General features: G+C 35.8%; 4 pseudogenes; 3 read left to right on the top strand and 1 right to left on the bottom strand.

Annotated features, from left to right (window-relative positions):
• Positions 1-7,727: 7,727 nt before the first annotated feature.
• On the top strand, positions 7,728-10,914 carry LOC101714853 (olfactory receptor 4C12-like; annotated as a pseudogene).
• Positions 10,915-16,828: 5,914 nt separating this feature from the next.
• On the top strand, positions 16,829-18,450 carry LOC101715214 (olfactory receptor 4A47-like; annotated as a pseudogene).
• Positions 18,451-19,217: 767 nt separating this feature from the next.
• LOC101715570 (olfactory receptor 4A5-like) lies at positions 19,218-22,801 on the bottom strand (annotated as a pseudogene).
• Positions 22,802-41,331: 18,530 nt separating this feature from the next.
• Positions 41,332-42,258, top strand: LOC101715914 (olfactory receptor 4A16-like; annotated as a pseudogene).
• Positions 42,259-50,933: the final 8,675 nt, after the last annotated feature.

Genomic DNA, 50,933 nt, shown 5'->3' on the forward strand with positions numbered 1-50,933 from the left:
TCTTCCCCCTGCTGATTTTTGATATAGGCAAATTAATTAAACTTATGGTGTCTCAGTCTGAGAAATGAGATTAATAGTTACTATCACCAAGGACATTGCATGTGATGTGTTTAATATGGAACTTGGCATAGAGTATTGAATAGTTGCTGTCATTGTTATTATTGAACAACTCAAGGCCCACTGCATTTTAGATGTTTAAAGAAACTTCATTATAGAAAGAGATAAATCATTCAATTTCTGACTGTAGCCTAATAATTACTTTAGTCTTGTGGTTGAATTCTCTTATTTATTTATTTTTAGGTTCTTTATTTTCTTAAATTTTTATCTGTACATGTTTGTAGTACACCATGATCACTCCCTTTCCTTGTGTGGAGCTGGCACATGTACATAACACATTTCAGTTCCTTTTTCAGCCCCTTCCCCTCCCCTTTCTCCCCCTTCCTCCATCTCTTGGGCCTCTTCCATTTGCAAAAGATCTACTTCCCTACTTCCTACCTTCTGTCTTTTATTCTCCTCTTTATTTGTATATTGTGTTTCTCATATAAAGTCCTAACTCATAGAGATGGTTACTCATCAGCAGAGATACAGTAGGAGGATAAGTCTTTGATTGATGTTTTGGCAATGGTTACTGAAACTGGCCACTGTCTCTGTGAGTAAATACTGCAGAGGGAAGCCACACATTTACATAAACCCTGTGTATTTATTCATGAGGACAGAGGGAACTGCGAAGGTGGGGCTGGAAGGGTTTCTGGGCAGAGATAATCTCAAAGGCAGTTCCTCTCCCAGACTTGCTCTGGAGCTGGACCCAGGCATCTCCAGAAGTTTTGGGAGAAAGAAGCCTGAGTTCCAAGGACAAAAACATGTGGCTGCACCCTGGGCATCAATGGGAGAAGAAAACTAAAAAATAAAACCCAATGAACCAACAAACTAAACAAAAAACAAGCCCTGGAAGAATTGGTTTCAGAAAATTTCTAACCCAGGGAACCTTTTATAAACTGCTGACATTTGGTAGCTGGACTTGCTTTACAGATGGCTGCTTAGTTCTAGGCCTTCTATAGGCCTAATTCCTATGTCAAAGTTATGAAAACTGAGTCCCAATAAGGCAAATGGAATCTTGCTGCTGAAGTCACTGAGCTTTCTTTGAGATCCAAATTCCATTTAAACATAAAGCTGATGCATCCACTCCTGGGGGAGTTTGCTATCAGAATAAGTGCAGGACGGAGTGAGGCTTCCTGAACACACAGAGTGAAGCAAGAATGGGCAAGTAAGAGAAGCACAGTTTTCTTCCTTTTCTGTTAATTACTTGAGGGTTTTGTTTCCTGGAAAACATAGATCTTTCTCCCCTCCCTCCCTTCCTTCCTTCTTTCCTTCTCTTTCTCCTTCCTCTCCTCTCCTCTCCCCTCCCCTCCTCTCTCTCTTCTCCTCTCCTCTTCTCTTCCCTCCTCTCCTCCTCCTCTCCTCTCCCCTCCCCTCCTCTCTCTCTTCTCCTCTCCTCTTCTCTTCCCTCCTCTCCTCCTCCTCCCCTCTTCCTCCTCTCCTCTCCCTTCTCTCCTCTCCTCTTCTCTTCCCTCCTCTCCTCTCCCCTCCCTCCTCTCCTCTCAATCCTCTCCTCTTCCCTCCTCTCCTCTCCCCTCTCTCCTCTCCTCTGCTCTCTCTCCTCTCCCCTCCCCTCACTCCCCTCCCATCTGTCTCCTCTTCTCTCCTCTCCTTTCTCTCCCTTCTTTTCTTTTTTACAGTGAACTGAGATGACTATTACACTGGTTGCACATGCTTTGTGGTATAGTGAATTATGGCAGAGTCTATTTTAAATATTGTTGAGTCTGCCAGGAAACAGGTGATGTGACAACTTTCAATATTGAGCTTTACAAAATCTAACACTTGCTCTTTACTAGTATACATGAAGAGCAATCTGTGACCTTCATTTGCCAATATTTTTCTCTCATGTTCATACTAAGGACTAGAGCCAGCAAGTGAGTTTGATAAAAGCTTTGCAACATTGCAAAATATTTCAGCATTTTCTTAAAAGATTTCCTCACATTACACTAAGCCTGTATTTTCCCCCTTTCAAAAATTTATTTTCTTTGTTTCACTGCTTCCCTTTCCATTCCCTCTCCTGCTCTAGCTCCTGCCCTCCTTTCTCTCCACTCCATCTTACTGTTTTCTGTCCTCTTCCTCTCTCTCCATGGCCCTTTCTCCTGTTTCCTTTAAATGTTGCTTTGTTTAAATGTTGTTCTTATATTTGCCAGAGAGGTAGGCTCCACTAAGCATAATTTGAATAGTGAAATGGGTTTAAGAGCCATGTTTGGAAGGCATATCATTTTCTTGTGTTGATGTATAGCTTCAGTAAATGAATTAATAAAATGAAATGACAAAAACTGCCACAAAAAACAAGAAAGCAAAATAAAAAATAAATTATTGTGTTAAGAAGGCATTTTCCAACACTGAAATTCCACCTCACCCCACAAAGAATGGCTGCTATCAAGAAATCAACCACTAACAAATGCTGGCAGGGGTGTGGAGAGAAAGGAACCCTTCTCCATTGTTGGTGGGAGTGCAGACTGGAGCAACCACTGTGGAAATCAGTATGGAGATACCTCAAAGAACTAGGATTAGAGGTCCCATTTGACCCAGCTATTCTCCTACTGGATATCTTCCCCAAATAATTAAAAGAATCATACAACTGCGATATATGTGCACCTATGTTTATAGCGGCACAGTTTGTAATAGCTAAGGTTTGGAAACTGCCCAAGTGCCCATCAACTGGAAACTGGATAAAGAAGATGTGGGGTTTTTTTTTGTTTTTTTTTTTTTTTATAGAATGGCGTACTATTCAGCCATAAAGAAAGAGAAACTAGAGTCATTTATAGCTAAATGGATGCATATTGAGGCCATAGTCTTAGGTGAAATAAATAGGACAGACATGTGTAAATACTGAATAGTATCTCTAGTGTGAGAAATTGAAAGTGTAAACAAGGATGAAAATGATTAAAAGGAATAATTGATAATTTGAAATAGAAAAAGGTCCAAAGGTGGGGGGGGGGTTGGAGGGGAAGGGGAAAGGGAAGAAGGGAAAGGAAAAATTATGAGAAAGAAAAAAATGGAAACAAAGTCTGTGTAAATAGGGAAGGGTGGTGGGGGTGAAGGGTGCATAGGTAATGGGGAAAAAATAAGAACTAAGATACATCATGTTCAGGTACAAATACCCAATGATAAATGTAAATGTATTGTATACCTAAAATGTACCAATTAATATATAAATTTTTAAAATGCTCATTTACAAAACATTAAATAAATCATATGCTTTCTTTTAAAAATAGGAATGCATTTTCCTTTCCCCCTCTTTTCGTTGCTTCTGTCTCTCTTTCTCCCTTTTAATGAGATGATATTTATTTTGACATTTGTCCTTATCTCTCTCATTTTGCTTGATAGCTTAAGTGTTCATAATTTTTGCACTTTAGAGGTATTTACAGAATACTGTTAAAATTTTCTTTAGTGACATTTTAATGAGGAGAGGCAAATTGTGTAACAATTATAAAATGTTGAAAATGACTTTTATCTGCACAACAATCCCATAGGTACATTTATCTTTATATAAACAAAACACAGAGGCATGGAATGAATTCCTGAAATGAATTCATTCAAATTAGCAGAAAAATTTGTACTTTTTCTTTGGTGAGTATGTCTATCCACTCTCAAGTAAACTACACACATATTTGTGTGTGTGTTGTGTATATGCTGAGTATTTGGCCAGTCATGGATTGGCTCATGAACCTTGGCAAAGGTATTTTGCTTTTCTTTCTCCCCTCCATTAAGTTTATTGGTACATTTTAAGTATAAAATACAGTTGCATACATCATTGGGATCTTGTACCATTACATGAGTATCCTGGTTATTGTGTTTTTCCCCTTCCCCTGCCCTCCCTTCACCCCCTACACCCTTCCCTATTTGCAAAGACTTTGTTTCCATTTTTATCTTTTTCTCATATTTTTTTTTCAATTCTTTCCTTTCCCCTACCCCTCCCACTTCCCCTGCTATTTTAGACCTTTACTATTACATAATATCAATTATATATTTTTAAAATTACAATATCAAGATCTAGGAGATATTACCACAAATTTTACAGAATTTAAAAGGACATAGAAAACATATGACAAAAATATGTTTTCAAATAAATTTGACAACTTCTAAGAAGTACCTTGGAAGACAAATTAATGAAACTAACTCTGGAGGAAATATAAAATTTGAATAGCACCTATTAAAGAAAGCATATTCCTAGCTTGAAAATCTACCTATATGACAACAACAGGCTCATATACATTTAAACTGATAAATTATATCAAACATTTAAAGCAGAAAAAAAGGAACACTTCTCCCCTCATTTTAGAAACTCAACATTGTGCTAATCCTAAAACTGGATAAAGATAATAGAAGAAGAAAGTATGAACATAGATAGAAATTTGTTTAACAAAACGAACTATTAGAAGTCAGATCTGCCAGTATGTGGAAAGTGGTTTTATTATAGGGATGGCAGTGTTGGCTCAGCATTGGAAGATCCACCCCCAGAAGTCATCATTTTAACAGAGGAAAGGAAAAAGCCATATGATCCTGTCACTAGTTGGAGAAAAAGTATTGGACTAAATTCCACAGCTGTTTATGGCAAAAGCTATCAGGAGACTAGAAGGAGTACAGAACTTTCTCAACAGATTAAAGACATGTACTCCATACCTCCAGCAAAAATGCCCTGTATGAATGGAAAATATATAATGCTTTCTCCCTAAGGTGGGAAACAAGGACAGATGTGCCTACTCTTCATCTGTCCATTAAACTTTGAAACATAGGCCTAAACCAAAAGAATCTGGCAATTAAATGACACAATTAGGATAAAATTGACAAGATAGAAGCAAAATCTTTGTTTGTAGATGAAATGATCATCTACAGAGAAAATACTAAGAAATCTCTAGGAGCCCCTAGAACCTGTATTTGAATTTACTAGGACTAGAAAACAAAAGGTATATATAAAATTCAGGTCTATGTACCCTTGCTGTAAATGAAGAATTGGATGTTGAAATTTAAAATTATATAGGAGTACAAAGGACCTGGAAAAGTGAAAAGAAAAAGAAATAAAAAAACAGTGTTGGAAGATGTTTAGTACCTAATTTGAAGACTTTCTCTAAAGCTACAGTGATCAAGGCAATGTTGCTGTAAGGAAAGACATATAGATCATTGGAATTAAGGAGAATCTAGAAATAGAACCACACATATATGGTCCACTGAGTTTTGAAAGATTAACATTAACATTTTATAGAATATAGACTCAGTTCAAGAGATGAGAAAAAGATAGTGTTTTCAGCAAATGGCACTAGAACACCTGGTATCCATATATAAAAAATTAACCTCAACCATTTATTTTCATACATAAAAATAACTTGAAAGGATTTATGAACATAAATATGAAAGACTAAAACTATAAATCTTTAAGAAGAAATTATAAGGGAAAACATTTATGAATTTAGGGTAGGCAAGAACTTGCTAGGGCACAAAAAACCATGATATATAAAAGAAAAAAAAATTGATAAATGAGATTCCATCAAAATTTAGAACTTTAAATGAAATTGTTAAAATGAAAAGTGGTCCTCAAACAGACCATATTTACAATGCACTTACCTATGACAGGAATATATAAAGAACTCTTACAGCATTAATAGACAACCCAATTAAAAAGTAGACACAAGGATAAATAGCCAGTACAGCACAAGGAAACATGTGCAACACTAGAATCAGAAAAATACTTATCAGTACAATAACAAGATAGAATTATACACTCATTAGGGAGATGAAGTTAAAAGTTGTAAAAGCATTGTCATGACTTTTTCTTTTTGTTGGATTCTCCCCCTTTTTGTTTAATTTGTCACACCCAATGGATTCATTCTGCTGGGCTTTCTGGGGTTGTGATCCTCATTGTCTTTTCCTAAGATACTGTCTAAAATTTTTGGATTGTTGGTTTGGTATTCATAAAGTTCCTAAGGTTCTCTTTATCATGAAAATATCTTATTTCTTCATCAGTTTTGAAAGATAGTTTTGCAAGGTACATCAATCTGGGTTGGAGGCTGTTTTTCCTTTAAGGCTTGAAATATGTCACTCCAAGCTCTTCTTTCCTTGAGGATTTGCACTGAAAGTCTGCTGTGATTCTGATGGGCTTTCCTTTGTATGTGATTTGTTTCTTTTCTCTCACTGCTTGTAGAATTTTGTTCTTCCGTTGGGTTCCTCGAATCCTAACTATTATATCCCTATGTGTAGATTTTGTTTTTGATCAAGGCTAGATGGAATCCTATATCCCTCACTTATCTGTATGTCAAGTTCTTTTCCCCTGCTTGGCAAGTTTTCTGACATCTCTTCTGTGAACAGATTTTTTTATGTCATCCGCACTCTCTCCTATTTCTTCATTGACTCTAATTAGTCTTATGCTAGTCTTCTTTGCATCATGTAGCAGCTGCTGGATTGCTTTCTCGTGGTCCCTTACAATTTTAAAGCAATTTTTCTTTTCATGGTCACTAATTGTGATCTTATCTTCTACATCTGAAATTCTGTCCTCAAATTGGTTCATTTTGCTGTGTAGACTTTCAGTGGCATTTTCAATCTCCTGGAAATCTGTTTGCATCTCTTTTATGGATAAAATTTGTTTCCTTTGTTGGGATTTCTTCATGTTCCTCAGATCCTCTATTTTTTGTATCTGTGTCCTCTCTAGATTTATTAATCATGTCTTGCACTATGGGCACAATATTTTCTGTTATCTGCCAAATTGTTTCTGATTTCATTTTTTCCAGATCCTCTTTTGTTGTCAGTTCAGGGAGTCTGGGTGTTTTAGTATCAGAGTATTCCATATTGTTTCCCTTTGGGGTTGATGTAGGTGATCTGAAAGTCTGTTTTTGAGGCTTGTTTATGTGTCTTCTCATTTCCACAGGTGGAGAGGGTGCTGCTAGTGCCCCTATGGGTCACTTCCTCTGCCCTAGGAGTGATGGAATTGTGGCAAGGGAGCCTCCTCCTACTGGGCGCTGGGATTGACTCCCCTCCTCTGCCCTAGGAGCAGTGGAATGGTAGTGGGGGAGCCTCCTCCTGGGCCCTGGGATTGGCTCACCTCCTCTGCTCTAGGAGAGGTGGAATGGCAGCAGAGAGCTTCCTTTTGCTTTTGTGATTTAAGGAACTACACATTTTCTTTTTCCTTTTGCTTTAGAAAATTGAAAACAAAGCAGGAAGTTCTAAAGAACAAAATAAGTTCTCTTCAATTGTCATCAATAGAATATAAAACATAAGGGCCAGGGATTTAGCTCAGTGGTTCCGCTGCCTGCCTCACATGAGCTAGGTCCCAAGTTCGATCCCTGGTACAAAAAAAAGAGAAAAAAATATATAAAACATAAAATTTAAGCCAGGAGTCATGGTGTGCACCTGGAATCTCAGTATTTGGAAGGTGGAGGCAGAAAGATCACAAGATTGAGGTCAGTCTGGGCTACCTCATGAGCTGGATCCCAGCCTGGAATACATAGTGAGGCCTTGCCTCAAAAAAAGTAAAACATTTAACATGATCTTCTGCTTGTCTTGTCTTCTTATTAAACTAGCAAAACAACCATCCAAAGTTACATTTATTCACCAAGTGAAAATCTTGTAGAGAATGGATATGCCTTTTTTTTTCCCTGATGGTCATCTGTCCATAAACTAAACTGACAGAGAGGATGAATAATGTGACTGAGTTCATCCTTCTAGGTTTAACCCAAGATATGAAGCTTCAGAAAATTTCCTTTGGCATGTTTTTAATTGTTTACCTGGTCACCTTGGTGGGTAATATGTTCATTCTGATTACCATGAGCACCAGCAGGGCCCTAGGGTCCCCCATGGACCTCTTCCTGTCTTATTTATCCCTCATAGAGGTTTGCTGCTTTTCATCCATGACTCCCAAGATGTTAGCTGATTCCCTGTCTCTGAGAAAAACCATCTCTTTTACTGGATGCATGACTCAGGTCTTTGCCAAGTATCTTTTTGATGCTGCTGAGATTATCCTTCTCACAGGCATAGCCTATGACCACTATGTGCCCATTTGTAGACCCCTGCATTACGCTGTCATCATAAATCCCAGAAGTGTACAGGCTCCTCATGGGGGTGGCCTGGGCTGGAGGCTTTGTCCATGCAACCATTCAGATCTGCTTCACAATCTGCCTGCCCTTCTGTGGCCCCAATGTCATTGAACACTTTATGTGGGACTTGTACCCTCTGTTGAAAATCATCTGCATGGACACCCATACCCTTGGTTTCTTTGTCATTGCCAACAGTGGCTTCATCTGCCTATTGAACTTCCTCCACTTGATGGTGTCCTACATGATCATCCTGTGCATTCTGTAGTCTCACAGCTTGGAGGGACAGCAGAAAAACCTCTCCACCTTTGTCTCTCACATCACTGTGGTCATCTTATTCTTCATACCCTTCACATTTGTGTATCTGTGCCTAGTGGCTGCTTTCCCCATGGATAAAGCACTGGCTGTGTTTTATTTTTTTAAATATTTTTTATTATTTATATATTAATTGGTACATTTTAAGTATACAATACATTTACACTTATAATTGGGTGTTTGTACCTGAAAATGATGTATCTTAGTTCTTATTTTTCCCCCATTACCTATATGCCTTTCACCCCCACCAAGCTTCCTTATTTACATAGACTTTGTTTCCATTTTTTTCTTTCTCATAATTTTTCCTTTCCCTTCTTCCCTTTGCCCTTCCCCTCCTACCACCCCTAATCCCCTGGACCTTTTCCTATTTCAACTTATCAGTTATTCCTTTTAATCATTTTCATCCTTATTTACACTTTCAGTTTCTCACTCTAAAGATAATATTTGGTATTTACACATGTGTGTCCTATTTATTTCACTTAAGAGTATGGCCCCAATAACCATCCATTTAGCTATAAATGTCTCTAGTTTCTCATTCTTTATGGCTGAGTAGTACTCCATTTTATAAAAAAAGCCACATCTTCTTTATCGAGTTTCCAGTTAATGGGCACTGGGCTGTTTCCAAGCTTTAGCTATTACAAACTGTGCCACTATAAACATAGGTGCAGATATATCACTGTGGTATGATTCTTTTAATACTTTGAGGAAGATTCCCAGTAGGGGAATAGCTGGGTCAAATGGGACCTGTAGTCCTAGTTCTTTGAGGTGTCTCCATACTGACTTCCACAGTGGTTGCACCAACCTACATTCCCACCAGCAATAGAGAAGCATTCCTTTCTCTCCACACCTCCGCCAGCATTTGTTATTCATTGATTTCTTGATAGCAGCAATTCTTTCTGGGTGAGGTGGAATCTCAGTGTTGTTTTCATCTACATCTCTCGAATGACCAGTGATGTTGAACATTTTTTAATTTATTTATTGGCTGTTTTTACTACTTTGTCTGAGAAATGTCTGTTCATTTTGGATGCTCATTTTTGAATTGGGTCTTTGAATTTGGGGGGTCTGATTTTTTTCAATTCTTTATATATTCTAGATAGTAGACATTTGTCTGAGGTACAGCTGCTAAAAATTTCTTCCTATATTGTAGGTGGTCTGTTAGCTCTGTTGGTAGAGTCTCTTGCAGTGCAGAAGCTTTTTAATATGATGAGATCTCATTTGTTGATTCTTTGTGTTAGCTCCCATGCTACTGGTTTTGTTCATAAAGTCTTTTCCTATGCCAATGTCCTTGACAGTTCTACCTAACTTATCTTCCAGAAAGTTTACTGTTTCTGTCTTGATATTTAGCTCTTTAATCCAGTTTGATCTTAGTTTAGTGCATGGTGATAGCTATAGGTCTAGTTTTAATCTTTGGCAGGTTGAGATCCAGTTTTTCCAACACCATTCATTGAACAGGCTATGTTTCCTACAATGAGGGTGATTGGCTCCTTTGTCAAAGATGAGGTGACTGAGTATGTCTGGAGTTGTTTCTGCATCTTCTAATCTATTCCATTGATCTTTGGGTCTGTTTCTTTGCCAGTACCATGCTGTTTTAATCAAAGTAGATTTGTAGTATAGTTTCAAGTTGGGGATTGTGATACCCCCAGCCATGTCTCTGTTGCCTAGAATTGCTTTTGCTATTCTACGTTTCCTCTGCTTCCAAATGAATTTTTGAATAGTTTTCTCTTGTTCTGTGAAGTATATTTTTGGAATTTCAATCGGTATTACATTAAGTCTTTATATTATTTTTGGAAGCCTGCGTTTGTGCCTTGCTTAAATGTCTTCTCATTTTTGTTTTTGGTACTGTCCTTGGTTTAATTCCTGGGTTGATATTTCAAAATTGCTTAATGCAGGTATCTTTGTTGCTTGTGTTTAAAACCCTTGTGGAATGATTGCTTTTCAGAGGTGTCTTCCAGATATGGCTTATGTTTATGTTTTGAGGCTCTAATGACTCTGAGGCTATTTTATTTTGCTTATACCAGGAACAAAAGCTTATTAGATAAATCACAACAAGTTATGCCAAATGTTATAATCAGCAATACCATAGCATCAAGAGCAGCTTAGAAAATGATGATTTTTGGTAGTTATTAATCTATCACATTTAACTATATGAAGTATAATCCCCTGTGTCTCTGTAGTGTGGGACCAGGTAGCAGAAGAGTCAGAAGGTGGAGGGTGGTGGAATGGAACAGGGCCTTGCAGGTGCCCAAATGTCTAAGTGCAATGCCAGATGGAGGGAGGGCTCCAAGCCACTCCCTGGACCTCACCATGCTATGGGCAGAAACAGGAACACAGCTGAGGAGCTTCATGCTGCTTGGCTGACCCGAGGACAATGGCTGTGTTTTATACCATGATAATGCCTATGTTAAACCCTTTAATCTATGCTCTCAGAAATGCAAAGGTGAAAAATGCTGTGAAGAAACTCTGGGTCCAAATTTGACTTTGATGGAGAAACAATCACAAAAAAATTACTGTCCTTTGAATATTGCAGAAAAAAGCATAAGATACCTAAGATTTCAGGCCAAGTAAAATGCACATATTAAAGTATGTTGTTGGCAGTAGACAGGACCTTTAAGGAAAGGCTTCAGCACTCAATTGTTTACCATTATAAAAAATCCCATTCAGATCTAGGCATTGATCATATGGTTATCAAATTGCCAGAATCAGTGTATGTTCTTCAGAGCTAGCTCTAGAAACATAATGCAGCAGGACTATTGTTTTCTAGGCATATCTGCATTTTAAATAAATTATCTAGATGTTTCTTAGCAGATGATCTATGCTTACATTTGGTTCAATAGTGTTACATACTATGCTTGTTTCCTCAGTCTATTAATGAATCACCCTACTGTAAATTTCCTGGGAAGATCTTGCACAGCAGAAAATATGAGAATTATGATCATCCCATTTTTCATAAATCATTCAATGTATATACACTATATTTTCAATTACTCAAAAACATTCTCAGAAAACAGAAATGCACCTAATTTCCCTGTTCCTTCTGTGATGAGTAATGCTCCAAGCTGACTGGTGCTATAGGAAAGTTAGGTTTGGAGTGACTTTCAATTTGCTTGGTCATTTCTCTCCTGTCCTTTCCTGTTTTTCTGAGCTTCTTTGGCTTTTTGCCTCCATCTCTGGGGCTGATAAATTTATGGGTGTGATTTTCTCTTGACAAACCTGCTTAAGGCTCAAAGAGTAACTTTACTATGAATCTATGTCAATACAGCATGCAACCAGGATATGACCAGACATAAAATAAAATTAGTTTAGAGGAGATGGCACAGGGATATGCTCAAAGTCTGGATTCAGATTTCCTCTGTTTTTGGTGACTTGGCAAAGTTTTTAATCTCTTTCTTCCATGACCATTTTTGTCTATAATATGAGGAGTAATAGTATCTCTCTCATAATATTTTGGGCCATTTAAAATGCTTATTAAAAGCATCAGGCACATAATAAACAATATAAAAGTGTTTTAAAGACAAAAACATCCATTGGTGTTTCCCCATCTTTTGCCCTGTATTTCTTCTAGAACTAGGAGGATGTTCATTATTTCTGTATGAAGAACTCTGTGAATCTTTCACTGGTTCCTGTGCCATTAGGGGAAATATATATCACTTTGTATGGTCAATCCTGTGTCATACAACTGTTTCCTTGAAGTTTAGCAAAGGACCTTATTGACTTTTAGAGTCATTACTTGGGCCCTAGGAATTCCATTAGAGTTTTGGATGATCCAGAAGGATTCAGGAAATGAGGTCAATAGAGTTAGTATTCAATTGTATCTCTTTAGTTTATATAACATTGTATGCATTTCACAGTATTTCAGAATCTGAGTTCCTATGTACAATGAAAATGTAGTATACATTTCATAAGGCTATTTAATCGAGATGGATAACACATTGTGTGCAAAATATACAGGATTATGCTTGTCACTGAGTGGATGCATAATAAATGTCACAGTCTTTACAGCTTATCTCACTTCATCACCAGTGTCTCATTTTTGTTTGACTTTTTAAAAGAACCACAATTTACTTTTACACTATTTACCATTCAACTCTATGTAGATATTATCTTAGGAGGGCATGAAGAGATTTCTGAATCCTGAGAGTAAGTCCTCCCACATTAATGCAGTGTGAATAAGATTAACTCTTAACAATTAACTATAAAATCTGAATGTCTCCCAGATGAAAGTCAGGTTAAGCAGGACCTCAAAATATAATGCGGACAAATGTTTCAGACTCCACATATGAGTGAGATCATGTGATAGTTCTCATTCGGTGCTGGGCTTATTTCAGTAAACTCACTGATTTTCAAATCCATTCATGTTGTTGGAAGTAACAGGATTTCATTCTTCTTTATGCCTGAGTAGTACTCCATTGTATGTATACGCAACATTTTCTTTATCCATTCATCCACTGATAGACACCTAGCCTGGTTCTATATCTTAGCTTTTGTGAATTTTGTGATAATAAGCATTAATATGTGGTCTCTTTGATTCCTTTGGGTATGTGACTGTTAATCCTGTTATGTCAACTTCTTTGCATTAAGAAATGCCTATCAGAGTAGTAGAGCTTGCTCTTTGCTGTACCTGGGTGAGTCCTGGAGGTGTGGCCTCAGGTAGTATATGCTTTACCTTGCCTGCTCCTCTCCCTACACACTTGCTGGCCTCCATGAATTATGCAGCTTGGCTCCACTGAACCCTTCTGCATGATGTTCCTGTCTTGGAATCATGAACAAGAATTCTTCCAAAACATGAGCTAAATTAGTTGAACAGAAAATTCTCAATAATTTATTTTTAATTTTTTTAATTCTCAAGAATTTAAAATGACCAATGAGTATATGAAAAAAATATGGTCAACCTCTTTATTCATTAGGGAAATGAAAATCAAAAGACATCTGAGTTTCCATCTTCCTGCAGTCAGAGTGGCTATCATCAGGAATACTAAAGACAATAAATGCTGATGAGGATGCAGAAAAATGGAAACTTCTACACTGTTGGTGGGAATGTAAATTAGTGCAGCTACTATGGAAATCAGTAGGGAGATTCTTCAGAACATGAAAAATAGAATTACCATGTGACTCTGAACAATTTTCTTGGTAACATTTGCACAGTCTATTTATCTGTATTCCATTTTTGTCTTTCTCCCAACCAGGGCTCAAATTCTATCAATGTGGAGGCACTGGCTAATTTTTCATGACTGCCTTTGCAGAATCTGGAATGGACTTGGCACAGAGTAAATGATGAATAAATAGTTACTGAATAAATACCCACCCTTCCCACTCTAAACCCTAAGTGCATGTTTAAGAGGGGCCCTTGCTCACTGGAATGTTTCTGAAATGGATGAGTCTGCATTCTCGGTGATAAATTGAAATGGACACCTTTGGCTCAGTTTAGTAGAACAGCCAGCGTCCTTAGCCAATGGCACCAAATCACCTGTAGCTTGAAGGGGTTTAGTAGGTGCAGTTATGTAGCCTAAGGAAACCACAGCAGAGTTAAATCACAGAACCTCTGGGAGTAACTTGCAGAAGCACATCTGTTACACAGCAATGCCAGGAGAAGTGCAGCCGGGCTCCTGCTTCTCTGACCTCAGAGACACTCGGACTCTGAGGTCACAGGCAGAATCCAACCTCGGACAACCAGTGTCCAGCTCACAGCCTTGCACGGATGTTCCCGGTTGGCAGAACGCAATCCTAGCTGTGTACCCAAGTGGCTTTTGTGTCAGTCAGTGGGCCAATAGGTTGGAAATGAATGGCTCAAGGTGCACTGGAGAGGTCTTGGGCAGCCCCACACTCCTGGTTGTCACTGCAGCTGGAGACGATGTCTCAAAATAGATGTTATTTATCCCATCAAGAATTATTTCTACATAAATGATGGATGCTACATTTCTGATCAACACGTAGACATTAAAGCAAATATAAAGGACCAGGAGAAAGCTGAAGAGTAGGAAAAATATTGCTGCCACAGTTACTCAAATATTTATTTAAGTTTCATGAAATACTTGTTGTCCTATTAATTGTAGTGAGTTCTGAAGTAGAAACACAAATGATTAGAAGTTATCTTACTTTTGGGGACCAACATAGCATAGCATATAATTTGATAATTACTCTTAAGTAGCTATTCTAATTTAAGATGTTTATTAGGAGATTTCTTAAATTTAAAAATTATTTTGTTGATTCTCTTTTTAAATAGTATTTGTCTTTATTTTATGAAATTCACATAAAACATGATGTTTTAATATACACAGAAGTGGTTACTACAGATAAGCAATTTAGCACAACCATTATCTACACAGTGATCTTTTTCTTAGCTTTCGTGAGAAGACTGAAAAATCTACCTTCTTAGAAAATTTCCTATATCCCATACAGTATTTATGACTGCAGATTTTATGCTGCACTTTAGATCCCTCTATATATTTTCATGCACAATGGTAAGTTTGTACTCTTCTACCTATCTCTCTCCATTTTCCCCATCTTTTCTCCCCCTGCCTCTGGTAGCCACTGTTATATTCTGTTTCTCTGGGGTTTTTTTTGTTTGACTCGACACATTAGAGTGATGTACTGGAAAATAAAAATGGCAAGGGAGTGGAATGATCAAATAAGATTAAAAAGGGTCATTTTTACTGCTTCAGGAAAATATTTTGTTGCAAGCCAAAATGCAAATAGATTTGGTAGGAACAACTGCAGTGGACCAGGGATATAGCAGTATGGTGAGAATGATCAAAGTTGCAGCATATGATTAACAGCAAGGGAGCAGGACTGAAGAAATGGATGAATAAATGACAGGAGGGAAATAAAGGAGTGAGGGACATAGTCAGAATCTGGCCTGAAGAAAAACAAGGAAGGAGGGATAATTTTATTAAACAGAGAAAACCTAGGAAGGAATAGATTTACTGTAAAAAATGAGTTTACATTTGTAAATACTAGATTAATCTCTAATTAAGTGGAGAATTAGGGGGTAAATAGTGGCGAACACACAAATTTCAGACTGCTTGAAGCATTTGAGACTGTGATAGTATGTGACATACATTGCATCCTGTGAAATCGCAATGGTTTTACTGTGTTCCTCTTCTCCTGTTCACATTTATACGTTGAGGTCCTAACTTCCAGTACTTCAGAATGCAACCTTACTTGAAGTCAGGATTCTTGCAGAGGTAATCAAGGTAAAAGACTATGAAGGTGGTCCTAGTCCAATGACTGCTATGACTGGCATCCTTTTTAGAAGGGGAAATTCAGCCCCAGGGGCCTGCTTCTAAGTCGTTCATCTCCAAAGCAAGTAGAGAGGCCAGGAACAACACTGTCCTTTGTAGTCTTCTGGAGGAAGCTGCACTGTTGATGCCTTGATTTTGAATTTCTGAGACATTAAATTCCTGTTGTTTAAAACACCTTGTTTGTGCTATTTGTTACAGCAGCTCTAACAAAAGAATACAGCTTTTGTTACTGGGAAGCAGGGTGCTGCTAATTAATATCTAGAAATGTAGAAGTAGTTCTGGGACTGAGTAATGTGTAAATTCAGGAAGAGTTGGGGGATGCTTGGTAAAAAGAGCTTAAATTGCCTTGAGGAAAGAAAACTTTGATAGAAATAATGGCTGTTCAAAGGTAATTCGGCTTAGGGCTTGTAAAGAAAGATGAAAGCTGTAGAAAAGGCAACTACTGCCTTAGAGAATACTTATGAATAGAATGTTGCTAAAAATGAATGTTAATGTTCTTGTGGCTGTGGTCTCAAATGGAAACAAGGAGCATGTAACTGGAAAATAGAAGAAAGACAATCGTTTTAGAGAAGAAGCATTAGCAATTAATATAATGGGTTTTGGCCTATACATATGGTTTTGCATTCATAATATATTCTAGCACTAATGAATATATATAAATTGCTTTATGCATGTCTTCAGTGTTATTCCTTTGTGACTTTATATGTGGTGCATTTTTGCATGGAATTTCCTTCTATTCTCTTTTGTTCTCTTTATTTCTCCTTTAAACTCTTCTAAAGCATCCCTTCCTTTGAGAAGCCTTCCCAGACTGCATTGAATTTAAAAATTCTGGAACTTTGAATTCATAGCAAATATATATATATACATATATATATATATATTTAACATATATATGTTAGAATTATATATATATTTAATATATATGTTAAAAAATTAAATTTGTCTTTAATTGTCTATACCCATTATGTATCAAATCACTAAGGGGAGGGGACTCTGTCTTACTCTGCTCAGGAACCCAGAGGTCTTCAGCAGGTTGTCTGATGCAGGCAGCTAAAATTTTATAGCTCATGAACAAATAAAAGTTAACATTATAATGCTCTAATTATTTTTCATTGTTTCCCAGGTAAACTGCTTTTCATACCTGAAGCTGGATAGAGTAAGAGATGGAACCTAGAAACAGTGTTACTCACTTTATCCTCTTGGGCTTCACACAGAATACAAAGGGGCAGAAAACACTTTCTGTCATGTTCCTGTTCTTCTACATTTTGACCATGGTGGGAAATCTGCTCATCATCATGACTGTGACTATCAGCAAGACCCTGGACTCACCAATGTACTTCTGTCTTGCTAACTTATCACTTATTGACATTGTTTATTCAGCTGCCATTTCTACAAAGTTGATTTTAGACTTATTCTTTGGGAGAACTATCATATGCTTCAGGGTTTATATGACTCAGCTCTTCACAGAACACCTCTTTTGTGGCTCAGAGGTCTTCCTCCTTCTGGTGATGGCCTATGACCACTATGTGGCCATCTGTAAGCCCTTGCATTACTTGGTTGTCATGAGGCAGTGGGTGTGTGTGGCATTGCTGGCAGTGTTCTGGGATGGAGGCTTTTTACACTCAATAATTCAGCTCAGCACTGTGTATGGACTCCCGTTCTGTGGCCCCAATGTCATCGATCACTTTGTGTATGACAGGTACCCTTTGCTGAAACTCGTCTGCACTAACACCCATGTCGTTGACCTCTTAGTGGTGTCCAATGGAGGACTGATCTGCTCCATGGAGTTTGCACTCCTGCTTCTATCATATGGGGCCATCTTGCACTCTCTTAAGAACTTCAGTCAGGAAAGGGAGGCAGAGGGCTCTCTCCACCTGTGGCTCCCACATCATTGTGGTTGTTCTCTTCTTTGTTCCCTGTATTTTTATGTATGTGAAACCAGCTAAGACTTTCCCCATAGACAAATCACTCAGTGTGTTTTACACCATCATTACCCCCATGCTGAACCCCCTAATCTATACCCTGAGAAACTCAAACATGACAAATGCTATGAAAATCTCTGGACAAGGAAAGCCATGTGGGATAAGTGATCCCCACTATGAGGGGATTCATTTGGCCATAATGCTATATTCTTAGGATCTGTAGCCTTCTGAAATCACATGCTAACTTCTCTTCCTTCCAAAGTTTTTCAGTTAAAGAAGGTGCTGTATGGTTGTGCTATTAATATGTTTCTCTGCTGTAGCACAATGTCTTGTCACTGTACCTAGTAAATTGTGAAGCATAAATAGTAAGGAGTCAATAAATAATATGTAATACATTTGTGAATGACAGTTTAGATCATTACACTGATTTTTATTCAATTTCTGCATTTAGTTTTTCTTGTACCTTAGACTTTCTTTTATGTTGTTTTCATTATAGTAGTAAAATATGTAAATGCTATGCAGACTCCTCTTTATTTCTATTTTATTTACATTACATATAACACTTTTAGTGCCCTGGTTTTATTTGGAATGTGTAATCCATAATAATATTAAAAATAGAACCCAAACAAATGGTAAAAATGCAGAACAAGTCTGCTTATCTCTCCCCAGGGTCTCCCAGTGCTGCTCTCAGATGCAGGTGCCCTACTAAGTTTCTAAGATACTTTGAGTAAGAAATATTATCATTTGTGACAAAGTTGAACTTGAAGGACATTATGTTAAGATAAGACTGGATACAGAGAAAAACACTGCATGATATAGTTGATAACAATCTACTGTATACTTGAATTTTGATAAGAGAGAAGATCTTAAACTTTCTCAATACAAAAAGTTAATAAAAAATTGTAATGATTAAAGTGTTGGATGTGTCATGTAGCTTAATTGTGGTAATCACTTCACTATATATATATATATATATATATATATATATGAATACACCACACTGTACACCAGAAGCATCTATTGTTTGTATTTGTCAATTATGCAAGAAGGAAGCTGAAAAATAAAAAAGTAAAAAACAAAACAATACTATTAAAATATGACTACTATGCAGTGCAATTTAACATTTCTTTGCAGTGCCTTTTTTTTTTTTTTTGGTACCGAGGATTGAACTTGGGTCCTTGTACTTGCAGGGCAGGTGGCAGAACCACTGAGTTAAATCCCCAGCCTCTGCAGTGCCTTTTGTCTATCAAGTATATTCCAGTAGTGATTTACATTTATTATAGCTCAATTTAATTTAGGCTGTCCATTTGTCTTTGTAGTGATGTTATCAATATTATGGTTGTATTCATGTGTGGAAATATTTGTCTTCTTATAAAAATCCAAAGAAATAAGACAGAAAAATTATTAGATATAAAAGAAAAAGATAGATTCAAAAATAACAATAGGCAAGGATTTCAATGTTCCCCATTCACCAATGGACAGAAAATCAGCAAAGAAATATTAGATATAAATTACACTATGCACCAAATGGACCCAATAGACAATGGAACATTTCATGCAATAGCTGCAGAATACATATGAACAAAGAGCTATGATGTCCCCATGATGTAGATTAATCTCTAAAACTTCTCCCTGCAGGGACCCAGAGTGAAGCTCTGAATTGAATGAATTGCTGAGCAATTCATCCAACCCTCTGTCACCTTGGCCACAAAACATGTTGACTGGTCTGTATCCGTCACGGATTTTGGTCTGGTGCAGACATTGACCTGTATGCTCCTCTCATGAGAATTTTCCACAATGGGACCTTTGACTTGTACTCTTCTCCTACAGCACCAGGTGAGCCTGTTCTCTTGTGGGGTTTGGGCCAGGTGGTGCTGCTGACCTGTACCACTGTCTGTGGAATTTTGCCAGGAAATGGTGTTGGACGCATACTTCATGTAGATCCTTGCTGCTAGAGTTGTAATTAACTCTGTTTCCCTGTTAGTCCCAGTTAGTTCTCACAAGTCTTCTCTCTCACAAAGCCTATTTTTAGGTATTTTCATTGGTCTCTTGGTGGGAAATCCACTGTATCTCCCAGTACCAGGGCTCCAGTTAATATGGCTGGATCCTATTCACCCCTGGAAGAGAATGAAATTCTACCATTTACACTAACATGGGTGAGTATGTTAAAATGAAACAAGTCAGGCACAGATAGAAAAATACTGCAAGTTTTCATTTATGTGTGAAATATAAAACATTAGACTCATAAAACTAGACAGTAGAATATTGATTGCCAGAAATTAGCTAACCAATGAGGACATGGGGAAATGATCAAAGGATATAAAATTTCAGGTAAGAGGAATAGGTCAAGAGCTATATTGAACAACATTGTGACTATAGTTAACAGAAATGTACAATTTTTTAAATAATATTTTCCTAAAAGAGGCTAAGAGTAGATTATAAATGCTCTCGCCAAAAAAGAAAATACTGTTTGGGCAATAATGTATTATTTAGTTCAACTTAGACATGTACAATATGTGCAATATGTATATATTTCAAAACAGTGTATTATGTATCATAAATATTTTCAATTTTAAATTTAAAAAACCAAACATTAACTTTGTTTCCATTTAAAACAATGAAATCACAAAGGAAGTCCCTGTTCATCAAATGAAATAACAGAGTAACCAAAGTGAAAAAATAGAGACTTTGTGACAGATATACAATAAAGAATTAGTACACAAGATATATAATGACAATTTAATAACAATAGGAAAACAAATAAACAGCAAAACCTAAATATGCATTTCATAGAAGATTAGAAAAAATAATTGTGAGTAAACACATGAAAATATGCTCAACTTTAGAGGAAATACAATGCAAATTAAAATCCCAGTGAATGGGCAGCCATGCACACATTACATTCACAAAAATATTAATCATTTCACAGAGTCAGGCATTTTATCAGTGGATGTAGAGCAACCAAACCACACTATATTGCTAGTCGGATTGTAATGCATAAGATAGCCTCAGTGGAAACATGCAATCACCTGTAAAAGAGAATAATAAATATCCTACTTGCCATGAAGAATTTCAGTTAAAAAAGAAAACTCCTAAAAGTATACGTGATGTTTCATATTGTAATGAAAGCAATTCTATCTTCTTCCCAGTTTACGGTGTTTTAGATTGCAGCAGATTGAGGAAACTATTATTTATATTCACATTTTCTTTACTCATTTTTTTCTTTCATGAAGACAAAATAAGAATACCAAAAATGCACATGATAAACAGTGAGAAGAATCACAAAAGCATGTTGATACATTGGATCAGAGTGTTTTCCAAAGCACAGTGCATCCTCAGTAACCAAGTACTAGAAGACAGCTACAAAAGTTGTTGTGCTAACAGAATAATTAACATAAAAAAGAAAACTCATTCTTTTGTCTAGAAAAATTAATCTAAGTACCAGCAAGATTTCTTTCTCATTAATTTGGATGATATTAACCTTTCAAAAGTAGCCTCAACATATTTCAATTCTTTTTTTATCCCTTTCCCCTCTCCTTCTGAACCCTCTCTAAGTCCCATTCCCATTTGCAAAATATCTGTCTCCCTAGCTCCTTTCATTTATATTTTATTTTGCTATTTATTTATTCACTTATTTTTTTTGGTCCATTATAAGAGAAAGCGTGCAATCTTCAAGACTTTGTTTCTTATTTATTTCACTTAACATTATAGTCTCAAGATATATCCATTTTCCTATAAATGACTCAAGTTTATCTTTCTTTATTACAGAGTAGTACCCCATTGTGTGCAAATACTATATATGTTTTCATCCATTTATCTGTTGATGGACATATACGAAGCTTCCAAGATTTAGCTATTATGAGGAATGTGGTGATTGTGTACTGAAAACATATACTAATAAAAAACAAAAATTGCAAAAGTCCTTTCTGAAATGGCTACAGGATCTATGACATAATATAATAACTTTTGTTATTATAAAAAGCAGTTTGTTTTCCTTATTTGTTAATTTAAATCTCATTTCAATAAAAATTGAAAAACATAAAGTTTCAAAGTGACCTTTTATTTTAATCAACTGGATATATATTTTCTTTCATCCTCTCTTGTTCTCTATAGAATTGATCTTAATTACAGAAGAGAATGTCTTGTACTCTTTGATGGCTTTATATAAGTAAAATAAGCAGCCATAGAGACTCCATTGTGTTGGCAACAGCATCTCTGTTAGACTTTATCGTGTGGGTGGAATTCCTAGCAAATAATCTGAGTGTCAGTCACACATTTATATTCAATCAATATTTTACATCCAATACCAGAGTTTTTTCATAGAATTTTTCATTTCTGAATTTCTCAAGGTGTATATTAAAGGAAACAGCATGGGAGTAATAACTGTAAATACCACAGATAGATTTATCAGCAGGAAAGGTAGAAACAGGTCTAACATAAAGAAAAATACAGGGAACAAAAAAGAGGACTACCACAGTGATATGTGAGCCACAGGTAGAAAGGGCCTTGTGCCTCCCTTCCTGACCGTGAGTTTTAAGAGCATTTATGATGATTCCATAGGAGATGAGGAGGAGGAGGAAGCTCACCATACAGATGGATCCACCATTGGCCAACACAGTGAGGCCAATTAGGTAGGTGTCAGTGCATGCAAGGTCCAGTAATGGGTACATGCCACAGACAAAGTGATTGACAATATTGGAGCCACAGAAGGGGAGATTATTCACAAACACAAGTTGAATCACAGAGTGTGCAAAACCTCCAGCCCAGGACATTACCAGAAAAGGATGCAAACCTGTCAGTTCATGATGGTCAAATAGTGCAGAGGCTTACAAATGGCCACAGAGTGGTCATAGGCCATTGTCACCAGAAGGAAGACCTCAGTGGCAGCAAATAGGTGCTCTATAAAGAGCTGGCCCATGCAGGCTGGGAAAGAAATGGTCTTCCTATCGCTGAGCAGGTCTATCAGCAACTTGGTTGAGAAGATAGTGGAATAAATAGCATCTCTGAGTGACAGACAGGCAAGAAAGAAGTACATCGGGGAGCCCAAGGAGAGGCTGGCAAGGACAGTCACCCTGATAAGCAGGTTGCCCAGCATTGTCACAGCGTAGATGAGTAAAACCATGACAAATAATGCTTTTTGTACACTAGGATCCTGAATGAGGCCCAGGAGGACAAATTCTGAGACATTGTTACTGTGTCCCATTTAGCCTTCTAGAAGGCTCACTTCAGAGATGCAAGTCAAGAGAGCAGAACCTGCCCTGAAACTGCAAATAGGACATGGATTCATGCTGGCATAGAATGCATCTTCTTCCTTATGTCTTCTAAAGTGGTGAGCACAAAGGAAACATTTAGTTAATAGCTTTCATTTTTCTATTTGAAGAAACCCAATAATCCTTTTCTTGGTGATTCTATTTCTCCTCAGATTATTTTTTGTGGGGAAGATCTGCTGTTAATGGTTCTATCTCTGTCCTAGATGACAATCTGTAGAGAAGATTAGTAAAAAAACTCAATCACCATTCATATATTTAATAACTCCTTCTAGTAAATATGTCATGTCTTGACCTAGAAGTCAACAGGGAAAGTGTTCTTGATGCCAAGCCATGTTCCTCTAGTGGTGACAAAAAATTCTAAATATGTGAGCTAACATAGACTGAGTGACTTTAGTTCACAGTATTTGTGTGCAATTACTGTATGATCTATGTGACACTAAAGATTACTCCTTTTCTGAAATATTCAGCTGAATACTGTTGAACCCTCCCACACTAGATAGTCTTTCATACATCAAAGAGTGTTCAGTCTTTTTGAGTATCTTGATGTCTTAATATAATTGATTTTGAAATGCATCAAATAATTGAAAAATGATACAGCATATTGATCCCTGGAGTAATTACTCTATTTAGATATTAATCCTGTCCATTTTATTTTTGTCTGTACCAAGTTCCTAGCAAATTTGTTTTTATATCCTTATTTTTAGCAATTATTTGTAATTGAACTGAACTAATTTATGCCTAGGAATAAGCAATGTATTAAAAGCTACTACTCTATTTGATTTTCATGACTGTTAGAGTAAGCAAGATACTAAGAAAAAGAAAAGTAGGAAATTAAAAGAGGGGTAGAGAATAGTGTGACCTGGTGTTGTATATAAGACTTCTTATGTACTAAGGATTCTGAAAAATAGAATTCAGTGTGGAGATTCCAAAAAGCAATCTCCCAGAGGGAGAAGTCCAGCCTCACACAGCGTGAAAAGGAATGGATTTGAGTGATTTTTTAAACATGACTAAGGATAATTTTCAGCACATTGAAAAATAAAGGAATTGAATTAGAAGAGGTCAGAACCCTTTCCACTCCAACTATTCACAACACTAGTAGAGCAGGCCTACCACTTCTTACCCTGTATATGTTTTCTATTTTTCATATTTTATCAGTAAATAGCAATTTGCATGCTCATTACAGTTACTTCAAAAATGCCAGGCTGTAGTAAGTGAGATGGACTGTCGACAGGGACCAAATAATAACTCCAAGTACTTCATCCAGTGTCTACCTAAGCAGGACCCCAAAATCCTCGGAGAGAGTAAGGCACAGTCATGATGCCGCTGGGCTGCTGTGCTGGAGTTGCAATCCCAGCTTAGTTCCCTACTGTCTGGGAGACACTGGGCAGCTTAATAAATGTCCCTCTGTCTCCATTTCATCATGTTAGCATGGGGATTCTCTGCAGCATCTATGTCTTGAGGTTATTTTTATTAGATGTAAAATGTCTAGAACACTGTAGGACCTCAGATAAAATCTAAAAAATGTACTTATTATTACTGTTTTTCACTGTTTCACTATAAGCATCAATCTCTGACAATTTAATCAGAATAATAAACATAGTCTAGGACACAAAATAGTGTACTTAAAACTTTCAACCTTTTTTGGGGCATAGATTTAAATTATGTCTTAGGAATTTTCTATTTTCTTATATATGAGTACTAGCACTGTTTGCCTGTGATATATTGTGGCAAGAAGCAAGAGAATTACATGCACATGTATGTGGTACCTGAGGAAGATGTGTGCAGGAAGAGTCTGAGGTGTGTTTGAAGCTAGCTGTGAGGAACCTTCTTCAGTCTCATTCATAGCAGTCCTCTCGCCTGATTCAGGAGATGAGCCACTGCGGTAGCTATGGGCCAAAAGACCATACCGGTTGAAGATAAAAACAGATATGTCCAATGCTCTTATTTTCATGACTTACTTTCTGAAATGTTCACTCTCCTTAATTATCAGTTTCAATTTCAACAGAACAAAACTATTTTTCATTTTCATTGTCTGTGTGTTAAAAATAAGGTACATAAAGCTTGCTCTAATCTATCATGCATATCATGAAAAAAACTGAAAGATACTATATTTTTCATCTCTCAAGTTGAACTTTTAAAATTTTTCTAGAAAAAAGTTATCAGGTTCTTAAATGTTTCTTTTGGTCAAAACATAACATCATAGTAGCAAGAATGCTGTGTATGGTACTTTGCAATAACAGTTTTATAAAACTAAATGACAGTAGGTGAGTTATTTCCTTGATCATTTATGTCTCTATGTACAAGTACTTACATGTTTGCTGGTATAATTTTAAGATTCACTCATTAAAAATCAGGGCCAATAGGCATTTATTCCTTTATTTTCTGGCATATTTGATAAGATATATAATTTTATATTTTCTAATACAAATATATACCTGAAAAATATTATACTTCTTAGCATATTATGTAACATATAATATCATAAGGTAAAAAAATCCATTAGTTTATTTGTTGTACATTCCATCTGTATCACTTATCATTGATAACATATAAAATAAAAACCTTTCAAGTGTATTACTAAAGCAAATATAGTTTGCCTGCTCTAATGAATATCTGTGCTTTGTTGGCTTTGTCAGTCCAAGTCAGATACCTCCATGAGAGTGTAAGGCATTGGTGGATTTTCATGTGTCACAGGAATTTTCAGCGAGTATCCACTGTCAGTTGTTCTAAGATCTCACATTTTGCATCCGTTCCTGTTTCTAGAAAAATCAAGGTTTCTTTCACTGAAGATAACTGCCAGTGTCTCAGGTAGCTCTGTGTGATCATAAAACACATGAAAATGGCAGGCCAATCAGTGCATCTGGAAATAGTTCCATCTTGTTACAGTTTCCATACTTCAAAATAGTCTTCCCATTTCCTCAGTCTCTCAGAGAAATCTTAAATTGTATGAAGCAGATGCCTAAGATATAAAAACTTTTAAATGACAGCATTTAGTGTACAAAAGTTATTGAATATTCTCACCCCTGAGAGATTTTCTTAATGGAAAAACAAACATTCTATGCTTGCTTGCATGACTATGTAAATTTGATGTAATAACTGGAAGTTTACCTAACCACACCCATTGTTTGGTAGAATGAATAAAACCTTCAACAACATGAAATTATTTATACACAATGGTCTCAAATATGATGAAGAAATTTAAAAAATCCTTTAAGAGATTTATGATACTGTCCATTCACTTACCTATTAAGTTCTGTACCTAAAAGAGCAAAAACTGACATGCAACTTCATGAGATTTACAGACACATAAAGACATTTTAATATGTTAATATTTATAGTACCAAGGTACATTAAAATTTTCACCTGCTGGGAAAACGTCCTTATAGGAAAACAAATCTGTTATGTGTTCAACTATGTAAAAATGACCTAATTAGTGGAAACTTCCATGGCTAAATGCATTATTTGATGCCCACATAAATTTAAAAAATTACAGCACAAAAATTTTCTCTGTGATTTTTTTCTACTTTCAATCACTTATGGTAAAATAACGGCAAAGGACTTTGCTTTCAGTGTTTCTGGTGACATTCATGTGCCTGATCGATAAGCCTTGTACCCAACAAGGAAAAGGCTGGGATTCCATTTTTTGAAACAATCATGATGGAGGTTTTTTTTCACAAGTAGAAACAGAACTCTTTGGTTGTCATTCAAGTGGCATTTTGCTAAGGCCCCTTTCCTTCCCCATTAAAAACATGTCCATTTATCTCTGAAATTCATCCTAAGAAACCTAGCTATCCCATTGACTTCTAAAAACAATGATGGTATAAGGAGGAAGCACCACAACTCCAGGACCAGATAGCTGAATACATGGTCCACCTGGGGCAGAATTTGAGTTTTTGGAAACCTCCTGGGTCATTCTAACAGGAGAGTAATTATTCCATTTACACACACAGATACAGCCAATGATATTTTTGCATCATCACTATATTTAATAGATGCATTTGTTAGAATATTTGGAACAGATTCAATTGAAGTCATCTCTCTGAACAGGTTTCTTCCTGTGATAATCCCTACAGGATAAAGACTTGAGTTTTGCCAGGAAAGAGTAGCTAACTGCCAAGTGATATGAAACTTCTAATGTGAAAGATTCCAAAGTGTAATGATTAATAAGAAATGGGTTGAAATATTTAGTGAAGGCAAAGAATATTTAAACCAGCATGAAAGGGCCATGGATTCTTCACTGACTTGCACCGCAGCTGAGACACCATGGCTCTGAAGCCCTGCAAGTCCATTTTGAGTGTCTTCCCTCAAAAATATTAAATAATTCTATAAGCCATGAATGAAAACCTGAAAATCTGAGAGAAAGCTTCAGTAGTTCCTTTATCCTGAGGGAAAACAAATCAAATTAGTGGTTTGCCAAGAAGAATATCCTTTGTAAACAAGCAGGCATTCTCATGAGACCATAAAGGGGCTTAGTCTTGAAGTAGGACTAGTAATAATTACAATAATATTTGAAGACACTCAAACTGAGCTTGATTTTTTTCTAAATTTTATTGAATTAGAGTTAATTGCATATGGTACTTCTCCAGCATGTCCATATTTTTACAAATAACTTTCATTGGGACATTTTAGGTATACAATGTGATTTCATTCATTATTGGAAATTTACACCTTTACATAATCTATCTTGGTTCTCATTTTTCTCCATTTCCCTGCCTTTCCTTCAAACACTCCATCCCTCCCTATTTACAAAGACGTTGTTTCCATTTTTTGGTTTTCACATATTAATTCTAGTCCCTGCTTTCCTTTCTCCTACCACTCCTATTTCCCCTTCTCCTTTGCCCCTTTTTGTCCTATTTCTATTTTTCCCATTAAGTTTATTGATACATTTTAGATATAAAATACAGTTACATTCATCATTGGGATCTCGTACCTTTACATGATGTATCTTGGTTCTTATTTTTTCCCCTTCCCCTGCCCTCCCTTCACCCCCTACACCCTTCCCTATGTGCAAAGACTTTGTTTCCATTTTTTTCCTTTTCTCATTTATTCCTTTTCCCTTCTTTCCTTTCCCCTCCCCTTTCCACTTCCTCTATTACTTTAGACCTTTACTTCCTATTACACTATATCAATTATGCATTTTTAATTATAATATCAAAATGTAGAGGACATTACCACAGATTTTACAGAATTTAAAAGTATATAGAAAGCATATGACAAAAATATGTTTTGAAAAAATTTTGACAACTTCTAAGAAGTACCTTGGAAGACAAATTAATGAAACTAACTCTGGAGGAAATATAAAATTTGAATAGCACCTATTAAAGAAAGTATATTCCTAGCTTGAAAACCTACCCATATGACAACAACAGGCTCATATACATTGTAACTGATGAATTATATCAAACATTTAAAGCAGAAAAATGAAGAAACACGTCTCCCCTCATTTTAGGAAATCAACATAGTAGTAATACTAAAACTGGATAAAAATAATACAAAAAAGCATGAACATAGATAAAATTTGTTTAACAAAAAAAACTATTAGAAGTCAGATCTGCCAGTATGTAGAAAGTGGTTTCATTTAGGGATGACAGTGTTGGTTCAGCATTGGAAGATCCACCCCAGAAGTCATCATTTTAACAGGGGAAAGGAAAAAGCCATATGATCCTGTCAGTAGTTGCAGAAAAAGTATTGGTCTAAATTCTGCAGCTGTTCATGGTAAAAGCTATCAGGAGACTAGAAGTAGAACAGAACCTTCACAATGGATATGACATGTACTCCATACTTCAGCAAAAACACCTTGTAAGAATGGAAGAGATACAATGCTTTCTCCCTAAGGTGGGGAGCAACGGCAGATATGCCTACTCTTCATCTACCCATTAAACTTTGAAACATAGGCCCAAACAAAAATAATCTGGCAATAAAATGACACAATTAGCATAGGATTGGTGAGGTATAAGTAAAATCTTTATATGTAGATGAAATGATAATCTACAGAGAAAATACTAAGAAATCTCTAGGAGTCCCTAGAGCTTGTATTTGAATTTAACAGGATTAGAAAGCACAAGGTATATATAAAATTTCAGGTGTATGTATACTTGCTATAAATGAAGAATTGGATATTGAAATTTAAAAGTTAGGCAGGAGTACAAAGGACCTAGAAAAGTAAAAAGAACAAAAACAGTGTTGGAAGATATTTATTAACTAATATATTTTGGGAGTGGGGATCGAACTCAGGACCTTCTGCTTGTGAGGCAGATAGTGGAACCACTGAGGTAAATCCCTGGTGCTTATTACATAATTTTAATGCTTCCTCTAAATCTACAGTAATCAAGGCAATGTTGGCATAAAGAAAGACATATAGATCATTGGAATAAAAGAGAAAATCTGGAAATAGAACCACACATATATGGTGCACAGAGTTTTGGAAGATTATTTAAACTTAACATTTCATAGAACATAAATTCAACTCAAGAGCAGAGGAAAAGATAGTGTTTTCAGCAAATTGTACTAGAACTCCTGTTATCTGTATGTAAAAAATTAACCTCAACCCTTTATTTCCATACATAAAGATAACTTGAAAGGATCTATAAACCTAGATATGAAAGTCTAAAACTATAAAACTTTAAGAAGAAATTATAAGGGAAAATGTTCATGAATTTAGAGTAGGTAAGAATTTCTGAGGATACAAAAAACATGATGTATAAAAGAAAAAATTGATAAATGAGATTCCATCAAAATTTAGAATTTTAAATGACATCATTAAGAAAAAGAAAAGTAGTCCTTAAACAGACCATATTTATAATACATATAAACTATGGCCAGAATATATAAAGAACTCTTACAGCTCATTAATAGACAACCCAATTAAAAAGTAGACACAAGAAGATAATAGCCAGTAGAGCACAAGGAAAGGTGTGCAATTTTGGAATCAGAAAAATACTAATCAGTACAATAACAAGATTGAATTATACACTCATTAGGGAGATGAAGTTAAAAGTTTTAAAAGAACAAATGTCAGCTTAGGTGTGAACCAGTTAGAACTTTTGAATACTGATCTAGCTTCTTGACTTATTCTGCCAGTCTATTTCTTTTGATTGGTGAATTGAGACCATTAACATTGATGGTTATAACTGGTAGGTATTGACATCATTGTCATGACTTTTCTTTTTGTTAGATTCTCCCCCTTTGCTTTTAATTTCTTGTTACACCCAATAGATTCATTCTGCTGGCCTTCCTGGGGTTGTGATCCTCATTATCTTTTCCTAGGATATTGTCTAAAATTTTTAGAGTGCTGCTTTGGTATTCATGAAGTTCCTAAAGTGCTCTTTGTCATGAAAGTATCTTATTTCTCCATCAATTTTGAAAGATAGTTTTGCAGGGTACATCAATCTGGCTTAGAAGCTGTTTTTCCTTTCGAGCTTGAAATATGTCACTCCAAGCTCTTCTTTCCTTGAGAATTTGCATTGAGAAGTCTGCTGTGATTCTGTTGGCTTTCCTTTGTATATGATTTGTTTCTTTTCTCTAACTGCTTGTAGAATTTTGTTCTTCTGTTGGATTTCTATAATCCTAACTATTATGTTCCTATGTGTAGAGTTTTTTTTTTTTATCAAGACTACTTCGGGTCCTATATGCTTCACTTATCTGTATGTCAAGTTCTTACCCCCTGATTGGGAAGTTTTCGTCCATCACTTCTGTGAACAGTTTTTTTATTGTTTTGTTTTGTTTTTTATGTCATCTGCACTCTCTCCTGTTTCTTCATTGACTCTGATCAGTCTTATGTTACTCTTCTTTGCCACATCTAGCAGCTGCTGGATTGCTTTCTTGTGGTGCCTTATAATTTTAAAGAAATTTTTCTTTTCCTGGTCACTAATTGCAATCCTATTTTCTTTATCTGAAATTGTATCCTCTCATTGGCTAATTCTGGTGCATAAACTTTCAGTGCAGATTTTAATCTCCTGGAAATCTGTTTGCATCTCTTTTATGGATTCCATTTGTTTCCTATGTTGGGATTTCATCATGTTCCTTAGCTTCTCTATTTTTTTAACTGTGTCCTCTCTAGATTTACTAATCATGTGTTGCACTACAGGCATAATCTCTGCTGTTATCTGAGAAAATATTTCTGATTTCATTTTTTCCAGATCCTCTTTTGTTGCCAGTTCAGGGAGTCCAGGTGTTTGAGTGTTCCATCTCATTTCCCTTTGGGGTTGCAGTAGGTGATCTGGAAGGCTGGTTCTGAGGCTTTTTTATGTCTTTTCATTTCAACGGAGGTTGTGTGTGTGTGTGGGGGGGGTGATGCTGGTGCCTGCATGGCTCACCTCTTTTGTTCTGGAAGTGGTAGTAGTTTGGTCCACAAGCCTCCTACTCTGTAGTGGAAGCTGTGGCACATTGACCCGCAAGCCTACTCTGTGCTGGGAGTGGTAGTAAGTTGGTCTGGAAGCCTCCTCCTCTGTGCAGGGATCTGTGACATGTCTACCTGGTAGCCTCCTCCTCTGTGCTCAGAGCTGTGGCATGTAGACTCAGAAGCCTCCTCTGTGCTGGAAGTTGTGGTAGATCAGCCCAGAAGCCCCCCACTCTGCACTGGAAGCTGTGGCACATCAACCCAGAAGGCTCCTCTGTGCTGGGAGTGGTGGTAGGTTGTCCAGAAGCCTCTGTCTCTGCAAGTTTGTAGAAGTTTCAGTCCATAGTCAGCTGACTCCAAAACAGGGTTGTCAAACAGGCATCACAGAGGAGAAACCTGTCCTATTTCATATTATCAATTATACCTTTTAGTTCTTATTTACACTTTCAGTTTCTCACACTAGAGAAACTATTCAGTATGTATGCATGTGTGTCCTATTTATTTTACTTGTGTATTGCCTCAATATGTGTCCATTAAGCTATAAATGTCTTTAATTTCTCACTTTTTAATGGCTGAGTAGTACTCCATTTTATTAAAAAAGAAAACACATCTTCGTTATCCAGTCTCCAGTTGATGGACATTTGGGCTGTTTCTAAGTTTTACCTATTACAAATTGTGCTGCTATGAACACGGGTGCACATATATCACTGTGGTATGATTCTTTTAATTCTTTGGGGAAGATACCCAGCAGGGGAATACCTAGGTCAAATGGAACTTCCAGTCCTAGTTCTTTGAGGTATCTCCATACTGATTTCCACAGTGGCTCTGTACTATTTTTAACAAATGTTTGTTTGCATGGACCCTAATTGCAGTCCTATATTCTATATATGATATTCTGTCCTCACATTGGTTCATTCTGCTGAGCAAAATTTCAATGGAATTTTTTAAAATTTTCATTAAATTTATTGGTACTTTTTAGGTATACAATATTTACATTCATCATTGGGATCTTGTACCTTTGTATATCTTGGTTCTTATTTTTTCCCAATCCCCAGCCCACCCTTCAACCCCTCCATCTTTCCCTATTTACAAAGTCTTTGTTTCCAATTTTTCCTTTTCTCATATTTTTTTCTTTTCCCTTCTTTGATTTCCCCTACCCTTCCAACTTCCCCTACTCCTTTAGACCTTTTCTTCCTATTGCACATTATCAGTTATATATTTCTATCCTCATTTACAATTTCAGTTTCTCACACCAGAGAAAGGATTCAGTATTTATACATGTGTGTCCTATTTGTTTCAATTAAGAGTATTGCCTCAATGTGCAACCATTTAGCTATAAATGTCTCTAATATCTCATTTTTATGACTTAGTAGTACTCCATTGTGTATAAAAAAATCTCTTTATCCAGTCTCCAGTTGATGGGCAATTGGGCTTCTTCCAAGTTTTAACTATTACAAATTGTGCTGCTATGAACATGGGTGCACATATACAACTGTAGCATAAATCTTTTAATAGTTTTGGGGTGATACCCAGCAGGGGAATAGCTGAGTCAAATGGGACCTCTACTCCTAGTATCTTGAGGTATCTCCATACTTACTACCTCAGAGGTTACACCACTCTATACTCCAACACCAGTGGAGAAGTGTTCCTTTCTCCCCAGAGCCCCACCAGCATTTGTTATTGGTTGATTATTTAATAGTGGCCATTCCCCCAGGTTTGAGTTGCAATGTCAGCCTTTTTTTCTGTTGCATCTGTTTAGTGATCAGTGATCTTGAATGTTTTTTCATATGTTTCTTCGCTATTTCTACTTCTTTGTCTGAGAAATGTCTGTTCATTTCAGATGCCCATTTTTGGATTGGGTCTTTAAACTTGGAAGGTCTGATTTTCTTAAGTTCTTTATTGATTCTAGATAGTAGACCTTTGTCTGGGGAGAAGCATGTGAATATTTTTCCCACATTGTAGGTTGTCTCTTCACACTGTTGGTGGTTTCACTTGCTGTGCAGAAACTTTTTAATAGAAAGAGATCCTACTTGTTGATTGTTTGTGCTAGTTCACTGGCAACTGAAGCTTTGTTCATAAAAACTTTGCCTACACCAATGTTGCAAGTGTTCAACCTAATCTCTGTTCCACCTGGCTCAGTGTTTCTGTTTTAATATTTAGATCTTTAATCCATTTTGATCTTACTTTAGTGCATGGTGAGAGATACAGCTATAGTTTTAATCTTTGGCAAGTTGAATCCTGAATTTTCCAGCACCATTTATTAAAGAGGCTATCTTTCATCCAGTGAGGGTGTTTGGTTCATTTGCTGAAGATGAGGTGGCTGAGTGTGTGTAGAATGGTTTCTGCATATTCCAATCTGTTCTACTGGTCCACTCAGGTCTGCTTCTTTGCCATTACTGTGCTGTTTTTATCTCAGTAGCTTTGTTATAGTTTCAAGTTGGGCAGTATGATACCTGCTGCCATGTCTCTGTTGCTTAGAATTTCTTTTGCTATTCTAGGTCTCTTCTTGTTACAAATGAATTTTTGGATTGTTTTCTCAAGGTCCGTGAAGTATGCTGCTGGAATTTCAATTAGCATTGCATTGAATTTGTATAGCAGTTTTGGAAGTATAGCCATTTTCACTACATTGATTCTTCCTACCCAGGAGCAAGCGATGTCTTCCCATTTTCTGATATCATATTCAATCTGTCTTTTCAGAGTTTTATAATTTTCAGAGAAGAGGTCATTGATATCTCTTGTTAGTTTGATTCCCCAGTATTTCAGTTTTTTGGATGCTATTGTGAAAGGATTTGTTTGCCCTTTTTTTCTCTGTGAGTCTGTTGTTCATGTAGAGGAAAGCCATTGATATTTTGTGCTGAACTTGTATCCAGCCACTTTACTGAATTTGCTTTTTAAGTCTCGAAGACTATTGATGGAGTTCTTGAGGTATTCTATATAGAGTATCGTTTCATCTGCAAATAATGACAATTTGAATTCTTCATTTCCTATCTTCATTCCTTTTATTACATTCTCTTGTCTAATTGCTGTGCCTAATGTTTCCAAAACTATATTGAACTGCAGTAGTGATAGTGTCTTGTCTTGTTCCTGATTTTAGTGTGAAGGATTTCAGTTTTTGACCACTTAGTATGATATTGTCTGTTGATTTTTCATAGACCATTTTTATCAGATTGAGGTAGAGACCATCTATTCCAGTGTTTTGTAGGGCTATTGTCATAAATGTGTGTTTGGATTTTGTCAAATTCTTTTTCTGGCTCTATTAAGGTGGTCATATGTTTTTTTTCCCCTTGGCTCTATTGATACAATGTATTATATTTATGGATTTGCATATGTTGAACCATCTGTGCATCCCTGGGTAGATCTCATTTGCTCAGGGCTTATGATCTTATTGATGATCTTCTGCATTCTATTTGCCTGTATTTTATTAAGGATTTTTGCATCTATGTTCATTAGTGAAATTGGTCTATAGTTTTCTTTTTCGCTTTGGTCTTTCTCTGCTTTGTGGATCAATGTGATGATTGCTTGCAGAAATCAATTTTTGACTATTGCCTCTTTTTCAATTTCAGTGAAGAATTTAAACAGTAGTGGCAGTAGTTGCTCTCTAAATGTCTTATAGAATTTCACAGTGAAGTCATAAAGATCCGGGATTTTCTTAATTTGTATGCTTTTAATTACATTTTCAATTTCATTTATTGATTTTGGGTGGTTTCGAATTTTTAGGTTTTCTTTGTTCAACTTTGGTAATTCACATGTATCTAGGAATCTGTCCATTTCTTCTATATTTTCCATCTTACTGGCATATAGGTTCTCAAAGTAGTTATTAATGATCCTCTGGATTTCTGCTGGGTTCATTGTAATTTCACCCTTTTCCTTCCTAATTGCATAGATTTGGACCATTTCTTTCCTTTTTTGATAACATTTGGTAAGGTTTTCTCAATATTGTTTATTCTCTTGAAGAACCAACTCTTGGCTTCATTGAGCTTTTGTATCTTTCTCTTACTCTCCATTGCATAGATTTCTGCTCTGCTCTTTATAATTTCCTCCCTGATATGAGCTTTGGGTTTGTCCTGCTCTTCTTTTTCTAGAAGCTTGAGGTTGAGAATCAGGTTGTTTTATTGGGCTCACTCTGTCTTCCTAATATAATTCTTCACTGCTATGCATTTCCCTCTTGAGACTTCTTTCATTGTGTCCCATAGATTTTTGATATATTCTATTGGCATTGTGATTTGATTGTAGGAACTATCTGATTTCTTCTTTAATTTTCTCTGTGACCCATTGGTTATTCAGAAGTGTGGAGTTCAATTTCCATGTGCATATGAAATTCGTGAGGTTTGTTTTGCTATTGATCTCCAATTTTATCACACTACAGTCTGATAATATAGAGGGGATAACTTCAATTCCTTTGCACTTACTTAAACATGTTCTATAAAAGAGTATGTGGTCTTTATTGGAGAAAGACCCATGTGCAGCTGAAAAGAATGTGTATTCTGATTTTGTCAGATGCCACAATGGGTAAACATCTGTTAAATTCATTTGTTCAAGAATTTGATTGAGTTCTAGTATTTTGTTGTTAAATTTTGTCTAGTTGATATATCTATTTGTGACAGTGAGGTATTGAGGTCCCCCACTCATACTTTATTAGTGCTTATTTGATATTTCATGTTCATTAATAGTTGTTTTATATAGTTGGGTGCACCAGAGTTTGGTGCATATATATTTGTGAATGTCATCTCTTCCTCTTGGATTGTTCCATTTACATGGATATAGTGTACTTCTTTGTCTCTCTTAAGCAGTGTTGGTTTGAAATCCACTTAATCCTCAAAGAAGATAGCTACTCCTGATTTTTTCAGGTTCATCTCACATGGAGTATTCTTTTCCACCCTTTAACTTTCAGACTATGAGTCTCTTTTTGAATTAAGTGTGTTTCTTGTATGCAGCATATTGTTGGATCTTGCATCTTGACCCATTCTGCCAGTCTATTTCTTTTGATTGGTGAATTGAGAACATTAACATTAATGGTTATAACCGATACACAATGACTTATCACTGTCATGACTTTTTCTTCTTGTTGGATTCTCCGCCTTTGTATTTAATTTCCTGTCCTGCCTGATGGATTCATTCTGATAAACTTGCTGGGTTTGTGATTCTGATTGTCTTTTCCTAGGATATTGTCTAAAATATTTTGTAGTGCTTGTTTGGTGCTCATGAAGTTCCTAAGGTGCTTATTGTCATGAGAGTATCTTATTTCTCCATCAATTTTGAAAGATAGCTTTCCAGCGTATGTCAGTCTGGGTTGGAGGCTGTTTTCCTTTAGCCCTTGAAATACATCACTCCATGCTCTTCTTGCCTTGAGTGTTTGTATTGAGAAGTCTGCTGTGATTCTGATGGGCTTTCCTTTGTATATGTTTTGTTTCTTTTCTTTAACTGCTTGTAAAATTTTGTTCTTCTGTTGTGTTTCTAGAATCTTAAATATTATATGCCTATGTGTAGATTTTTCTTTTGTCAAGGTTACTTGGAGTCCTCTATGCCTCAATTACCTCTATGTCTACTTCTTTTCCCCTACTTGGGAAGCTTTTTCCATCACTTCTGTGAACAGATTTTTTTATGTCATCTGCACTCTCTCCTATTTCTTCAGTGACTCCCGTCCATCTTTTGTTATTCTTTGCATCATCTAGCAGGTGCTAGATTAATTCCTCAGGATCCCTTACTATTTCAAAGATTTTTTTCCCTGGTCACTATTTGCAATCTTGTCTTCCATATCTGAAATTTTGTCCCATATTGGCTTATTCTGCTGCATAAAGTTTCAGTGGAGCTTTTAATCTTCTGGATCTCTGCATCTGTTTTATGGATTCCTTTGTTTCCTCTTTTGGGATTCCATCATGTTCCTCAGCTCTTCTCTTTTTTATCTGTGTCCTCTCTAGATTTACTGATCATGTTTTGCACTATGGGTACAATCTCTGCTGTTATCTGAGAAATTATTTCTGATTTCATCTTTTCCAGAACCTCTTTTGTTGCCACTTCAGGAAGTATAGGTGTTTGAGTATCAAATTGTTCCATCTCTTTTCCATTTGGGGTTGCTTTAGGTGATCTGCAAGTCTGGTTTTGTGACTTGTTTACGTGCCTTCTCATATCAAAGGGGTGGGTGTTGTGCTGCTGACACCTGCAGTGCTCACCTCCTTGGTGTTAGGGATGGGCTCTGCTACTTGGCACTGGGGGCCATGGTATTGCAGCCTGAAATGGTCACCACCTTGGCGCTGGTGGGGGCTCTGATTGTAGGCACTGAGAGCAGTGGTAAGGTGGCCCAAAAGGCTCACCTACATGCTGCTAGGGGTTGTTCTGCTCCTCTGCACCAGGGGATGTGGTATGAAGTACCAAAAGACATATTTTTAATTAGCAAGAATGAAGCCTTAAAAGATGTGACTTGAATGACTGAAAGACAGAATAATTCTGCTTATACTTGTGAGAAACTTCTATGGTTCACTTTTTGAAGAACTAAAATCCCAGCTTTTGCTCACTAAGTAGATCTTTTATTGGTGATGTTCATCAGTTTCCTTGAAAATTCTTGAAAGCACAACCCTTTTTGTTTACTCCACCATGATTAACAGAAAAGAGAAAAACACAAAACTAATTTTTACTTATTTGTGACATGTATTGAATTTGAACAAGAAAGTTTCCACTTACTAGGTCAATTTTTTATATAGTTGTGCAAACATAGCATCATTGTTTTTCAGTGAAAATGCTTTCCCAGCAGGTGTGAATATACAACACATGTCTTTAAATGTATTTACATGTTAGGCTTTTGTTTGCTTCTTCTACACTTCTGAATGCAAGAATGGCAATTTTGTTGTGAATATATGTTTGCTGTAGCCATTTGATATTATTTCTGGATCCCTTAGTCAGCTATGAATTATCTCAGGTTTTGTGAAGGCCCACAGGTGTGAGGTATTTGCCCTCACCCTCAGTAATAGAAACATTAATTTTCAGGACCACGGACAAGACCCAAGGTGAAATTTTACAAAAACAACAGAAAAAGGAAATTGAAGGAATATTTCTGTGATAGAGTGAAATAGACCTAATGTATTACAAGTGAAATAGGAGTTAAGTGAATTAGAAAAATTAACTTGCAAAAATACAGAAATTAATCAGAACATACCACATCTGTACAAAATATATTTTTTGTAGTGTTGATGCCTGATAGGTGTTTATTTTCCATTTTGCCACATAAGAAGTGAAACATGCTACATGCATAGCAAAGAAAACATGACATTTTTTACTCTAGTTTATGGTATATTATATTTTTCATGATAGGTTCACACAGAAGTGTAATTATTTCAGACATTTGTGTTAGAGAGTTTTTTTCATTAAGTTTGTTGGTACATTTTAGGCATACAATACAGTTATATTCATCATTGGGAACTTGTATCTTTACATGAAATATCTTGGTTCTAATTTTTCCACATTCCCCTGCTCTTCCTTAAAGAGATTTTAAAATTGTATAACATAATATGTGTTTCAGCAATGTAAGGGAACAATTGTAGGGTTTTTTTTGTGTAAGCCTGATATGGGATTCTATATATTAATTTCAAATTCATCCCAGAAAACATGTTAGTGCATATATTTATAGAAACCTATGATCAGAGAAATGTCTCATCTATGGTCACGTGTTATTTTAAAGTGCTAGGTAGAATACATTTTCAATTGTAAGGTTGGGTTTTTTTTGTTGCTACCAAGATTGAACTTGGGACCTGCATTTGCCAGGCAGATGGCAGAACCACTGAGCTAAATCCCTGGCCCTCAATTGTAGAGTTTTATCAAATGTTCTTAAAATTTTATTTTGGAAAGTGTTAATGGTTTATGCTGATGATATAGTCATAGTATTCTTCAATTTTGTAGTAAAAATCTTTGATAACTTAAACTATATGGTATGAAGTGGAGTTTAATTGCTCTACTCTTTCTATTATGCAGACAATTATTTTGGCCAGCTGAAAATTTGTCTCAGTGAAACCCCCAATTGTTAATGAAAATAAAGACTCTAAGCACTGCAGATATGGATGGGAAAAGAGCAAAGGATACAAACTACTTTGTATCCTTACCTTCTTCAACAGATGTGCCATTTTCTCTATAAAGCTTCAACAAAGGCAGATTTCTCAAATGTGATGCAAACAGTATTGTAAATGAGACAGGTGGAAGGGTCATTACAGATGGATTCAAGGGCAGCTTGGACTTTTTCAACAGGGCTTCCTCTACTACCACAACCATGTATGTGGACTCCTCCTGCTTCCTCCTAGTCAAAATACAATTGTTCATAGGTAAATATTTTTAGTACTTATATATAATACAATATATAATCCAAAGACATTAAATTTTACTTTATTTGCCCAAAAGGGTTCATGAGTTATACCTATACTATTCTTCATCTCCTATCCTATGTCAATAATTCTTATTCAATTGAGAGACTCTGGTGATGTACTCTGATACAATACTCATAGTGGACCATTCAAAAAAGTTAAAATTAGGTATTAATTATTTAAATTTTACTTGGTACCTCACAGTAGTACAGAAGACTGCACATATAGTAATAACTCCAAGTGTAGATATTCTTGAGTATCCTCATGCTAAAATGATGAAATAGAAACACAAGGATATTTATTAAGTTGTTGTGCATCACCTAGATAGAAAGGAAATTAATCTGGGATTGCAACACAAGTGCTGCCTCTCCAGCATGCACACTACTCTTGACTGTGCTATGTTCTCTCTAAGAGGATGTCTTGGATGCTGTTTAGATTCATATTGAATGAGAAATCTAAAGATATTATTGGGTTACTGTAGTTTTAACATCTAATTTGTCACTGGGTAGCTTTTTTCAGGACCCAGTGATGGGCTGTAAAACTTTTATTGGATTATGTAAATGTGAAAAATTGGAAAATGTCAACAGATGAAAAGACTGGAGGGCTGTACTGATACTTTTGTACATAGTTTAATTGGACAGATTCTGAGATTGTCTAGTCCAGTCCCTTTGGTTTTCTATGTGAAAAGTGCAGCATTTGAAATTGCATTTAAAAAATGACTCAAATCTATGCCATCTCACACTGAGTGTGGACTTATGCCTTCAGTAGGCTATGTTTTTGGAGTTTATGTAGTGCTGTTCTGTTTCAGAGCAGTCTCAATACTTAAGCCTTACATAAATATCTCTCATCTGCTGTTCTCTACTTCTTTTTTAGGTTTTCTTTTCATTCTTCTTCACTACTTATTTCACCAAGGAGTTCTGAAAAAAGAAGTACTAGGTGCTAATGCAGTAGCCAGTGGCAGTCATGGGTCAGTTCAGGTTAGTTAAAAAATTTACTAAAATCAGGAGAGTGTACATAAACTTGTAAGGAATTTGGTACCAGCAAGAATGAAATGGAAAGAATTAGAGCTCTCAAAAAAGCAAAAATCAAATTACTAAAGTTTCCACTACAAGGAGTAGTGTGCTGAGTAATTTTGTAGTTCTTTGTACAGTCCCAGTTTGGGATGTTAGTACTGAATGAGAGCTTATAAAAACAAGTCCTTTTAGATTTGCATGACAGAAGACTCATACTGCAGTATCATGGTATTGACCTCTGCCTTCTAGGAGAGATATCACTTTTGGTGTGACACAGATTGTCTTGTAACTTCATTCCCTACAAAAGCTATCAATGAGAAAGACTGAGTCTATGATAATGAATATATTTAGTGTTAATTTCCATGGCTAGAGAGTAGGTTTCTTGAAACCAAAGGCCTTTCTCTTCTTTGTCCCTTCTGATTCCCATGTCATGCAGTAACATATTTGAAAGAAAGTGTGAAATGTACAAATCACCATGATGTCTTCATCTTTCTCCTCTACAGATATCCATTGAAAAAGAATCTCTGATTTGTAGGCCCAACAAAATCATTCAGGGACAATTAGAATAATCAATATGTCTAGCAGGTTATTTGGAAGAGGATCCCAGTTGATGCTTGCTCAGTGTTTACTGTGTGTTCACCACTGCGGAAGGTATGATAATGAAGATGGACTTTGTGACACACAGTGCCATTTTCCTGTTCACAATTTCCTGGCAGGAAATGTTCTCATGAGCTTGCATCTCTGTAGCAAGCCTTCTAGAAGACTGAATGGGGCATGGTAACAATTTCACAAATTTGTCCTCCTGGGCCTCACTCAGGATCCCAGTGCACAAAAAGCAATATTTGTTATGATTTTATTCATCTACCTGTGACAGTGCTGGGCAACCTACTCATTATGGTGACTGTCCTTTCCAGGCCTTCCTTGGGGTCTCCAATATACTTCTTCCTTGCCAATCTTTCACTCCTAGATGGTGTTTATTCCACTATCTTCTCACCCAAGTTGCTGAGAGACCTGCTCAGCAATAAGAAGACCATTTCCTTGCCAGCCTGCATGGGCAAGATCTTTACAGAGCACTTATTTGCTGGCACTGAGATCTTCCATTGGGTGGTGATGGCCTATAACCACTATGTGGCCATCTGTAAGCCTCTGCTCTATTTGACCATCATGAACCGACAGGTTTGCATCCTTTTCTTAGTAGTGTCCTCAGCTGGAGATTTTGCACATCCTGTGATTCAACTTGTGTTTTTGTATAATCTCCCCTTCTGTGGCTCCAATGCCATTGATCACTTTGTGACATGTACCCATTATTGGAGTTTGTGTGCACTGACACCTACCTTATTGGCTTCAGTATAGATGCCAATGGTGGATCCATCTGTACAATGGTCTTCATCCTCCTCCTTATCTCCTATGGAATCATCCTAAACTCCCATAAAACTCACAGTAGGGAAGGGAGCTGCAAGGCCCTTTTTACATGCAGCTCTCATATCACTGTGGTTGTCCTCTATTTCATTGCCTGTATTTTCATGTATGTTAGACCTGTCTCCAACTTTCCCTTTGAGAAATTCATAGCCATTCTTTATACACTGGCTACTCCTATGTTAAATCCTTTAATATACACTTTGAGATATTCAGAGATCCAATATTCTATGGAACAACTCTGGTGTAAGAATTCAACTATGGAGAGAAAGTGTTAGTAATTCTGATGTAAGAAACATGAAGTAAATCCTAAGAAAGAATGATGTCATCTCACCAGTTGGTTAGGTCTGTATCTTTTAATTTATACAAAACCATTAAAGAAGAAGTACAAGTTATACTTTGTGTTGTAACTATTGTAGTAGAGTTTGTGAGAGATGTGGTAAAAGAACCACTTTTTATTCTTTTATGTGAGAAGTTAAGGAGAAACATAAGAACAGTACACCTTCTAATTTGCTTTTTTCTCAGTTTAGTTTAAAATAGGACTTTTACAAATGTGGTTGCTTTCTTTTCAAAGAAGAAAGAAGGCACCCTTGGAAATTTTCTATGACCCACATTCATGAGAAAGAAAGAGTCTATTGTTCAGATAATTTCTGAGATGAAAAGAGAAGTTTTGAACTTGTCATGTTCATTATTTGATCATTATAGCACATTTATTAGTTGCATTATGAACTTGGTTTTAGGATTATTTTTATTTTTCAGGTTCAAAAATCTATGTGTTTTTCAAATATAGTTTTTGGATATAAGGTGATATTGTGTTCAGCTAAAAATATCATCAGTGAACAGTTTTTTTAAAAAACAAATTCAATCAAGTTGATGAGGAAACCAGTTCAAAGGGCTTTATTACAATTCAATATTTTGTTTCAGAAAGCCATAAGCAGCCAAGTTGTAATTGTAGTGTTTTGACATGTATCACTGTTATGGAACCATCAGAGTCAAATGTTTTCAATTTTTATTACCCTAAAATATTTTCTTACTACATTTTCCTTTTGTAATGAATGTGTCTACTTCCATTATCTCTGGGTAACACTGATACATTTCTTTCCTCCTACTTTTGCCTTTTCCAAAATGTATTAATAAATATGAGCCACAAAGTATATGGCCTTTTGAATCTGGCTTCTTTCTTATAATGCCTTTGAGTTCTTTGGGTATAACTATAGATATCAGGGGACCATTTATTTTTACTGCTGCATAGTGTTCTAGTTTATGGAGATATCCTAAATTTTAACCCTTTTAATCACATTTCCAATTACAGATATTTTGGTTCATTGCAGATATTTGAAATTATGAGAGAAACTGTTCTAATATGATAATATATAATGTATGTTAATGTATAAGCTTTCACTTAATAATAAGTTTTTGTTACATGGGTAAATATCTAAGAATAGAAGACATGGGTTCTATCATAAGTGCATATTTGACTTACTGTAGGAAATGGCCAAACTCTTTTCCAAAGTGTTCACACTTTTTTTCCAGCTAGCAAAAATGATATTTTCAGGTTGTCTCTCTCCTTGCCAGAACTTGGTGTTGAAGAGATCTTTAAATTTTAGCCATCTAAATTAGAGTATAATGATATCTTTTTAATGTCTTAATTTTTATTTTTAAATGACTAATAATATTGAGCATCTTTCCATGTGCTCAATTTACTTTTATACAACTTCTTTAAGTGGGTTTTTTTGCTCATTCTATATTGAGCTCTTACTACTGAAAGTTGAGTTTCTTATACATCCTGGAAACAAACTCTCTTATCAGCTTTATGATTTGCATATATTTTCCCCCTTCAGTGATTTGTTTTCTCATTCTCTTAAAAGAACCTGCTCAATAAAATGTTTCCGTTTTTATGGTGTACAATTACTAACTTCATTTTTTGTCAATCATTTTTGCTATGTTCAGGAAATCTTTGGGCAACCCAAACTCACAAAACTCTTTTCTGATGTTCCCTTTTAGAACATTTATAGTTTTTTGTTAATTTTAGGTCTGCAAGTCATTTTTGAGTTAACTTTTGTTTGTGGTGTAAGGTAACAATGTTTACTTTTAGTAAGTGGATATCCAATTACTTCAAGACTGTTTCTGAAAAGTCTAGTATTTCTCTATCTCATTGTAATTCTGTAAACAATTGTCCATCCAATGTATGGATTTATTTCTGGACTATCTATTCCTATATTTATATATATACATTTTCTTCAATACTGCACATTATGCTATGTATAGAAATCCTGCAGTATGAGTTCAACTTCAGACTTTTCCAAAATTATTTTAGCTAGTCTAGTTCTATATTTTCATACAAATTCTTGAACCATCTTTGCAGTTTTTGTAAAAAGAATGGGTTGTTATTTAGATTTTTTTTTTTTTTTTTTTTTGTACTGGGGATTGAACTCGGGACTTCCTGCTTGCAAGGCAGGTGATGGAACCACTGAGCTAAATCCCCGGCCCTTTAGAATATTTCTTAATCTGTAGATGAATCAGAGGAGAAAGGACATATTAATGTTAATGAATCTTCCTATCATGGATGTGCTGAAACACCTCGTGTTTTGATTTCCTTTGATTTCTTTCATTAGTGTTCTGTAGTTTCAATGAGCTATATCAATTGTCCTACAGGTTGTTCACTTTCAGAACAAGTCAATGGAGGCCTTGATTAAAATGCAAATAAAGCCTAGTTTGCTAAAATAAGTCTTGCTTATCATCTCATTTTCAAGGGACCATTGATGGAATGTGTATTGGCACAGAAACAAATAAGAGAAAACAGATGTGAGATTTCTCTATACATCCCCCTGTTCTCATGGAACATTCACCCAGATAGACAGCACATGGGGTTATAACATACATTGCTGTACATCTCAAAGGACTTAAATCATATAGAAGACATAAGTGAGAGTGAGGAAGTAGATCATAAATTGATAACAAAAATATACATTAAAAAATTCCCCAAACATTTAGTAATGAAATGACCCAAGTGAATTTGAAACCTAATATTGTGTCAATCTCTACTGGAATATATTCTGCAGGAAAAAAAACTGCAAAGAAATGTTGTTTTGAGAAGTAGCCTTATATTTGTAGTACCCTTAGCATTATTTTCTTTTTTTCCAGTTCTATTAATGAATCACATATACTGAGAGCATACTCTTGATGTTTTGATATGTGTATGTACTATGGAATAATCATCATAATTGAGTTAATACATATATCACATCAGTTAATCAATATTTTCTTTCACTTATTGTAGCTAGAACATTTAAGGTCAACCATTTCAGCCAATTTAAGTAAACAATATCATCTTTTATCAAATTTCAGATATACAGTATAGTCTTCTTAACTACAGCTACTATGCTGTATGTAAAATGTTGCAATCATTTTGCTTATATATCCAATCTTGCAGGGTTTGATAGGCAAAGTTCTTCTCCCCTTTTTTCTGAGACTATTTTATATCCCACATATAAATGAGATAAGTCATTATAAGGCATACTTACAGTAATATATCCTTCAGGTTCACTTATAGTATCATAATAACAGCATATCATTTTTATTTAAGGGTAAATAATATTCCATATATTCATTTTATAAATAATGTATACAATAAAGTATTTTATCATATAAGTAGTTTATGATTATTGTAATTAATATGACAATATCTATCAGTGTTACCTGGGTTCACACACTTAATGTCTTCCATGATTCTGGGGAAGATGGCCATGATTGTGTTCCACTACCTATACAGAATTAGGAAAAGAAGCAAAATTTTGCAGAATGCTTCCATTCCTTAACTTAATTGTTCACAAACAGAAGCATTTTTGGACCATTATACTGTATTATATATTACCTACCAGCTTATCATATATTATAATATACAATATAATTGAATGATAGTTATACATACATTACATATATGTCATTCTAGTTACCCATTTATTGACCTATAGACATTGCTGTTTTCAGATGTTGGCTCTTGTGAATTTCACCACTATGGAAATGGAAGTACAGATCTGTACAAGGTCCTTTTTTTTCCCTTTTAATGAATATACAGAATCAGGATTCCCAAGTGGTATGGTAACTCTACTTCTGTTTTGGGGGACCCTCCGTACTGTTGTCTATACTCACTGTACCGAATTAGAGTCCCAACAAGAGTGCACAAGGCTGTCTTTTCTCTTCTTCCTCACTAACATTTGTTATCTGGGGTGTGTTCCACAATAGCCATTCTAACAGATATAAGGTGATATATTGAAGGTCTTTGGATTTGTATTTTTCTGCTGACTAGTCAAATTGAGAACAGTTTCATGTATCTATTGGCCATTTTTATGTTTTCATTTGAAAACATCATTGATATACTTTCTTCACTTTTTCCTTTTTCATAGTTTTCTTCCTTGCTTGATATTGTTTTATGATTTTCTGATATTTTTTACTTTCACTTTTTACCAGATACATGGGACACTGGAAAGGTGTACAGAGAGGAAAGTTTACTGTAATAAAAACTGACAGGTTAAAAAAGAAGAAAGATCTCACAAAAATAATCATATTTTACACAAAAGGAATGAGAAAAAGAACAAATCAGCTCCAAGTTAGCAGAGATAAGGAAATAATACAGATTAGTCCAGTGACAAATCAAGTATTTAATACAAAACAACAAAAAATCAAGAATACAAAAGTTGGTCTTCTAAGAGGGTACAATAAAATTGACAGGTTCTTACCTTATTTTAATAGACCAGAGAAAATTCAAATAAATAAAATGAGAAAAGCAAGAACACACAATACAATATAAACTTGAGAAATGATAAAGATCATAAGGGATTATTCTGAATAATTTTGGGTCCCAAATAAACATATGTCCATTACATCCAAGAACTGCACTTGGTACTGGAAACATAACACCTAACAAGCCCAAATGAACAAGATAAAGAATGCCTAAGCAGATCAATAAAGCATAAAGCTAAGTCAGTAATCAAAAACCTTAGAAGTAAGAAAAGCCAAGAACTAATTTTCAACTTCTTGTCAGTTCAGATGTCAACTGAAAAGGCATCTGCTAAACCATGCATTTCCCAAATTCACCTGTGTTGCAGGTAGTTTTTTAAAATTATATTTTTAATACTGCTCATTAATTTTATATAAATTTGGGATTCAGTTATATTTTCATAGATCCATAGAATATATTTTGATTCTATGCATCTCTTGTATTAGCCTCCCTTCCAGATATTGATCAAGATTTTAATGAAAATTTTTACATATTTTATTTGTGTCCCAATTTGAATTTTCCTTTTTGCTGATTTTGCCTCAGGTTATACATTTATGATATTTTCCCCAGAGGATAAGTTTCTGTAAATCATTTTCTATGTAGTTATTATCCTCACAGCATCTCTGGAGCTGCACAGTCTATCATAAGAATGATGGTTAAGGTCCCAATAAATTTAATTAAAGAAAAATCACCCTTACATATGCCAGAGAGAATGACTGATCAGTATTTCCAGTGTTTTACATGTACATTAATGTACAGAGACTTTTGCCCTTACATTGGAGACTGTTTGTCTATATCTGTATTCAATTTTCCTAGGAATTGAAATGATAGACTCAAAGCAGGGTAAGATAGAGATTAAAAATTTCCTATCTTTTAGTTAATCCTAAATTCCAGTATCCAGCATGAAGCCTGGCCAGAACACCTGACTCTGAAACAAAATATTTTAAAGTCTTTTTTATACTTTCACTGTTGTTGCTTTAAAATACAAATTGTGAATATGTGCCAACAATTTGTGATGCTTTCTATCACAAATGTGACCTTTTTCAACCTGGAAATATTCAGTTAGTATTTCGTTTTAGGAGAAATTTTGCCAATAATAAAAATTTTAGGTATCTTTGTTTATAATCAAGCTTCAGATTCTTAAAGTTTCAGGACATTCTTGATATTAATTTTAAAAAGCATGGCAATATAAAAAATAACATTTTTTTCCTGTAAGTTTGAATGATTCAACTTTCAATATGAGCAATGGAGAGAATTAATCACATGGAAACATTTCAAGGCACCATGATGGTGGATATATTGTTTTGCTGCCAGTTTTTCCTGAGATAGCTTTGCTGCATGAAGCTCTTATTAAAGAGCACTGAGCTCTACATTCCACACTTGGGATAGAGCAGCAAAATGTACAACTTGTACCAAATGACTGTGTCTTTATGCAGGTAATGGAGGAAGGGTGTGAGTATATGGGTGACAGAGGATCTCATAATCTATCAAAAATTCTACATAATTCTGATGATCAGTTTTATTAGGGGGTCTTATGTGATTGCTAAAATATGTGTTCACCGATTCTAATTTTTAATAAACTTCCTGAATATTTAGTTGTTATAAAAATGCACAATGATATGTGCATCTCAAACCTCAGTGTACTTACAAACCAATTTTCATTGTAACTATTTGTAGGATATTTTAGGGTGCAGATATTTTTAATCCCTTAACAAGATTGACTGAATTGATATCTTTTGATTTGTTTCTTCAGTATTTTGTAGTTTCATTATACCATAGCACATAGTCCTATAGCACATATATCAATGTAATTTGATGTCTTTAACTCTTTGAGAAAGATATTCATAAGAGGTATAGCTAAGTCAAATATAAATTCTCATTAGCTTTTTGAAGAATTGCTACATTGTTTCCATAATGGTTATAATAGACTATAACCCACTATTCTTTGAAGAAAGAATTGTATCAAGAATAAAGAATTTGAGTGTGGGATGATGAAGGGTGAGCACTGCCTGTCCAGACTGCAAGGGCTGTCACTGGACCTTCACCATAGCAGAGGCACCTGGGACCAGAAAGACCACTGTTATGAGCTCCAGAAGATAGTGCAATATTGAGCTACAGAGAAAGGGCCTCTATGAAACTCATTGTTGAAAATTGAAGCACACTGGGAGAGCAAAGACATTCACTGTAATAAAGACCCTGTGGACTGCAGAATTTGGTAAGTTTGCGGGACCAGCATCTCCTACTGGAACTGGACTCACTGCGGAGGAAGCACAGCTTCAACCTGCTGGAGAACATTGCAGAGTTCAAAACAGTATGAGGTCAAGGAACTTGGTTCTGGCCTTGCTGCCAGAAACCAGCCTTAATCTCAGTCTACTATAGCTGGCTCACTGAGATTAATCAACTTGGATCTGCATGCTGCTGCTGTACTTGTATACCAGTGACAGCAGAGAAATGCCTTAAAAGGGACATTTTTTCTCTTTCTTTCTTTCCTCCTCCTCCTCCTCCTCCTCCTCCTCCTCCCTCCTCCTCCTCCTCTCCTCCTCCTCCTTCTTCTTCTTCTTCTTCTTCTTCTTCTTCTTCTTCTTCTTCCTCATTTCTTTCCTTTCTTGTTCCTGTTTTTGTCCTACATTTTTCCTTCATTTGTCCTAATTTTATAGCAGAGTTAATACAGTTTCTAGTTTTCCTGTTGCTGTTACTTTGTTGTCTTCTTACTTTTGTACCTTCCTTCTCTCTTTTCCTCCTGTGCTCACCAGTTTTCCAAACCTTTCATGATCTTCCTGTGTCCTCTAGCCCTATTTCTAAGCTTTCCCTCTCCTAACTTTTCTATCCTTCCAACTCCCCCTAAGTAATGATCTTAGAGGGTAAATTCGTATACTGAAGGCTTATATACTGCAAACATATTTGTGTTTGGTCCTTTGTTTTGGATATATAACCACCAGCCTAGTTCATGCACTTATAGGTATCAGATTGAGTTAGCACAATTTCTCATTTTCTAAGGTGCGTTTGATGCTATTGTTGATGCTGATTGTATTACTTAGGCCAAGGTGACATGATTGTTCTAGTCAATTGTCCTTCCTTGTATACAAAAACCAAGATTGTCTAAGGGTCATTGCAGACTCAAAGCCCAAAGATCAGCTATACCTGAAAGACTCCTCTTAGAAGTAATAATTCCCTAAGGGTTCTAAATACTAGCAATAAAGATACAATAACCACTAAACAAGTGTCAACCTAGGAATTAAATCAAAAACATCAACTACAAAAACAAGAATACATCTAAACGAGCAAAACCCAGACTTCCAGCTCAGCAAAGACAAAAATCAGGGGACACCAAAGTGGAACATCCCAAAAGTCAACTACCTGGACTACCTGAACTACTAACAAGAGAAATAACAAAATGGATGAACAAGGCTCTAGAAAAAAAATCAAAACTGAAATAATCTCCCAGATTATTACTGAGATGGTGACCAGAGGGCTGGGGATTTAGCTCAGTGTTTCCACTACCTGCTTCACAAGCACAAGGTCCCTAGTTGGATCCCATTACCAAAAAGAAAAAAAGAGACGGGGACCAGAATGAAAGACATTCTTAATGACTCTAGAACAGAAACAGATTAAAAAAGAGGACCTCAGGACCACGATGGAGCTGGTGATTTAGCTCAGTTGTACCATATTTGCCTGGCAAGTGCAAGGTCCTGAGCTCAATTCCTGGTACTGGGAAAAAAAGAGAACATGATGAAAACCATCAATGCCCAGCATAGTCAAGAAATGGAACCCACTAAATACATTCAAACAAATATCTAGAACATTAAGGACTCCACTAAAAGTATATGAGGGGAATGAGCCAGTGTGAGGACAGAATATCAGATATAAAAGAAAAGATTGCTATTAGTGACCATGAAAAAAGAATGATTTCTTTAAAATGGGAAGAAACCACAAGAAATCAATGCAGCACCTGCTCAATAATGCAAAGAATAACATAAGACTGCTCGCAGTCAATGAAAAAGCAGGAGATTGTGCAACCAACATAAAAAAAATTGTTCATAGACACAATGGCAGAAAACATCCCAAACAGGGTAAAACAATTTGACATACAAATAAGTCAGCCAAATAGGACTTCAATTAGCCATGATAAAAAAAAATCACCATCTAGGCATGTAATAGTCATGATTCCAGAAA

Source organism: Heterocephalus glaber, unplaced genomic scaffold, assembly GCF_053883595.1.
Source record: "Heterocephalus glaber isolate CG9 unplaced genomic scaffold, H.glaber_assembly_v1.0 deba00000896, whole genome shotgun sequence".
NCBI lineage: Eukaryota > Metazoa > Chordata > Mammalia > Rodentia > Bathyergidae > Heterocephalus > Heterocephalus glaber.